Here is a 72089-nt window from a genome sequence, read left to right as displayed (position 1 = left end):
CAGAGGAAACCCATGCAGACACGGGGAGAATGTGCACAGTCACCTGAGACTGGAATCAAACCCTGGTCCCTGGTGCTGTGAGGCAGTGGTTCTAACCACTGTGCCACCATGACTACACTCTTAGAGATTGTTTCTATCGTTATTTCTGAGAGAAATGGGTTCTAGAATGTTTGATGTAAGAGAAACCTTTCTCACTCACTGAATTGTCAGCATATGGAATGCATTGCCTGGAAATGTAGTCGATGCAGGTTCAATTGACAATTACAAGAGGGCAAAGAATGTTCTTTTGGATAGTAATGACATGGGGAAATGAGTACTAGCTAACAGAGCCAGATCCATAATACGGCTGGTGCAGGCATGCTGGACTGAACGGCCTCCTTCTGCATTAGAACAATTCTGTAATACAATAAGATTTGAACTCAGAAACTTGTGATTAAGCAGTGAATGCAATCCTCAGAGACGTGGTTGGTGCTTGACACTACAACAAAAGTCTGATTAAAAGCTGGGGCGAGGGTATGGAATGAGCCTCCCTACACTGTCTGCACCCCTGGATTTACAACCGCAGGATTCCTTATTGCGATCCAATTCCACTTCACTTCAGCCAACATGCATTGAAATTTCTGCTCTCCTCCATGTTATCTTTCAGTCTTCTGGTTTGAAGCAACTCCCTTGTCTGAATCTTTTTCTGAGACTATTCTCCAGCCATTCAATGTCACAGGTATGGCTACCTGTTTCAAGCAGTTTGATAACTCTGTGGGGCTCAGCGGCCTAGACATCCTCTATGTTATTCCAATGCCTTTTGGAGGAATAGCCATCCACTAATTTAACGGTCAGTCCTATCAGCTTTACAATTATTTAAAGTTTTTGTTCTCAGCAATTCTTCTTTCGTGTCTCATACACAATTTTGAATGCCTGGTTTAGCCTCATGTGATTCTTAGTGTTATGGATCAGACCAGGGGCCCCCCCAAAATATATTATGCCTTTGCCAAAGGTGTGTTTGGAGGATGCTATCTGTTTATTTTTATTGCTGTGCTTATTTGCCCCTGCAGCATCTGTTGTATGTGCGTACGTATGGGGACTCAGTGAAGACACCATTGTGCAAATAATCTTTTCAATAATCGAGGAAAACCCCCCATGTGGCCAGGGAAGCAGTAACAAGCAAAACCGGATAAGGACAATGCTTATGTGAAAACAAAACGTGAAGGGGTAGGTTAGGGATCAAATCAAAATAGAGCTGGAGAGGGAAATAAAAAACTTCACCCTGTGCGGTGCCCACCTCTCCCGAAAGGCATCAAGAGTATTGGTGGACACTGCATGCTCCTTCTCCAAGGACATCTGGGCTCGAACATAGCTGCAGATTGGACTGGTATTCAGTCGAAATCACCTCCTCCACAGCCTGGTGCCTGGACCTGTTCATAGCCAGTCCTGCTAGGCCCAGGAGCAGACCCACGAGGTGATCCTCCGACCTGTGTGCACCCCTAGGATGCAGTCTATATATTTTTTTTCATTATTTTCTTTCACAATGTTTACATAAAAGAAGAAGTGAAGGGGAGGGTAGGGACCAAATCAAGCTCGAATCGGAATGAGAGATAAAGCACCCCCCACCCTCTGCAGTGCCCACCTCTTCCCAGAGGCATCGAGGGTGTTGGTGGACATTGCATGCTCCTTCTCCAAGGACATATAGGCATGAATGTAGCCACAGAAGAGATGTAGGCAGTCAGCAGATATGATCTTCATTCATGGCCCACTGCCTGGACCTGTTTGTAACCAGCCTGGCCAGGCCCAGGAACAGACTCACGAGGAAATCCTCCAGACTGCCCGCACCCCTAGGGATGCTGTCCATATTAAAGGCTAAATAATATATTATCTTATTAGGCATTTCAATTGAGTAAAGTTAGGCCAATTCTTCTTTTCATTCTATTTTAACTATGTGTGTTTTCATTAAAGCCTAGACTTTAATCTTTATAATTTTTAAAAAGGCGAGTGTAAGGTACTGTGTTCCAGATGTGATTTGATTGGTCCACCACTCAGCTCACTGTGTTCCAGATGTGATTTGATTGGTCCACCACTCAGCTCACTGTGTTCCAGATGTGATTTGATTGGTCCACCACTCAGCTTTAATGAAGACACATTTTATTTTTGCAATGCAATTAAAGTACAACAAAAAGAACAATTGACATACCTTTATTGATATACTTAACACAAGACAATGCATTGTTTAACCACTAATGATAAACTGTTCCAATATAAGCACCATTCTGCTCTCTACGCGGGAGTCCTCCCCCTTTCTCTCGGGGATCTGGGGTGGAGGGTGCTGCACGCAGCAGTCCCCTGCAACCGCAGATTGCGGTGGTTCACGGACTCCCAGCCCAACTGCTTGTTCTGTGGCGCTGTGGAGTCCGTGGACCATGTATATATTGGGTGTGGGCGTTTGCACTCCCTTTTTGATTTCCTCAAAAACCTTCTCCTCTGTTTCTGGCTGCACTTCAGTCCCACGCTCCTGATCTTCGGGCACCCGGTACGGAGGAGGGAGGGCAGGTCCGAGGACCTCCTCGTGGGTCTGCTCCTGGGCCTGGCCAAACTGGCCATCAACAGGTCCAGGCAGCGGGCCGTGGAGGGGGTCGTTAGGGCCGACTGCCTGCCCCTCTTCCGGGGTTACGTTAGAGCCCGGGTGTCCTTGGAGAAGGAGCACGCGGTGTCCACCGACACCCTGGAGTCGTTCAGGGAGAGGTGGGCGCCGCAGGGAGTGGAGTGTATTATTTCCCCATCCAACTCTATTTTGATTTAGTCCCTACCCTTCCCTTCACTGTTTTGCTCACACAGCATTGCCCTGTGGTTTGAAGGGCAGTGCTTGTCACTGGCCACTCGGGTGTCTTTCCTGTCTTCCTGGTGGTGGAAATTGAATAAAGATTCGTGCACTTTGTGTCTTTTCACTGTGTCTCACACCTGCACACACACACCATGGGTGCTGGGGAATAAAAATAAGCACTACCGCACTTAGGCGGTAGTGTGGGGGTTAAATAAAAAAAAGAAGAAAAGAAAAAAAAAGAAAAAAGAAAAAGAAAAAAAAAGAAAAAAAAATGTGAAAAAAAAAAAAATATGAGCACCATTCTACATACCCACCCTTGGCAATTCACAACACAGCTATTACTCTCATGTGCTGTCTCCATCCAGTCCAATAGAAAGGAACACCAAAAGAAACAATATACGCCTTTTGATTTTTAAGAGGAACCCTCTAGCAGCAAGAAACTGCAACTTTTAACTCCAGCAGCCAACTAACTGAAAGTAAAGCTAAAATCTTCTCAGTCTGAGTGAGCCTCATCCTGCTCATTCAATATTCTTTCGTCTTATGTAAAATAAAACACCCAGGGAGAACTCAAAGCTGTTTACCAACTGTCTGTCTAAAGGAGACAATTTGGAACCACTGTGACAGCACCCCTTTGCAAGAGAAACAGGACATCTCTTAAAGGTACGGTATTGTCACACCATTCCCCCCCCGACTAAGAAAATGGACCATCAATATACACTCATGACTTCAGTTTCAAAGCCTTTAATATGATATTAAAGAGGTAGCTTTGACCCTAACTTTTTCTTGTTTCAAAGGTAAATGTCAGGTGCTGAGATTCAGATGCAATTTTATCAGCAAGAAAGAGATATATGCAGCAGCTGCCCAGAGAGAGAGAGTGTGTAGCAGGCAGGAAGCGATTCACTGCCTTTTAACTGGAATGCCCTGCCAGTAGCAGTGGTGGACTCTCCCTCTTTATGGGTATTTAAACGGGCATTGGATAGGTATATGGAAGATAGTGGGCTAGTGTAGGTTAGGTGGGCTTTGATCGGCGCAACATCGAGGGCCAAAGGGCCTGTACTGCGCTGTATTCTTCTATGTTCTATTAACCCTGAGACCCAGCAACAACTGCGGGAGCTTGACCACATCCAATCAGACTACTTCAATTTTCCCAACTTTTGAAAAAACCTCAAGGCCTCACAATTTATTTACCTTCTCATAGACTGCGCAGCATCTGTCCCCCCTGTCTCTCTCTAAAAGATACCAGAAAGCCACAGCAATAACACATTAGTCTCATGCAATTAGTACTCTATCATATATATAGTATTAACTCTAAGCTTGTAAATATTCAATAATACAGTCCATTCCTTCTGTAGATTAGATTACTTACAGTATGGAAACAGGCCCTTCGGCCCAACAAGTCCACACTGACCCGCCGAAGTGCACCCACCCAGACCCATTTCCCTACATTTACCCCTTCACCTAACACTACAGGCAATTTAGAATGGCCAATTCACCTAACCTGCACATTTTTGGACTGTGGGAGGAAACCCATGCAGACACGGGGAGAATGTGCAAACTCTACACAAGTCAATCACCTGAGGCGGGAATTGAACCCGGGTCTCTGGTGCTGTGAGGCAGCAGTGCTAACCACTGTGCCACCGTGCCGCCGCCCACCAAACACCTCGGTCTTCCTTCATCAAAGCCGTCACCAAGTATCAGCAATTATGCTTTCTCATCCTGTCACATGAATAGTTCACAAATTGAATGGCTGTAACAATAAACTCCATCAAAACAGTCTGACATTTTTATCCTTATGTTTTTCCAAAAATGCTAAGGGGTTATGATCAGTACAGACAGTTGCCTTATATACATTACTGGAAATATAAACATTGAGATGTTGCAAAGCCAACACCAAACTCAAGGTCTCTTTCTCAATAGTAGAATACTTCTTCTGATGAATGTTCAACTTTCGGGAAAAATGCATAATAGGTCTATCCATACTCTCGTCTTGTTGCAAGAGTCCAACACTGACAACCACAACACTCATATCAATAGCTTTGATTGGATGTTGCTAACACTGGGATGGTGGTCAACACAGCTTTCAGGCTGTCAATAAGTTCAGTAAGGCATTCGATAAGGTTCCCCATGGGAGACTGGTTAGCAAGGTCAGATCTCATAGAATACAGGGAGAACTAGCCATTTGGATACAGAACTGGCTCAAAGGTAGAAGACAGAGGGTGGTGGTGGAGGGTTGTTTTTCAGACTGCAGGCCTGTGACCAGTGGAGTGCCACAAGGATCAGTGCTGGGTCCACAACGTCTCATCATTTATATAACGGTTTGGATGTGAGCATAAGAGGTATAGTTAGTAAATTTGCAGATGACTCCAAAATTGGAGTTGTAGTGGACAGCGAAGAAAGTTACCTCAGATTACAAGAGGATCTTGGTCAGATGGACCAATGGGCTGAGAAATGGCAGATGGAGTTTAATTCAGATAAATGTGAAGTGCTGCATTTTGGGAAAGCAGGACTTATACACTTAATGGGCAGGTCCTAGGGGGTGTTGCTGAACAAAGAGACCTTGGAGTGCAGGTTCATAGCTCCTTGAACGTGGAGTCACAGGTAGATAGGATAGTGAAGAAGGCATTTGGTATGCTTTCCTTTATTGGTCAGAGTATTGAGTACAGGAGTTGGGAGGTCATGTTGCGGCTGTACAGGACATCGGTTAGGCCACTGTTGGAATATTGCATGCAATTCTGGTCTCCTTCCTATTGGAACGATGTTGTGAAACTTGAAAGGGTTCAGAAAAGATTTACAAGGATGTTGCCAGGGTTGGAGGATTTGAGCTACAGGGAGAGGCTGAACAGGCTGGGGCTGTTTTCCCTGGACCGTTGGAGGCTGAGGGGTGACCTTATAGATGTTTATAAAATCATGAGGGGCATGGATAGGAAAGATAGACAAAGTTTTTTCCCTGGGGTCGCGGAGTCCAGAAATAGAGGGCATAGGTTTAGGGTGAGAGGGGAATGATATAAGGGGCAATCTTTCACACAGAGGGTGGTACGTGTATGGAATGAGCTGCCAGAGGAAGTGGTGGAGGCTGGTACAATTGCAACATTTAAAAGGCATTTGGATGGGTATATGAATAGGAAGGGTTTGGAGGGATATGGGCCAAGTGATGGCAAATGGGACTGGATTAGTTTGGGATATCTGGTCGGCATGGATGAGTTGGACTGCAGGGTTTGCTTCCGTGCTGTACATTTCTATGACTCTATAAATGCCTTTTCATACTCCTCAGTCCATTGAAATCTTGTGCACTTCCTTAGTGGAACAACCACACTACTAAAATTCAGTACAGATTTCCAGTAAAAACCACTCAGGTCCAGGAATTGTAGTATTTCCTTCTTCATTGATGTTATGGGAAATAACCTTTGTTTTGACATCCCTTGGGGCCATCTCTCCATGTTCAATGGTATGGCCCAGGAATGTAACTTGGGCTTTTGCAAACTCATCCTTAGCCAGACTTATTACCAAGCCCACCTGCTGTAGTCAATCAAATACTTCCGCTAGCAGCTGCAAATAATCTTCCATATGGGACTAAAAATCACCAGATCATTTATTGTGTATTGCCAAATTAGGTAATTCTAAACTGACCTTATTGAATAATCTTTGAAATTTGGCTGGCACATTCTTCATATTAAATGGCATGACATGGTCATGAAAGCTGAAATTTCCTTCACCTGTTTGAATAAAGGTACCTGCCAGTATCTTCCGAGTAAGCCCAGTTTAGAAACATAAGTTGCTTGTCCCACCAATGCAGTCTTCCAAATGCGCAATCAGATTTTTGAAATAATCGGATTTTCTGACTTTGTGATAGTCCGCACATAACTGTTGGGTACCATCTGGTTTCTGTACCATCACTGTGTTCCTTTTGCTGTACACTTCAATTGTGTTGTCTCTGAGAATACTTTGAATCTGTTTTTGAACCTGTGCCAATTTTAGAGGGTTACACCTATAAAGATGTTGCTTAATTGGAACAACATTTTCTATATCTACATTGTGCATTATCAGTTTAGCACTTCTCAGCTTATTCCCACATATCTCTCCACATGATTGTAATAGCTTTTTCAGGTCATTTATATCTCCCTCTGGAATTCAATAATTTATCCCAATTTCTTCATTGTCTAAATTATTTTGAGGAATGTCAAAATCAGAATCATCTGGATTTGGTTCTTCACTCTGAGCTATGTCAATGATTTGGAGGTGCCAAATATTGGACTGGGGTGTACAAAGTTGAAAATCACACAACACCAGGTTATAGTCCAACAGGTTTATTGGAAAGCACTAGCTTTCGGAGCACCGTTCCTTCATCAGATAGTTGTGTCACAATCACCTGATGAAGAAGCAGCGCTCTGAAAGCTCATCCTTCCCAATAAACCTGTCGGACTATCACCTGGTGGAGAGTTATAACAGGTAACGCATTCTCTTTTGCTTTCCTTTCCTATCAAAATACTTCTTGATCATATTCACATGACATGAACTGTAAGTTTTCCTTCTTTCTGGTGTTTTATTAAATATTTAACGTCACTCAATTTGATAAGGCCCACTCAATCTTGCTTTTAAAGTTTCACCTACCACTGGTAGTAATGCCAACACTTTATCTCCACGAGCAAAACTATTTATTTCTTGTTTGCTTCCTGTTTCATTACATGCTGTGTCATAGAGTCATAGAGTCCTACAGCACAGAGACAGGCCCTTTGGCCCAAACTGGTCCATGCCGATCAAAATGTCTGGACCCGCTAACCCCATTTCCCTGCACTTGGCCCATATCCTTCTAAACCTTCCCAATCCATGTACTTGTCCAAATGCCTTTTAAATGCTGTTAATGTACCTGCCTCGACCACTTCCGCTGGCAGCTTATTCCATGAGCCCCTGCCCAGGCCTAGCGCTCTGAGGGACTGTGACTTCCTCTGGCAGCCATTCCTGATCTGTGATGCTGTCTGATCTGTGACCTGTGGGAGTGTGGCGTCCCTTGGGGGCGCTGGGAACTTCCTGAGTCCCAAACTATGGGTGGGCTAACCTACCCTGTGTGGCTTGCTCAGCGGTCTGTGGGTCTGGGCCTTTCCCTGGGTGCTCTCCACAGCCTGGGGCTGCTGCCTTCTTGCTTGGGGCCCTTGCTTGCTGCCCACCCCATCCAGCAGCCTCATTATTTTGTGTGGACTTGCTACCGTCTTTCCCCCAGTCAGTCTTCCCAGATGAGGATCAAGGACAGGATCCTTGCATTCCCCCTTTGCTTTCCCTCTATCCCTGGCTGCTACTATCAGTTCTTTGCTGCTAAGGTCCCAGAAGGGACCTGTTTGGGTGCCTTCTTGGGCCAGTGTGCCAGCCTGGTGCTTGCCCTGAGCACAGGGTCCGATCTTTCCCCTCTCCCCCACCTGCACAGTCAGCCCCAGGAATTCCCTTCCTGGCTGGCTGATCTGTCCCTTCTTTGGGTTTACCCTAAACCCCTTCCGGCTGAGGTCACATCTCGGAGTTGCTGTAGGGCCCTGGGGGCTCCTACACCCGTTGCTACTGCGACTTTCCCCCTGCTCCCCCCCCACAACCCAGGACAGCCCTGAGTGCTTCCATGAAACCCTCCATGGTGCCGGGGGGTGGGGGGGAGGCTCTATGGGGTGGGACTTGATTTTCACGTGGCTGTGGGGGAAATCCCTTCCCTCCCCTCTCTTCCAGGGATTGGGGCAATCCTATATCCAGGATTTTCCAGACCCAAAGGACATACCCTTCCTGTTAGGAGAGCTGCCTTCCTCCTAGCGCCACTCCTTCTTACCCTGGAACGGTTTGATCTCAAAGATCCGGGCTACACTTTCTCCTCCTACCTATTCCAAAAAGCGAGGGACAACTGTCTTATCAAGGATCCCTCCGTGATTTGGGGATCAGTCTTTGCCTGCAACCTTGGTAAGGTGTTAGCCACCAGGATGCAGAGCCAATGAGCCTGGTCTCCACTTCTAAAGTTATCCCTTTCCAGGTTCCCTCCACAGGTGCTTGTATGAGCAGGCCACAGCCTGTCACCGACGGCCTGTGGGGTTTCTCCCGCCACCTGCAAGGTGCTCGCGACACGGGACAATAGGCTCCCGTTATTGAAGCCCATTGCCTTCAGGATCTCTTCGTGTTCAGCTGCTGAGGCATTACATCCTCGTTTACGATCTGCAGACAGGGCCTTGTACAGTCTGCTGTTCAATAAGAGCAGCAGCAACTTGGCCAGTTCTGCATCATCGCAGAATCCCTGTGGATGCAAGGTTTGTGAAGGCTTGTGAAGGAATCCTCGTAGCACACAAACCCACCAACACTCTCAGACAAAAACTAACAAACTTAAAAGACCCAGTACAACCCACGGACAAAACCAACGTCATCTACAAAATTCCACGCAAGGACTGCCACAAACACACTACGTAGGACAAACAGGAAGAAAGTTAGCCACCAGGATACACGAACACCAGCTAGCCACAAAAAGACACGGCCCTCTCTCCCTCATAGCCCTACACACGGATGAAGAAAAACCATTTCGACTGGGACAACACATCTATCCTGGGACAGGCTAAGCAAAGGAGAAAGTGAGGACTGCAGATGCTGGCGATCAGAGCTGAAAATGTGTTGCTGGAAAAGCACAGCAGGTCAGGCAGCATCCAAGAACCAGGAGAATCGACGTTTTGGGCATGAGCCTGAAGAAGGGCTGAAGAAGGGCTCATGCCCGAAACGTCGATTCTCCTGGTTCTTGGATGCTGCCTGACCTGCTGTGCTTTTCCAGCAACACATTTTCAGCACAGGCTAAGCAAAGACATGCCAGAGAATTCCTAGAGGCCTGGCACTCCAACCACAACGCCATAAACAAACACATAGATCTAGATACCATCTATCAGCCCCTCAGAAAACGAACAGGAAATGACATCACCACAAACCCCAGGAACCCCATCCAGGACAAACATATAAATAGAAAGCAGGAGACAACAGCTTCGATTCACTTGGAGGTCACCACTGATGATGTTACCTAGCCAGGTAACGAAAGGTCTGGATATCAAACCTACAGCTCAGCGAGCAAACCTACACCCTAAACCTCTGTTGATCTCCCCACTTGCTCCACTTCCATGTAGTGGACGGATGGGCTCCCCCCCCCCCATATGTGTCAATTTCTCTTCATGGGCCACTTTGGCCCTAAGCTGCGTGGGTACTTGAACTGTCTCTCCAAATCCCCTCGGTTCTGCCCATCCCGGAGCGTGCCATATTTGTGCTGTCAGCACATTGGCCCTGACCCCTACCCTTCTTGCACTGGCCCTACACTCCTCTATATCTGCTGTTGGCCAGGGCCTTCTCCCAGTACTCTTGGTACTGAACGAGCCTTCACCTGCTTCATGACTGGATCTGCTCCTGGTACAATCCAGGATTACAATTGTGATCCAGGGACTTACCCTCCCCTTCCACCTAACTGCTCTCCCGGCTGCCACACCGAACCTCCCCCCTCCAGTGACCCCAGTGACCAAGCATCCCTGACTGCCCTCCAACTCATAACCGTCTCGCCCCTTCCTGCCTCTCTGAGCTGCTCCAAGGCTGGCCAGGCACACCATGCCTCCAGCCTGGGACAAATCTTGGCTTAGTTTGTGAATTTGATCTTGGCAGGGACTGTGCTCTTCCCGGTAAGCCACCTTCCAGGCTGCCTGTATATCTTTTAGCTTCTCCTGCTGTACCTTGACTTGGTCACTTGGTTTCCTGTCTCAGCACCCGGTTTTAGCCTCTGTGGCCTGCCACTGCAAGTAGTCTGTTTGATTTCGGAGTCATTCTTCCATCTACCATCTTTCCTGCCTCCCCCACTGCAGGTCCTCATGCAGCATCTCACCTGTCCTGGTCCATAAGGTGCAGCGGTCCTCTGCCTCCATCAATGCTCCCTTTAATTCCTCAACCCTCCTGTCTAATGCTTGGACCTGTCTCTGTAAACATAGGAGCCAGATTGCCTTTTCCATGGAGCGTTTGTACTGTTTGCTCTCTATCCACCAGGCTGCCACTTTCTCAGGAACACTTAGTTGTTCTAGAACCCAACCCCTTGAAATATTTACTCTCTTCAACACATCAGAGGAAATACTCTCATCCGTCCAGTTCTTGGCCACTGTTACACCCTCCAGAACACCACATTCACTCTGCCCACTTTAAAATCGCACAAAACCAGGTTATAGTCCAGCAGGTTTATTTGGAAGCACTAGCTTTCAGAGTGCTGCTCCTTCATCAGGACCTGATGAAAGCTAGTGTTTCCAATTAAACCTGTCGGACTATAACCTGGTGTTGTGTGATTTTTAACTTTGTACACCCGAGTCCAACACCGGCTTCTCCAAATCTTCACTCTACCAATCTCCCTTTGTGGTCACCACAAGTAGGGAGTGTTGATTGGTTTATTGGACACCGACTCCTTAGTTCTGAGGTAGTGAGATGTGGTGCAAAACACAGGTGACAGATGCTTCAGAGGCAAAGAAAATTCTGAGTTTATTAAAACAAGCAAAATTGAAAATATGTACCATAACTGAAAACAATGGCTATTTAAAAAAAAAACAATGCTCCGCATCAAGTGAAATGAGATTTGTCTGATAGCAACTAAAACCCCAGTTAACCCTTGCAGCTCCAACTTGGTACAGAGGGGTTTGAATTATGGAGAGCTGTTAATTAGTGGATGACAGAGGCGAAGAGAGGTAAGAGAGTAAACGCGAATCCCGGGGTCCTGTCCTATTTCCCTTCCCAGGCGAGTGCCCTGCACATGCTGTGGAAGAATCACTCAATGTTCGATAAAACAGCACCAGGAGACACAGAAAATCTGTTACAAAATTAAACGTTAATCTAGCAAAATCAAAGCTGTGGCAGCCAGTAAAATCCCTGACTGCCCACAAGCACTTTATCCTTCTGCAGTTTATACAGTTGTTCTTCCCGCACCTATCGGATAACATTAGCGTCACCAATCATGCTTTGTCTTTCTCAAAGAGTCATCGTCTGCCAGACTGGTTCCCTACGTTACAATCTTACTATGTTGCTAATACAAAGATAAGGAGGCTGATCTGGTTTAACTCTGCGAAAGTGAGGGCTGCAGATGCTGGGGGGTCAGAGTCGAGAGTGCGTCGCTGGAAAAGCACAGCAGGTCAGGCAGCATCCGAGGAGCAGGAGAATCGACGTTTTTGGGCAAAAGCCCTTCATCAGGAATAAGATCAATCTGGCACAGGATTCTATGGCAAGCATGAGCATCACAGTAACTGGTGCAATCCCGTGATTTTTGTTTTGGAGAAAAGTGGCATTCCATGTGTGTGTTTAGTTCCAAGGTGACTGAAAATTGGTTAAAATGATGATCCTAAAGGATTCCTATCCTGGAAGAACTAAATACCAAGTCCTCAAGTGTGAAACAATCTTCCAAGCTGATGCCAAGATTGCATATTGGTCCATACATTGTTCCCCAGATTCACAGCAACGGACAACTTTTAGCATCAGTAAATCTCGTTCCGGGTTACCATTTGGATTATCCAACAACCACAATACCATTGGACAGCAAATGGACTGTCTTGTTGAAAATTGGCCAGGTTGTTTCTGTATCACAAATGCCATTCCCATTCTCAGGAAAACTAAACATGAGCAGGTCACAAACCTCCAGCAGCTCATGGCAGCAGGAAGAATCATGTTTTTAAACACCAAAATATGTTGAATCACAAGCCATTAGAAATACTTTACCGATAACCTCTCACAAGTGCTCCTCCACGACCACTTCTACTGGAAATGGTGCATGATTTCAAAGAACAATACAAACCAAGTGATAATTACTGATTCTCTTAACAGACTTCCAAATCCAACTAAAAACAGGTAGAATTAATAGCCATACGGACAAATATGGGTTAATTAGGAACAGTAAGTAAGGGAAAATCTTGTTTAGCTAAACTGCTGGAGTTTTTGGAAGAGGTAGCAGAGAGGGTTGATGAGGGGGATACATTTGATATGATGCACATAATTGTCCAATGGCATGCCACACAACAGACCCATGGGAAAGGATATAGCTCATGAAATAAAAAGGGCAGAAGCCAAGCAGATGCAAAATTGGCTGAGGTATAGAGAACAAAAAACAATGGATGATGGAGTTGGAAAACCCAGCCTGAAAGTACAGTCGGGATAGATTCAATCAACAGGACATTGGATGATTATTTGAATAGAAACAATTTTGAGAAGATTTGTAGCTCAGGTTGAGATTCTAGATGTAGGTTTACTCGCTGAGCTAGAAGGTTCGTTTCCAGATGTTTTGTCACTGTACTAGGTAACATCTTCAATGAGCCTCAGGATGAAGCATTGGTGTGATGATCTGCTATTTATTTAGGTGTTAAGTTGGGTTGGTGATGTAATTTCCTGTGATGATGTCATTTCCATAGAAACCACGTGCAGGGTTACAGGTAAAGGGTGGATGAATAGTATGAAGTCATGGTGTTCAGTTGGGGAGCCAGTGCAGACACAATGGGCTGAATGGCTTCCTTCTGCACCATAACAATTCTGATTCTGAAAACCATGTTAACTCTGTCTTACCTCCCCAGATGCTGAATATTTTCACCTTTCTTAAAGGAAAGGCTCAAGGGCGGCACGGTGGCTCAGTGGTTAGCACTGCTGCCTCACAGCGCCAGGAACCCACGTTTGATTCCAGTCTCGGGTTACTGTCTGTGTGGAGTTTGCACATTCTCTGAGTCTGCATAGATTTCCTCCGGGTGCTCTGGTTTCCTCCCACAGTCCAAAAGATGTGCAGGTCAGGTGAACTGGCCATGCTAAATTGCCCCGTATTGTTAGGTACATTAGTCAGAGGGAAATGTAGAGGGTCGGTGTGGACTTGTTGGGCCGAAGGGCCTGTTTCCACACTGTAGGGAATCTAATCTCATCTCATCGAAATCGATCAGATATGTAAAAACACAAATCTGTCACAGGTGAGATTTGAACCCAATCGAAATGGGAGAGATTCGGTGCCACAAGACTTTGTTCTGAGTTTAAAAAGGGGTCTTTGACTCAAAATAAAGTTTGTAGACTGGCCAAACAGTGGTGTGCAGAGAGATAGGAACAAATTCCTAAGATGTGGGCGTCACTGGCAGGGCCAACACTTGCTGCCCACCCGTAATTGCTGTTGAGGAAGTATAAGGGAGCTGCTTTCTTGAACTAAGGCAGCCCCTGTAATGTAGGTACACCCACACTTCTCTAAGGGAGTAGCTTCCAGAATTTTGACACAGGGACAGTTTATTTTTATCATTACAAATTATATTCATAAATAATCTTGATCCACAGTCACAGATTCTTAAGCAGGGCTCTACAGTCCTTGTGTATCAAGAAAAACATACACTGGCATTTGACATTCCCTGTAGCGTAAAAATCAAAGGCATTTCTTACTCGTGCAGTACTCATATACTGAGGCAATAGGAAGATCTGATAACTGAACAGGCCCTCACTTTATTTCGGCAGAAAGACCTGAGGTAGTGGTCCTTCCCTACTGCACATTGGAGGAGGGTGCCCCAAACTTTACTCTGTCCCTCAGCGTGAAGTCCTGGACTTTGGAAGGTGCCAGTCTGCAACACTCAGTCCAGGTCAAATCTACACTGGAAGACCAACAAGTTTCAGACAGGCCAAAGAGCATCTTTCACTGAATTGATGGCTCTGCAGGACCAGTTGCTATTTGTTTCAGTATGTGTCCTCAGTTATGCCTGAAGACCAGAGTCCTGCGTCATGGAGCTTCCTGGGACAAACCTCGAAAAATCCACTGCATCTCTCTCCAGAAAAAAGCACATTCCAGAAGAAGATGCGTGACAGTCTCTTCACCACTTTGAGGGTAGCATGTGGTGCTGCATAGTGACTGAGCATGCATGAAGGATCTGATGGGTGGTGCCCTTCTCACCACCAGGTAAACCTTTTGGAAAGTTCTGGCAATGAGGCATTCTGATGAGTAACTTTGGCAGTCTGCTCAGGGGTCCACCCCTCTCCTTTTCCTGCAGGGTCTCAAGGACGCCATCTGCTGACCATTTCCTGATGGACTTGTGGTCAAAGGCGTTTCCTTTCACAGATATTTTCCATGAGGAACAGGTGATACAGGACAGCACAACGACTTGGAGCTCGATGCAGCTTCACTGGAAGGTGAGCATCAGGATGAGGGCAGCGTTTGGTGCATTCTTCTTTATCCAGAGCTTTGGACGTGATTTCCCTGTCCAGTTTTGACCTCTAAATGAAGTGGAAGATGGCTTGGCTGATTGCAACGTCACAGGCTATGGGCCAGACCTATACCACATACCACAACAGAGAGAGTGCCTTACAACTGATGATCAGGTTTTTTACCTGCAATGGAGAGGTAGTGGTCCTCTTATCGGCTCAGTTTCTGCCTCACCTTGGCGATACACTCCTTGTAAGGTTTTTCTCCTGCTCCCCAACCCCTCTGAACCTTGTTCCCAGCACTTTTAGGTAATCTGTCTGGACGCTGAAGGAGATAAAGGATTGATCGGCCAGTTTCCAAAGAATATGGCCTCGCTTTTGCCTTGATTTGGCTTGACTCTCGAGGCCAGTTTGAACAGGTCGTAGATGCTCATGAGTCTGCGCATTGACAGCGGATCGGAGCAGAAAACGGCGATATTATCCATGTACAGGGAGGCTATGACCTGCAGGCCTCTGCTGCCTGGAATCGTCACCCCTCTCAGGCTCACGTCCTTCCTGATGGCCTTAGCAAAATAAAAACTGTGTACAACACACCAACAAGGCAGGAGAGAGTGGGCAGCCCTCCCTGACTCCAGATCTGATCGGAAGCTTTCTGATTCCCAGCCATTGATTGAGACTGCACAAATGATGTTGGTGTAGAGCTGTCGAATCCAATTGCAGATTCCTTCCCCAAAGCCCATTTTGAAGAGCATGTCCCAAGACGATTAATCTAGTCCCATTTGCCAGCACTTGGCCAATAACCCTCTAAACCCTTCCTATTCATATACCCACCCAGATGCCTTTTAAACACTGTAATTGTACCAGCCTCCACCACATCCTCTGGCAGCTCATTCCATACACGTACCACCCTCTGTGTGAAAAAGTTGCCCCTTAGGTCCCTTTTATATATTTCCCCTCTCACCCTAAACCTATGCCCTCTAGTTCTGGAATCCCCGACCCCAGGGAAAAGATTTTGTCTATTTATCCTATTCATGCCCCTCATGATTTTATAATTTGGAGATGCCGGTGTTGGACTGGGGTGTATAAAGTTAAAAATCACACAACACCAGGTTATAGTCCAACAGGTTTAATTGGAAGTACACAAGCTTTCGGAGCGACGCTCCTTCATCAGGTGATAGTGGAGGGCTCGATCGTAACACAGAATTTATAGCAAAACTTTACAGTGTGATGTAACTGAAATTATACATTGAAAAATTGATTGTCTGTTGAGTCTTTCATCTGTTTGAATATCATGATAGTTTTACTTCTTTCATGTGTAAATCACAACACCTTTTTTTAAAAGTTGCATTCTCAGGTCAGCTGTTAACAATGGTGATAGCTAGACAATATGTTGAAGGTGTTAGCCCCCTGTGTTCTCTGTCTATGACCTGATGTTTAGATTGATTCTAATCTAAAAAGTGAGATAACGGAGTTTTACATAAATTCATGCAGTTTTTGAGCAAAGTGCAATGTAATCCTGCAAGTACAAATTCAACCCACAAATATATATGTGTGCATGTGGGTCTTTGACTGTGTGTGTGTCTGTCTGTCTGGGTTGGGGGTTGTGAGTGTGAGAAAGTGTATGTGTGTGTGTGTAGTGAGTGTAGAGTGTCTTAAGTCTGTGAGGGGGTGCATGTGTGAGTGTGGGAGTGTGTGTGTGTGTGTGGTGTGTGTGTGAGAGTGTGTGTGTGTGTGTGTGTGTGTATAGTGCAATGGTGATCACCTGTAATGTGACATGAACCTAAGGTCCCGGTTGAGGCCCTCCCTATGGGTACCGAACTTAGCTATCAGCCTCTGCTCGGCCACTTTTCGCTGCTGCCTGTCCCGAAGTCCACCTTGGAGGGTGGTCACCCGAAGGTCCGAGGCTGAATGTCCTGGACCACTGAAGTGTTCCCCAACTGGGAGGGAACCCTCCTGCCTGTTGATTGTTGTGCGGTGCCCGTTCATCCATTGTCATAGCCTTTGCTCAGTTTCCCCAATGCACCATGCCTCTGGGCACCTTGCCTGCAACATAGAAGATAGACAACGTTGGCTGAGTCACATGAGTACCTGCCACGTACAAGGTGGGAGGTGTCCCCACGTGTAATGGTGGTATCTATGTCCACACTCTGACACATTGGACTTTGCTCAAAAAGGATAGACCAGATCTAAAAGTTGAAGTTCTAAATTGGAGAAAGGCCAATTTTGATAGTATTGGGTAAGAACTTTCAAAAGCTGATTGGAGGCAGACATTCGCAGGTAAAGGGACGGCTGGAAAATGGGAAACCTTCAGAAATGAGATAAAAAGAATCCAGAGAAAATATATTCCTGTCAGGGTGAAAGGGAAAGACCACGCCGCATGTGTCTCCACCCCCACGCCGATCCCCGCCCCCGCGCCTAACCCTGCCACCACGCCTAACCCCGCCCCCGCGCCTAACCCTGCCCCCGCACCTAACTCCTCCCCCACGCCTAACCCCACCCCCACACCGATCCCCGCCCCCGCGCCTAACCCTGCCACCACACCTAACCCCGCCCCCACGCCTAACCCCACCCCCACGCCTAACCCCGCCCCCGTGCCTAACCCCACCCCCACGCCTAACCCCACCCCCACGCCTAACTCTGCCCCTACACCTAACTCCGCCCCCACGCCTAACCCTGCCCCCGCACCTAACTCCACCCCCACGCCTAACCCCACCCCCATGCCGATCTCTGCACCCACGCCTAACTCTGCACCCACACCTCACTCTGCCCCCACACCTAACCCTGCCCCCACTCCCAGCTCCAGTCCCACACCAGGTCCCAGGTCCTAGCTCCCAGCCCTGCTGTATTTTCACCATCCCTCCAGACCTCCCCCTCTCTGAGGATGAAAGATCAGTCCTCAGCCGAGGCCTCACCTTCATCCCACTACACTCCTGGATTAATGAATTCAACACAGGGCGAGACATCGAGAATTCTTTCAAGATGCCAGCAGTGTTCCCAATGAAACAGTCATCACAGGGATCTGTAGAGGAGCAATCAAAGCAGGTGTCAACTTGGACAACAACGGAGGGCCGCTGCCCTGGACTTGACATGTATGCTCAAACTGTCAGGAAATGTATAAATGCCAGATTCATCAGCCGTATCCACAAGGTAGAGCAAAACATTACCCGTTCACAGTGCAATGCCATCCAGGCTCTCAAAACCAATGACAACATTGTCATCAAACCAGCAGATAAAGAAGGAGCCATTGTCATTCAGAATAGAACAGATTACTGCAAGGAAGTGTACCGACAACTGAACAACCAGGAACACTACAGGCAACTACCAGCTGATCCGACCAAAGAACACACCCGTGAATTAAACACACTGATCAGAACTTTGAATCCAGTCCTTCAGAGCTCCCTACGCGCCCGCATCCCACGTACTCCTCGTGTAGGTGACTTCTACTGCCTTCCAAAAGGTACACAAAGCCAACACACCGGGACGTCCCATCGTGTTGGGCAATGGGACCCTATGTGAGAATCTCTCTGGCTATGTGGAAGGCATCTTGAAACCTATTGTACAGGGGATCTCCAGCTTCTGTTACGACACCACGGATTTCTTACAGAAACTCAGCACCCACAGACCAGTCAAACTGGGAACATTCCTCGTCACAATGGACGTTTCCGCATGGTACACCAGCATCCCCCACAATGACGGCATCGTGGCAACAGCCTCAGTACTCAACACCAACAACTGCCAATCTCCAAACACCATCCTACAACTCATCTGCTTTATCCTTGATCACAATGTCTTCACCTTTGACAACCAGTTCTTCATCCAGACACATGGAACAGCCATGGGGACCAAATTTGCACCCCAGTATACCAACATTTTTATGCACAGGTTCGAACAAGACTTCTTCTCAATGCAGGATCTCCAACCAACATTGTACACCAGGTACATTGATGACAATTTCTTCCTCTGGACCCATGGCGAGGAGTCACTGATAAAACTACACAGTGACATCAACACGTTTCATCCCACCATCAAACTCACCATGGACTACTCTCGACTATCTGTCTCATTCTTGGACACGTGCATCTCCATCAAGGATGGACACCTCAGCACCACACTCTACCCGCAAACCCACAGACAACCTCACAATGCTACACATCTCCAGCTTCCACCCGAAACATATTAAAACAGCCATTCCCTATGGACAAGCCCTACGCATACACCGGATCTGCTCAGATGAGGAGGAACGTGACGGACACCTGGAAGTACTCAGGGATGCCCTCACAAGAAAGGGTAATAATGCCCAACTCATCGATCGCCAGTTCCGACGTGCCACAGCAAGAAACTGTAATGACCTCCTCAGGAGACAGACATGAGCTGCAACCGACAGGGTACCCTTCGTTGTTCAGTATTTCCCAGGAGCTGAAAAACTATGCCATTTTCTTCGTGACCTGCAACACATTATCAATGAGGATGAGCACCTTGCCAAGACCTTTCCCACACCTCCACTGCTCGCATTTAAACAACCGTCAAACCTCAAACAGATCATTGTTCGTAGCAAGCTGCCCAGCTCTCAGGAAAACTCCATACAACCCTGTCACGGTAGGTGCTGCAAGACGTGTCAGAGTGTGGACATAGACACCACCATTACACGTGGGAACCCCTCCCACCTTGTACATGGCAGGTACTCATGTGACTCAGCCAACGTTGTCTATCTCATACACTGCAGTCAAAGATACCCTGAGATATGGTACATTGGGGAAACGGAGCAAAGGCTACGACAACGGATGAATGGACACCGCACAACAATCAACAGACAGGAGGGTTCCCTCCCAGTTGGGGAACACTCCAGCGGTCCAGGACATTCGACCTCTGACCTTCGGGTCACCACCCTCCAAGGTGGACTTCGGGACAGGCAGCAGCGAAAAGTGGCCGAGCAGAGGCTGATAGCTAAGATCGGTACCCAAAGGGAGGGCCTTGGGTTCATGTCACATTACAGGTGACCACCATTGCACTATACACACACGCACACACACTCTCACACACACCACACACACACACACTCCTGTACACACACACACATATGCACAGACATGCACAGATACCCACACACATCCTTACAGACACACACTCCCACACTCACACATGCACCCCCTCGCAGACTTAAGACACACTACACTCACTATGTACACACACACACACTTTCTCACACTCACAACCCCCAATCCAGACAGACAGACAGACACACACACACACACACACAGTCAAAGACCCACATGCACACATACATTTTGTGGGGTGAATTTGTACTTGCAGAGTTACATTGCACTTTGCTCAAAAACTGCATGCATTCATGTAGAACTCTGTTATCTCACTTTTTAGATTAGAATCAATCTAAACATCAGGTCATAGACAGAGAACACAGGGGACCAACACCTTCAACATATTGTCTAGCTATCACCATTGTTAACAGCTAACCTGAGAATGCAACTTTAAAAAAAAAGTTTTGTGATTTACACATGAAAGAAGTGAAACTATCACTGCCTTCTAACAGATGAAAGGCTCAACAGACAATCAATTATTCAATGTATAATTTCAGTTACATCACACTGTAAAGTTTTGCTGTAAATTCTGTGTGTTAGGATCAAGCCCTCCTCTATCACCTGATGAAGGAGCGACGCTCCGAAAGCTAGTGTGCTTCCAATTAAACCTGTTGGACTATAGACTGGTGTTGTGTCATGATTTTATAAACCTCTATAAGGTCACCCCTCAGCCTCTGACGCTCCAGGAAAAACAGCCCCAGCCTGTTCAGCCTCTCCCTGTAGCCCAAACCCTCCAACCCTGGCAACATCCTTGCGAATCTTTTCTGAACCCTTTCAAGTTTCACGACATCCTTCCTAGGGCAGGGAGATCAGGTAAGTGCTGCACTTGCATTTCCAGGTGATAGAGCTGGTGGGTCTGGCTGGTACAGTCGGACGAGCATTGGAAAATTTGAGAGTTTGGTGAGTTAGAGTCATAGAGATGTACAGCACAGAAACAGACCCTTCGGTCCAACCTGTCCATGCCAACCAGCTATCCCAACCCAATCTAGTCCCACCTGCCAGCACCCACCCCAATCCCTCCAAACCGGACTGTCAAATTGAGTGAGTGAAGATGGGGGGGGGGGGGGGGGGGTGCAATTTGAACCAATCTCTGTTTTGTTTGAATGTCTTATTTGAAATGGACGGCTTTTTTCCCCGATGGGCGGATTCCGCCAATGGGGAGACAGCGAGTTAATTTCAGGACGGCCAATAGGAGCGCGACCCATGGGAACCCGCCCCTCCTTCCGGGGGACTTTAAAAGTTGCCGCAAAAGTTTCGGGATTTCTTAAGGGTGGGCTCCTAAAGGGGGAGAGAGCGATTGAGTGAGGAAGGAAGGAAGGAAGGGAGGGAGGGATCAAGGAGTGAGTGAGTGGACAGACACAGGAGGGCACCCGGCTCCCAGAGCTTCCCACCGGGACAATCGTAATGAGTGAGGCGGAGAGTGGTTCCCCCAATGCAGTGGAAAAGAAAGTTCTCGGTATGAAATGTCCAGAGCGAAAAGCTGCATTCTGTCCCCTCCCTAACTCCCACCCTGCTGAATGGGCAAGATCATAATTCAATCCCGCATTGGAGGTTTGCTAACTGGCAATCTAAATATTTGTGTGTTGAAAAATCGCTTTTTATTTTGGCATACTTTTTTTTAAATGCACTTCTAAGATTTTTGAGGCATGCAGACTTTTATAATTTTAGATGATGTGCCTTAAGGTCATGTTAGTTTTCTTTCAATCCATCCTTTTTAAATGGCTTTTTAAAATGCTGTATGTGTTTACAGCGTTTGAAATGCTGGTTATTTCAGCGTGCTGGTGGCGCTCTGACTAAGATGAACTTTGGTTTGTTGTTTCGCTCGTGGTATGCTCCCTCCCTCTACTCTCCTTCAAGGGTCCGCCTGTTGGGGGGGGGGGGGGGGGGGGGGGGGGAGTACTGAGTTACCCTGAGTCTAAGTTTTGGTTTCCTTATAAAGGAGGCTATGATGTATGACTATATTTTGAGATGTTTGTATTATCATCCGCCCTTACTCTACTCGATTAGCTTCTCCCCCGAAATCTTAATGGTTAAACCTCAATTTCTCCCCTTTTAAGTTACTCTCTCTGTGACGGCTGATGTGAGGAGGTATAATTTGTGTTGCATACTAACTAATTGCCGTCCTTACTAGGTTATTGGTGCGTTAATGTCTGCAATTATCTTCAGAGGGTTAAACTATTTAGTTTCTAATTCCTGTCTGAAGGATTTGAACACAATTGAAGTTGGTCCCAAATAGTTGCCCAATATCCATTGGCCTTCTGGTTTTGAGGAAAACTGGAATCTAATGCAGGGAGCAATAACAGAATGCCACTGGCAGTGGGTGAGGAGTCTGGACAGTGTTTAGGCTACTTCTGGGATACTGTTTCCCTGCTGCAGGAAAGATGCTGTAAAACTTGAAAGGTTCAGAAAAAATTTATAAGGATGTTGCTAGGCTTAGGGGGTTTGAGCTATAGGGATATACTAAATGGGCTGGGGCTGTTTTCCCTGGAGCATCAGCAGTTTATGGTGACTTTTTTATAGCACTTTATGAATTGAGGGACATGGATAGTCCAGAACTAGAGGGTATAGGTTTAGGGTAACAACAGGGGAAAGATATAAAAGGGATCTAAGGGGCAACTTTTTCAGAGGGTGGTAGGTGTATGGAGTGAGCTGCCAGGGGAAGTGGAGGAGATTGCTATAACTGCAGCATTTAAAAGGCACTTGAATAGGAAGGGTTTGGAGGGACATGGGCCAGGTGCTGGCAAACAAGACCAGATTAATTTAAGATAGTTGGCTGACACTGACAAGTCAGACCACCAAGGGTCTGTTTCCATGTCCCACAGCTGACTTTAATGGGTTTGTTAGTATTTCTGAATTGGTAAATGAATTCAAAGTACACCTCAATCAGGTTGCTTTTCAACCTTCTGTTTAAAGAAAACTATCTGAACTTGTAGAGTCAGATGTACAGCACGGAGACAAACCCTTCTGTCTGACCTATCCATGTCAACCAGATATCCCAACCCAATCTAGTCCCACCTACCAGCACCTGACCCATATCCCTGCAAACCCTTCCTGTTCATATACCCATCCAAATGCCTTTTAAATGTTGCAATTGTACCAGCCGCCACCACATCCTCTGGCAGCTTATTCCATACACGTACCCCTCTGTGAAAACATTGCCCCTTACGTGTCCTATCATCTTCCTGCACCCCCCCCCCCCCCCCCTCAGCCCTATGCCCTCTACCTCTGGAACCACCACCACCCCCCCCCCCTGCCAAACCCAGGGAAAAGACTCTCTATTCTATCCATGCCCCTCTTTATAACTGAAACATCCCAACCCAGGCAATGTTCTACTGTATCTCCTCTGCACTTCAGTGCAATCACATCCTTCCTAGAGTCTGGTGACTAAACACTATTCAGCATGTCTACTTAACCTGCAAGTGACAGGCATCATTTAGATCTTTTTTGGGGGGGGTGCATTTTTGAAATGAGCTTTTGGCGTCAAGGTAGTGATATTTTAGAGAAATAAGCCTGAGTATTCCTTTAGGGATATTCCACGTAGATTACATTTTTTATCCTAACCTGCTCTCTCTTGCATGCCACAGCTAAGGGCGTTCTCGGTACGGTGAAGTGGTTTAATGTCCGAAATTGCTATGGATTCATCACAAGGTAACTTTTCTCCCATTAGTCCAAGGTTCTGTTGCCCATTCTCAAAGGCTGCTGGGGACAGGTTCTGTGTGGACTTGTCTCTTATTTGGGATGTTAAGGGGAAGTGCATTTTTTCTCAGCCTTGTCTAATTGGCTGAGGTAATTTGGAATGAAGGGGGTAAAGCCAATCTAAGTCAGCCTTCAGTCAAATTATTGGCAATGGTAGAAGTCTGGAATGGCCTACTTCAAAAAGCAATTGGACCTTTAGATTATTTTAATCCAAGTGGTATATTTCTTTTTCTGTCAGTCAGCATTTGCTGCAGTCCTTTTTGCCACTGGGTGTTCACTTGACCCAGTCACAGCAGAGTGTTAGCCTAGCCCCTTTATTTTTCCCTTGACGTTCAGCTTGCTTTCTGTCTGATTATGGTCTAACAGATCAGGGTTCCTGGAAACTGATCTTTCAGGTTTTGTTCTCTTCCCCAGTTGATGCTCTACACCCTTCCGCCTCTGGGAGAACACTCCCATCCAGCTAATTTTCAAGATACTCACTTGGGTTTCCTGTAGGAAGAGCGTTTGGGTGAGGAAATGCAGCCATTAAAAATAACTTGACTTGCCTCCAGCACAGAAATGGGTCATTAAATCCATTGCTGAAAATTTGTTGCTGGAAAAGCACAGCATCCAAGGAACAGGAGAATTGACATTTTGGGCATGAGCCATTAAATCCATAGGCAAAAGTGAGGATGGCAGATGCTGGAAACCAGAGTTCAGATTACTGGTGCTGGAAAAGCACAGCAGGTCAGGCAGCATCTGAGGAGCAGGAAAATTGACATTTCGGGCAAAAGCCCTTCAGGAATGGAGGCAGGGAGCTTCCAGGGTGGAGAGATAAATGGGGGATGCTGGGGAGAAGGTAGCAAAGAGTACAATAGGTGCAGTGAGAGACTCAGATTCTTGTGGAGAAAGGAGAACTTCAAGGTAGGCATCCTTGCAAGAGGATTTGCAGTAAGGTTAAAATCAACTTGGCAGAAGTGAAGATTGCAGATGTTGGAAACCAGAAGATTGCAGATGAGAGGTGGAAAAGCACAGCAGGTCAGGCAGCACCCGAGGAGCATTTTACACTCCCGGCTCCCCCCTCCTCTCTCTCCTCAAGGGTTCTGGGACTGTACTTAATGCAGTTTTGCAGGTTGGGGAGTGGAAGCTTTCAGAATACTGAAAGGATTGGCCAGAGCAGAGTGTTTTCATTGGTAGGAGTGAGTAGGACCTGATAGCGCAGCCTTCAAGTAAAGTAAGACTTTTTTTAAGAATGAAGATGAGGAAAAACTATATTTTTGTCAGTGGTGCATCCGTGGGATTCATTGCCAGAGGGCTATGGAGACCAGGTCATCTTGTATATTTAAGATGAAGTTCTTGATGGTCAAGGAGATCCAAGGTTACAGGGAGAAAGTGGGGAACATTCGGTTTTTAAAAACTGACCCTACTTGAGTAGACTTGATGGGCTGAATGGCCTAACTTCTGCTCCTATCTTTTAGGGTCAGTGATTGAGAACTTCAATTGAGTCACCACTTTGACTGGTGGAGGGGGGGGGGGAAAAGAAAGAAAGGAGAGGTGGGGTGGGGGTCTTCACTTATTTAACCTGCCCTTGAGTAAAGGCCTTGCAAGCTCTGGTAATCATGTTGTTTGGTTCTGCAGTGTCACCACACCTGATTTTATCTCCTATTTTTAGAACATCAATGTCTGGTACTTCAGAAGCTACAATAACACCTTTCTTAAATCAAGTTTGCACGGCTTTTGTTTCTGTGGTGATGAGGTTTTGGCCTGTTTAAGACCATTTTAGTTAGTATGTAACCCAAGGTAAACTGCCATGATTAAATGAAATTAATATGTTAAGATAGAAATTTAAGGTTAAAAGTTCATCAATGTTCCTTCCTTGGACTCCATGTTCCATGTCTCTCTCTGCACCCTGACTGGTTGCAGCAGTTGAGCTTGGTCCTGCTCTATTTTCAGTCTATTTATGTTCACTTGTGGTGAACAAAATTGACTCCCAACCCAAAGTTAAAGGACCCCCTGCCCCTCCCCAAAAAAGACTTCAGCATGCTAACTTGACTGGCCCTGTCTGGTGCTGCCTTTTTGAATGAGATGCTGTACCAAAGATTCCCAGGCTGTCCCTTTGCTTGGATGGCTAAATTGAACCTGTTATTCTTGAAACTGGGTTTACATTCTTTATTTGGTGGTATAGATTTGATGGGCTGCAAGGCCTCTGTCCAGTTTCTGGATTAGTGGTGCTGGAAGAGCACACTAGTTCAGGCAGCATCCAAGTAGCTTAATTCCAAATGCAATATTGCTGGGAAAAGGTGGGAGAATGATCAACTGTTTGCTACCATTCAGTTGGGCTGAAGCAGCTGTATTCTGCTCTCCTAAGCTATGATATGGTTTGTTCTGAAGAACGGGATCACTGGTTTATCGAGCCAACTAATAACTGATCAACATTTTTTAATTGACAATGGGTTTGGTCTTGATTTGTGGGATTTTGCTGTGCAGTCCATCTGGCATACTTGGTGTCTCTAAATAGTCATTTGGTTGAGGTCCTGATGTTAAAGATGCCATTACAAAATTCCATGTTTAGATGTTCACTATTTACTTTCCTTCCTTCCGTCCCATCACCTGTGCCCTCCCCCCCCCCCCCCCCCCCCCCCCCCCCCCCAAAACACCATCTAGGCACGACACACAACAGGATGTATTTGTTCATCAGGTATGTTTCAAAATGAACTCTCCATTTAATTCCTTTTCAAGAAGGTTACTTGGTAGCCTGGATAGGGGGTTGAGCACTGTTTTCTAAACCTGTCAATTAAAGCTTTACCTGTGGAAAACAAACTTTGGAATGCTTCCTGACAGATGTATTGTTTAGAGTGGGGATATAGTTAGAGGAAAAGGAATGTGATGCTAATTGAATCGTGCAAATTGTTCACGATAGTGTTGATCCTATCCTATCCTGTACCTGTGCTGAGTGTTTGGTAAACTTGGACTTTGAACCACTTAAGTATTTAATTTTTAACTAACCATTTTCTGGTTGTGGTTCTTGTGCTATTCTGCACTTTCATTTGCCCCAAGTGTTTTGACTCTTTGCTTTCTCCCGGGAAAGTGACTACCGTTCCTACTGATTCCCCACCCAAATGTGGCTCACTTAAACAAACCCAGGAAAGGAATTAAGCACTTCAGAATTTGGTAGTCTGCTTCCAATGGAGCCCTAGGTAAACACTGTTTTTGCAACAAAAGCAGAAAATGTTGGGGAATCTGTAGGGCAGAGCTAGCAGTATCTGTGGAAGGAATGTACAATTGGTATTCTGGGTCCAGTGGCTTACCCTCGAACATTCTGAAGGATCACTGGACATGGAACACAATAGTACAGGACAGCAATGTGCCCCTGGGCCTGCTGTCATGTCAAAAGTGACTAAGTTAAACTAATCCTATCTGCCTGCCCTTAGACCATATCCCTCCAGTGTATCCATGTGCTTATCTAATAGCCCATTAAGCATGTAGATCATATCTGCGTTCACTACCATTCTGGAAGTATGTTGTAGACTCTTAACACTGTAGTTTAAAAACCCTTGCTGTTTGCATCACAACTCCTGCTTACCCCCGCCACAAAACTTAGATGCACACCCCCTTGTATTAGGCATTACAACTCTGGAGTGGGGGTTAAGGATTCTGACTATCAACCTTAGCTATGCATTTTGACTTCTATTAAGTCTCTCCTCAGTCTCTGCTGTTCTAGTGCAAACAACCCTAGTTTGTCCAGCGCCTCTTCTCACTCAACCATCTAATCCGAGCAGCATCCTGGTAAACTGCTTCTGTATTCTCTCCAAAGCCTTCACATCCTCCCTATAATAGTCAGTCAGTGTCATAGATGTACAGCATGGAAACAGACCCAATGGTCCAACCTGTCCATGCTGACCAGATATCCCAACCCAATCTAGTCCCATCTGCCAGCACCTGGCCCATATCCCTCGCAACCCTTCCTATTCATGTACCCATCCAAATGCCTCTTAAAGTTGCAATTGTACCAGCCTCCTCCACATCCTCATTCCATACACTCACCACCCTCTGAAAAAGTTGCCCCTTAGTTCTCTTTTATATCTTCCCCTCTCTCCCTAAACCTATGTCCTCTAGTTCTGGACTCCCTGACCCCAGGGAAAAGACTGTCTAGTTACCTTATCCATGCCCCTCATACCTTTTGTAAACCTCTAAGGTTACCCCTCAGCCTCTGATGCTCCAGGGAAAACAGCCCCAGCCTGTTCAGCCTCTCCCTATAGCTCAAACTCTTCAACCCTGGCAACACCCTTGTAAATCTTTTTGGAATCCTTTCAAGTTTCACAATATCTTTCCGATAGGAAGGAGACCAGAATTGCACGCAATATTCCAACAGTGGCCTAACCAATGTCCTGTACAGCCACAACATGATCTAACAACTCCTGTACTCAATACTCTGACCAACAAAGGAAAGCATACCAAACACCACCTTCACTATCCTATTTATCTGTGACTCCACTTTCAAGGAGCTATGAACCTGCACTCCAAGGTCTCTGTTCAGCAACACTCCCGAGGACCTTCCCATTTAGTGTATAAGTCCAGCTAAGATTTGCTTTCCCAAATTGTAGCACCTCTCATTTATCTGAATTAAACTCTATCTGCCACTCCTCAGCCCATTGGCCCATCTGCTCAAGATACTGTTTTAATTTGAGGTAACCCTCTTTGCTGTCCACTGCAACTCCAATTTTTGTCATCTGCCAACTTACTAAGTATACCTCTTATGCTTGCATCCAAATCATACATGTAAATGGCAATGTGGCAATCAGAATTGAATGCAATACTAAGTGTGGCCTAACCAAAGTCTTAAAAGCTGCCCCCCTGAACAGAAACAGCAGCTAGTCCTGTAGGACCTCCAGTGGCTGGAGGATACAAAGATCTTGGTCAGGGCTCTCGATCTCTTGCCCCTCAATAACTTGGAGTAAATACAATCCGGTCCTAGGGACTTGTCTACCTAATTTTCTTGAGACCAACACATTTTCTTTCTTTAACTTAATACCCTGGCATATTGTCATGCTCCATACATCTCACTATCTTCCTATCCTTCTCCAGGTGAATGTTGACAAAGTAATCATTTCATGGCCCCCTCATTGTTTTCCTAATTCCCTGCCTGAATTCTTTCCTGTTTTCTTTATATTCCTCAAGGCCCTCTGATTTTCACTTCCTAAACATTACATGTGCTGCTTTTTTCTTTTGACTAAATTCACAGCTTCCCTTTTATTATCAAAGGGTCCCTTACTCTGTCATCCTTGTCCTTCATCCTTACTTGAACATGCCAGTCCTAAATTGATTAGCAGGCCTTTAAACAATTCCCACATTGCAAATGTAGATTTGCCTGAAAACAGCTACTTGCAGTTAATTCTCTCTAGCTCCTGCCTAATGCTGCATATTTTGCCCTCCATTTACTACTTTCTTTAAAGGTCAGACAGTGATCTAAAATTTGAGTTGTTGTGATCACTTTTTTCCAAAATACTGTCTCACTGAAAGGTCAGTCACCAGGCCAGGCTATTAGCCAATAAAAGTCCTGAATGGCCCCTCCTAACTGAAGTTAAAAATATACTGTTTGGATACACCTAGAGCCCTGTCCAAGCCTTTTGCTCTAATGGAGTCCCAGTCAATATTGGGGAAGTTGTTGCATCTTTCTGACATTTGTTCCTGTCTTAGTAGCAATTGGGGGACCTATAGTATCATCCCACGAGTGACTGCACCCTTATTTGAGTTCTACTCATGGATGAGCCCTCAATATTATCCTGAGTGCTGATGACCTTTCCCTAATTAGTAAGGCAGCAACTCCACATCTTTGACCTCTTCCTTTATCTTCTCTAAAACCATGAAACCCTGAAATATTAAGCAGCTGGTCTTGTCCCCCTCATCCCAGTATCTGTAATGGCCATAACATCAGTCAGGATCAGTGTATGGGACTAAGCTCATCTGTCTTACCCACAATATTCCTTTCATTGAAATAAACACTTTGGCCTGTGTTCATTTACCTGTCTCTGCCTGTCCTTCCTCTGACTAACTGATCCTTCCCCTCAATCTCTACTTGTTGATCTGCTGCCCTGGTTCTTAACCTCTTGCCACTGTAGTTTAAACCCTCCCAAGTGACACTAGTGAACCCCCCTGAGGATATTGGTTCCCCTCCAAGTTAGGTGACCCATCCCTCCTGTCCAGATCACCCTTGACCTGAAGAGGTCCCAGTGATTCAAGAACCTGAAACCCTGTTCCCTTATCACTCCTTAGCCATGCCTTACTTGCATGTGGCATTGAGAGTAACTCTAGATTACTAAAGTCCTGCTTCTCCATCTCTCTCAACTCCCTGCACTCAAGCCACAGGACTTCACCCCACTTTGTTAGAATAGAATTCCTACAGTGTGGAAACAGGCCATTTGGCCCAACATGTCCACACCTGATCCTTTGAAGACTAAGACCCATTCCCCTATCCTACTCTGCATTTAGCCCCTGACTAATGCACCTAACCTACTTATCCTGAACTTCTACCTAGTTAGTGGGACCAATGTGTACCTCTGGCTGCTTGCCCTCTTTCAAGAATTTGATGCAACTGCTTACATGTCTTTGACTCTGGCACCAGTGAGGCAACACTGCCCCTAACTAGTGAGTCTCTATCACTATATATTTGGTTGAACTTTGCTGATGTTTAGTTATGTGAAAGGTTTCCTGCCCAACAACATCCAAACAGTACACCTATGAGGGGAGTAGCCAGAGGAGGCTCTTGCACTACTAGCCTGTCTCTCCTGGTAGTCACCCACCTACCTGACTGAACCTGTGATCTCTACATAACTGGTGTGTATCAGTTTTTCACCTTCTCTTCCTCCCTCTCTTGCTCTCTTTCCTTCTCCACCCTCTTCCTCCTTCTCTCCCCACCCACCCCCCCCCCCCCACCCCCCAAAAACCATGTCCCACTGAACCATGCAGTCTGAGGAGCTGTAATCAGCCACACTTCCTGCAGATATGGTCATCAGGGACATGAGATTGCTTTGTGATCACCCACTCCTCAGGAGAACACTACCGCCCTTGTAGCTACCTCTACCCCATAGTATGTTAAGCATCTTGTCTGTCTTTGCTTGCCTTCCTCATGCTCTTTCAATCCTGACTATCACTAAGCCCACACTTATACCAACCAGCAGCACTTCTACCGCAGAGCAGCAACTCCCTCAATATTTTGAGCAAATTTCTAATTAACTGGTTACTTGAATTATAATTTCAAATTAATGGTCCTTGACACTGGGTTCTCCCACAATGTGCTGGTCAGTTGTGGTGACTGATCAGACTTCTCCCAGAATGCTTGTCTCTCCGCCCTCCAGATACTGAAATGTTAAACTCTGCTTTCTCTCAACAGGATGTTATCTGTCTAGCTGAGTTTCTGAGGCCATTTGCTTTTATTTCAGATTTCAAGTATCCACCATTCCTTTAGTGCGTCTCCCTATTGGGTGAGGCAGGAATGAGTGAACCAGTTAACTGGTTTCTTATGTTTCCAGCAGAAAAGATGCTAATCAAAGTCCAGGTAGAGTACTGTTTTCATCTGCAATGTAGGATTCTCTCCACTTTCAGTCATAGCAGTTAGGCAAGTCAGGAAGCTTGCAGTCAATACTCCCCCTCTAGCTCTGAAGTGTCGACCTGGATTAGTAGGGTGCCTGAGTCCTTGAAGAAAAAAGAAAGCCAGCTAAAGTTCTGAGTTTCTCAACTGCTGTCTGAAAAAGCATTTATCAAATTAAACTCCATCTGCCCATTCACCCAGTTGAAGATCTCTTATAAATGGAGATTGCCCTCATTGCCTGCTACACCGCCAATTTTGGTGTCATCTGCAAATTTACTTGCCATGCCTCCTATGTTCTCCTCAAATTGTTCATTTAAATGCTAATTAAATGTGGGTCTAGTACTGACCCCTGTAGAACATTGGTAACAGGCCTCCAGACTAAAATACAATATTCCACCACACTCTGCATTCTACTGTGAAGCCAGTCATATATCCAATTGGCAAGCTTACCAAATCCCCATTAAGAATCCATCTAACTGTGTGGAACCTTATGAAGCTTGTACTAAAATCCAAGTGAACAATGTCTATTGCTGTCACCAATCTTTCTGGTTCCTTTCTCACTCAATCAAGCTTTAGACGCTATTTCCTTCGTACCAAAACTATTCTGACTATCCCTAATCATTCCTTGACTCGAATGCATGTAAATCCTATCTTTGGTATTGGTAAGTTGATGATTCCAATGTCAAGTTCACAGATCTATAGTTCTCTGGTTTCTCCTGACAGCTTCCCTTGAGGGAGATAGGCTGAACATTAGCTACCCTCCAGTCTGCTGGTACCTCATCTGTGGTCTTGAATGATGTAAATATTTCTGTAAGAGACCTTGCAATTCCCTCCCTTACTTTCGACAGTATCCTAGGATGCTGTCGAGTCATTGTACAGCATGGAAACAGACCTTTTGGTCCAACTTGTCCATGCCTACTAGATAGCCTAGATAAATCTAGTCCCATTTGACCCATATCCCTCCACTCTTCCTATTTGTGCACCCACCCTTGATCAGGTCCCAGAGATTTTAGCCACCTTTGTTTTCTAAGATCTCCAGTACTAGTGTAATATGAACTGATTTCAAAACAATATTAGAGTTCCCTGGCCTCCATTTCATTCTCCTCAGTAAAAACTGATGCAGAATATTCATTTAATATTTCTTCCATCTCCTGATGGTCAACACAAAGATGACCTCTTTGATCTTTAAGGGGCCCTATTCTCCTTGTTCCTTTTTGTTCTTGACTGACTTGTAGAATCTCTGAAATGAAAGCCAGCATTCAATTTGCCTTTCCTATTCCTAAGTGTCATCCTAAGTGCTATCCACAACGTGGCAACATTATGGTCACTTTCCTCATGCAAGACAATTGCAAGTAATGTGACACCAGCACTGATCACTTAGTTCCATCCTGAAAATGCCCCTTTGCTCAATTGTCTTTTAGCTGCTTCCAACATCCTGGGCTCTTGAGTAGACTAATGTGGTATCTTGGTTTTTTCAGAAGGAATTTAATAAAATTAATGTTCAGGGCAGGCAAGGATGGGGTTAAATGATGGTTCCTGAGGTCAAATAGCTTGGTGTATTGCTTACTGGACTATTTCTTCACTTCTTGAAGAACCTTTGTGCAGTGTGGCCTGCCCCAGTGCTCTTGGTTGGCACCTCATCATCCACTCCTGAATCCACTGGTAACAAGTGCACCTGTCTGATTTTCTGCATAATCCTGTCTTTCCCCTGAGCCCATCAGTTGCCACCATGAATGGCAGCTTGGTTTTAAGGAGGAAGTGAGGACTGCAGGATGAGATCAGTGTCAGTGTGGTACTGGAAAAGCACAGCAGATCAAGCTGCATCTGAAGCAGGAGAGTTGACATTTTCAGACAAAAGTCTTTCACCAGGAATGGCTTTTGCCCAGAATGTTGACTCCTGCTCCTCTGCTGCCTGACCTATGCTTTTCCAGCACCACACTCTTGACCTTGGTTTTAAATGGAAATGCACACTCAAATTGCTCTGATCTTGTTCTATTGTTGCCAACTTGCACTGGTCTTAAAAGTCCCCTCACATTTTGATTCTGGCCTTGAGCTAAGTGTAATCATTCTACTGTGGGTAGCTGTCTTGAGCTGCCTCCAGAATTTGCTCAACATGTCAACCCCTCCTCAAAGACCCTCCTTGAAACCTACCTGACTAAGCTTCTGATTACCTTCCATAACTTAGCTTGGGGTCAAATTTTGGTCTGGGAGAAAGTGAGGGTGGCAGATATTGGAGATCAGGTGAAATGTGCTGTACTAAAATGCACAGCAGGTTAGGTGGGTTTGGAGCAGGAGAATTGACATTTCAGGCAGAAGCAATTCAGGAATTTGGTTTGACTATCACTGCTGTAGTGATATCCAATTTAATTCAATGAAAGCTGTTAGGCAAATATAGGTGGTTGCTGTACTGGTGGCACGGTGGCTCAGTGGTTAGCACTGCTGCCTCACAGCGCCAGAGACCTGGGTTCAATTCCCACCTCAGGCGACTGACTGGAGTTTGCACATTCTCCCCGTGTCTGCGTGGGTTTCCTCCCACAGTCCAAAGATGTGCAGGTCAGGTGAATTGGCCATGCTAAATTGCCCGTAGTGTTAGGTAATGGGTAAATGTAGGGGTATGGGTGGGTTGCGCTTCGGCGGGGCGGTGTGGACTTGTTGGGCCGAAGGGCCTGTTTCCACACTAAGTAATCTAATCTAAGTAATCTAATCTAACTTAAACCTGCCACTATCTGCTTGTTTACCTGTCATGGAAGTTAGCCTCAGTCACCTGCATTCCTAAACTGGGTGCCAAGTTATGCTCAAGAGTTTTGTTGTGCAATGCTGTTCATTTACACTCCTAACTCTGATATCCCCTTTCCCTGACCCTGAAGACCGCCATCACCAGAAACAATCCTCGCAAGTACTTACGAAGCGTTGGGAATGGAGAGATTGTGGAGTTTGATGTTGTCGAGGGAGCAAAGGCAGAGGTATGTTCCAATTTCCTAATGTTTTTGGGTGGTGCACAGGTCCCTGGCTGACCCACTTCCTGTGGCACTCCATCCCAACACCTGTCCATTATTGTAATCTGTTTTACCTCTGGTTGGCTGTTCAACTGCAGGGGAGGGGGTTGGCATCCTGCTAAGCAGAAATAGTCTATCACTGGGCCCAAGGTGAAAGGGCACTAAACTCCAAACTCCCCTCTTCCTAATGTCCTTAGGGTTGATGTTTGTTTATCCTTGAGTAAAATGGTGGTTGTAAAACAAATTGTGGTAAGTGTACACTGGCTCATTGAGCCTACTCTACTTTAGATGATCTAAGTTTATATTTGATCTAATGCCATACTTGTGCTCTCCCCATATCCTTTGGCACACTTTAGATTTCTAGCAACATTTCTTCAAATTGACACCAGGTTGTAGTCTAACAGCTTTATTTGAAAGCACTGTTTCTGATGTCCAGTACTGCCAAATAAACCTGTTGGACTATAACCTGAGAGTTCTAACTTTCTCACATTGGCATTGCCACACTCTTATGGTAGAGGTTTTCACAGATCCATCAGGGTTAAGAAATTGTTTCTTTTTTGCCTGAAATTTATTGCCCTGAATCCAGAGTGTCCCTTGTTCTGAACTGTCTGGCCCAGGGGGAATTCCTGCTTCCAGTCTGTGCAGCCTTGTGGGAATTGGCAAAGTACTAGATTGGATAGAGAATTGGTTGGCTAACAGGAAACAAAGGGTAGTGATTAACGGCTCCATTTCGAAATGGCAGGCAGTGACCAGTGGGGTACCGCAGGGATCCGTGCTGGGACCGCAGCTTTTTACAATATATGTAAATGATATAGAAGATGGTATCAGCAATAACATTAGCAAATTTGCTGATGACACAAAGCTAGGTGGTAGGGTGAAATGTGATGAGGATGTTAGGGGATTACAGGGTGACCTGGACAAGTTAGGTGAGTGGGCAGATACATGGCAGATGCAGTTTAATGTGGATAAATGTCTGGTTATCCACTTTGGTGGCAAGAACAGGAAGGCAGATTACTACCTCAATGGTATCAAATTAGGTAAAGGGGCTGTTCAGAGAGATCTGGGTGTTCTTGTCCACCAGTCAATGAAGGCAAGCATGCAGGTACAGCAGGTCGTGAAGAAGGCTAATAGCATGCTGGCCTTCATAACAAGAGGGATTGAGTATAGAAGCAAAGAGGTGCTTCTGCAGCTGTACAGGGCCCTGGTGAGACCACACCTGGAGTACTGTGTACAGTTCTGGTCTCCAAATTTGAGGAAAGACATTCTGGCTATTGAGGGAGTGCAGCGTAGGTTCACGAGGTCAATTCCTGGAATGGCAGGATTGCCTTACACGGAAAGACTGAAGCGACTGGGCTTGTATACCCTTGAGTTTAGAAGACTGAGAGGGGATCTGATTGAAACGTATAGGCTTATGAAAGGACTGGACACTCTGGCAGGAGGGAACATATTTCCGTTGATGGGGGAGTGCCGAACCAGAGGACACAACTTAAAAATACGGGGTAGACCATTTAGGACAGAGATGAGGAGAAACTACTTCACACAGAGAGTGGTGGCTGTGTGGAATGCTCTGCCCCAGAGGGCAGTGGAGGCCCAGTCTCTGGATTCTTTTAAGAAAGAATTGGATAGAGCTCTTAAAGATAGTGGAGTCAAGGGGTATGGAGATAAGGCTGGAACAGGATACTAATTAGGAATGATCAGCCATGATCATATTGAATGGCGGTGCAGGCTCGAAGGGCAGAATGGCCTACTCCTGCATCTATTGTCTATTGTCTATTGTAATTGTTTCAATGAGATCCCTTCTTTCTAAACTCTAGGTTCAGCCAACCCAATCTCCTGTTAGTTTAGGCATCAGTCTTGTGAATATTTTGCTCTAATCTTCCTGGGTGAGGAGACAACTACACAGTATTCCCAGGTGTGGTCTCACCAAGGCCCTTCAGACAAACCCTCTTACTTGAAGGCCAACAGTATCATCTTGACAGAGCAAGGATGCAAATGCAGCATACAATTAGTAGTGTAGAAGGACATTCAAGTTTCCAACTAAAATGAGCAACTTCACAATTATCCATGCCATACTGCATCTACTGTGTTTCTAATAATTCCCAATCCATTGTCACTGATCCCACATTACTGATTTGCATAATCTGATCAAAATATACCACATCCACTGGTATTCCATCTACTCTATTATTACATCAACTCTACAGTTAAACATTCCCTTTAAGTACGTTAACTTTGTGTAATATTGTTGGTATTTTATGGATGTCCTGTTATCACATCGTTAAGATGACTCGCCATTTTTCTTAATTTTAGGTCCTAATGATCTCTAATTCCTGTGCTATTCTGTTGCACTTGCTGCCTTCATTAACTGGGCAGTCCCAAGCTCAATTTGGAAGATGTTGACAAATGCCTCCATATTTCTATGGCTACCTCCTTTAGTATCGTGGAATATAGATTGAAGCTCTGGGTTTCAGAATCAGTCCTATTAGTTTCTCCACTTTTAGAATTCTTGCATTATTTGATTTGGTTTGTCATCTTTATTCCTCATTGTAACTTCTGACTGTAAGAGGCCTATATTTGACTTCACCAACCTTTTATTTTCTATCAGTTTGTGAAGAGAAACATTTTGCAATTTGTGTTCCATACATTCTTGCTTTAGTGCCCTTTGGCAGAGAAATTAGAATGTGGATAGATAAGCATTTCAACTTTGGAAATGCAGACAAGGCAAATATCTGGTGATAGTCAGATGTACAGCATGGAAACAGACCCTTCGGTCCAACCCGTCCATGCCGACCAGATATCCGAACCCAAATTAGTCCCACCTGCCAGCGCCTGGCCCATATCCCTCCAAACCCTTCCTATTAGTATATCCATCCAAATGCCTCTTAAATGTTGCAATTGTATCAGCCTCCTCCACATCCTCTGGCAGCTCATTCCATACACGTACCACCCTCTGCAGAAAAAGTTGTCTCTTAGATCTTTTATATCTTCACCTCTCACCTGAAACATACACCCTCTAGTTCTGGATTCCCTGACCCCAGGGAAAAGACTTTGTCCATTTATCCTATCCATGTCTCTCATATTTTTGTAAACCTCTATAAGGTCACCCCTCAGCCTCAGATGCTCCAGGGAAAACAGCCCCAGCCTGTTCAGCCCCTCCCTGTAGCTCAGATCCTCCAAATCTGGCAAAATCCTTGTAAATCTTTTCTGAACCCTTTCAAGTTTCACAACATCATTCCGATAGGAAGGAGACCAGAATTGCATGCAATATTCCAACAGTGGCCTAACCAATGTCCTGTACAGCTGCAACATGCTCTCCCAACAAAGGAAAGCATACCAAACACCGCCTTCACTATCCTATCTACCTGTGACTCCCCTTTCAAGGAACTATGAACCTGCACTCCAAGGTCTTTGTTCAGCAACACTCCCTAGGACCTTCCCATTTAGTGTATAAGTCCTGCTAAGATTTGCTGTCAAAATGCAGCACCTTGGATTTATCTGAATTAAACTCCATCTGCCACTTCTCAGCCCATTGGCCCATCTGATCCAGATCCTGTTGTAATCTGAGGTAACCCTCTTTGCTGTCCACTACACCTCCAATTTTGGTGTCATCTGCAAACTTACTAACTGTACCTCTTATGCTTGCATCCAAATCATTTATGGAAATGACAAAAAGTAGAGCGCCCAGCACTGATCCTTGTGGCACTCCACTAGATTGGGAAAGGGGCAGATACAACACTACCTTGTACTCCAGTTGCTGGAAATAAGCAAGTTAAGGAAAATGGTACATTGTCCTTCATAGTGAGAAGATTAGTATAGAGCAGGGATGCCTTGCAATTTTATAAGGTCTTGATGTAACCACACCTGAACTACTGCAGTTTTGTTATCCTTACAGGAAGGATATTATAGAATGATTCCTTGATGGTGGGATGAAAGGAGACTGGATTGGTTTGAGAATAGGAGCTTTCTCAAATTTCTAACCTGTTACAACATGGGGTAAATCCTCCTAATTTCAACCAAATACAGTAAAGCTCATTTTGTGCCATAATCTGTTAAATTTAGAGGCTAAGAACAATCTGAAATACTGTAAATTGTTTAAGCCCCCCAAAAAAATTTATATCTCCATTCCCTTAAACCTGTTTTTATACCTCTCTCTACAATACTGGTCTGTTAAATGCCCTCATTTATGGCAAACCCAATTTCAAACAAATGTACATGTTTGGATGTCAAACTTTCCCTGTAGATTGCTCTTGGTCAGCTTTGATATTTTGCTGCAAGTTTCTTGAGGACAGGTACCTTTCAGGGAGCTATTTTGGCAGTTGGTGCTTGGCTGCTCTGTTGTTCTCCCTCTGACTATTCAATGTTTTTTATACCCCAAAACAACGACTTCATTTTGGATGATATTAAAGCAGTGAAATTCAAACTTGATTGGATTTGGGTGTCTGGGGCATAATTTAAACCAATTGGCCAAATTTGAATGTGTTTTGTACCTTGGCAATGCAGCTCCAGCTATTTGTCAACAGTGTTACAATTTTAAAAAATCTTCTTAGCGCATTCAGCCAGAAATGTCAGCTCCCTTAAAGGTATAGTACATGCCTACAACTTCATAAAACAGGACAGTAAGTCAGATTCCTAGTGACTGGAGAATCCAAAACTAGGATCTGGTTAAGGATAACAGGGTAGGCCATTTAGATTGATCACAAGGAATTTCCCTCTTCCCAAGCTATTGTACCTGTGGAATTCTCTGGCACTGGTTGAAGCCAAAATAATTTTGAAAGGAGTTAGTATTAGGGCTGAAAGATCTTTCTCTATAGGGATAAAGCAAGAATGGGGAACTGAGTTGAATTGGGAATCTCTAGTGTGGAAGCAGGCCATTTGGCCCATCAAGTACACTGATCCCCTGAACAGCCTCCCATCCAGACCCCTTCCCCTCTGAGACCCTGATTCTCAGCTAAATCCCTTTGTCTGCACATCCTTGGATACAATGGGCAATTTAGCATGGCCAGTCCACCTAACCTGCACACCTTTAGACTATGGGAGCAAACTGTGTGCAGCTGGATAAAACCTACACAGACATAAGAACATGCAAACCTGACAGATGGTTGCCCAAGGCTGAATTCAAACTGGGTCCCTGTGCTGAGACAGCAGTGCTAATAGCTGAGCTACTGTGCTGCCAATGATCAGCCATGATGCTTGTGGCATAGCAAGCTTGAAAGCCTACTCCTGTTTTGTCTTTGCATGTTTGTAGAAGCTCTAGGTCTCTGTTCCTGAAGTTCACACGCTTAGCCTATTTTCTCCACCTTGATCAACCTGGTGTTTGTCTATAGGGCCTTGAATCTTTTTAAAGAAATTACAGATGTGAGGCACCAGCTGACTGAGCTGGCTTGGGGTAAACATTAAAAGGCTTCAGAAGCCTGAACCACTTTTTCAAGCATATGGATTACACCAACCAAACAGTAATCCCTTAAGGTGCAAAAGATCTTGGTCAGTCAAATAACTGACAAAGCAAGTTGAATACTGTACACTATCAAACTTTTCAGTGAGTAGTTAGGATTGGTAATGTGCTGGTAATGAGAAGGCTTGGCCAATTGAAGGAGGAGGTTGCTCTTGCAGAGTGCAGTAACAGCAATGATCTACTACAGAGGGCCATTCAGCTGAAGTGTTGTGATTCTGTGATTCAACTATATAATGGATGTAACCTGATTTCCACCTCTACTCCTTCTGCTACAGACTGTTGAGGCTGCAAATGTGACTGGCCCAGGAGGTGTTCCAGTCAAAGGGAGTCCTTATGCTCCAAACCGTCGCCGGTTCCGCAGAGGCTTTGTCAGACGCCAGGCTCGTGTGGCTCAGGCAAGTGACCAGAGATTTTCCAACAAGCCATTTATGACATCTGTACCTTTTTTAACCACATGGTGGAAGAAAGTTACCAATCCTTCAAACTGCACCCTCCCCCTCCATCCCTGGGAATGGATAAAGTGCCAACCTTGCTAACAGTTCCCACACAATGAATCTGGGTGACTTACACAAGTCGCATGAGTGGATCAAGGGGAGATTTGCTTGTCAGAATGTTACATTGTAATGCTGGTGATTGTGAGCACAAGGTGAAGTCTGGTACCACATGGCATCAAGTGACCCAGGGCAGAATAGGCTAGATGATGGTTGTGCTCAGATTGTTTAATGTTCAACTGGATTTGGAGTGGCTACAATAATGCTCTTGGTTAGGAAGGCCACTTTTATTCTGGTCCTAATGGCAGAATGCCTGTCAGTGGGAGTTTAGCTGTTGCATAAAATTTCCATCACAAGCAAGCTTTGTCCCAAATGGTCTGCTTTCTGCTAGACCAAATCTGCTTACCCTGTCAACCTTCAGTTTTCTCCCTAGTGTTTATTCAACTTCCCATTATTGTTTACTATTTTCCCCTCCCACTATATTCCACATTTTCTTCACTCAGGAATTTCCTATAGGATTTGTAGGGACTGTCTCCCAGGCCTCCAACTGCAAACCATGCACCTGTCTGTCTGATCAGATCACTCAATAGGCTTTAGTGCATCAGCCACTGGTGGAAAATGGGTTTGTGAAGCACATTAGTTTTGTCTATGAAACCTGATTAACTCCGGTCTCCTCCTGCAGTGTCAAGTAACAATTGCTTCCCTTTTCATAGAACATAGAACATAGAACATAGAACATAGAACATAGAACATAGAACATAGAACATAGAACATAGAACATAGAACATAGAACATAGAACATAGAACATAGAACATAGAACATAGAACATAGAACATAGAACATAGAACATAGAACATAGAACATAGAACATAGAACATAGAACATAGAACATAGAACATAGAACATAGAACATAGAACATAGAACATAGAACATAGAACATAGAACATAGAACATAGAACATAGAACATAGAACATAGAACATAGAACATAGAACATCCTAGATTAAGCACCCATCCATGTACCTATCCAAATGCCGCTTAAAGGTCGCCAATGAATCTGACTCTACCACTCCCACGGGCAGCGCATTCCATGCCCCCACCACTCTCTGGGTAAAGAACCCACCCATGACATCTCCCCTATACCTTCCACCCTTCACCTTAAATTTATGTCCCCTTGTAACACTCTGTTGTACCCGGGGAAAAAGTTTCTGACTGTCTACTCTATCTATTCCCCTGATCATCTTCTAAACCTCTATCAAGTCACCCCTCATCCTTCGCCGTTCCAACGAGAAAAGGCCGAGAACTCTCAACCTATCCTTGTACGACCTACTCTCCATTCCAGGCAACATCCTGGTAAATCTTCTCTGCACCCTGTCCAAAGCTTCCACATCTTTCCTAAAGTGAGGTGACCAGAACTGCACACAGTACTCCAAATGTGGCCTAACCAAAGTCCTGTACAGCTGCAACATCACTTCACGACTCTTGAATTCAATCCCTCTGCTAATGAACGATAATACTCCATAGGCCTTCTTACAAACTCTATCCACCTGAGTGGCTACCTTCAAAGATCTATGTACATAGACCCCAAGATCCCTCTGTTCCTCCACCTGACCAAGAACCCTACCATTAACCCTGTATTCCGCATTCTTATTTGTTCTTCCAAAATGGACAACCTCACACTTGGCAGGGTTGAACTCCATCTGCCACTCCTCAGCCCAGCTCTGCATCATATCTAAGTCCCTCTGCAGCCGACAACAGCCCTCCTCACTGTCCACAACTCCACCTATCTTTGTATCATCTGCAAATTTACTGACCCACCCTTCGACTCCCTCCTCTAAGTCATTAATAAAAATTACAAACAGCAGAGGACCCAGAACTGATCCCTGCGGAACTCCACTTGTAACTGGACTCCATGCTGAATATTTACCATCTACCACCACTCTCTGCCTTCGACCGGTTAGCCAGTTTTCTATCCAACTGGCCAAATTTCCCTCTATCCCATGCCTCCTGACTTTCCGCATAAGCCTACCATGGGGAACCTTATCAAATGCCTTACTAAAATCCATGTACACTACATCCACTGCTCTACCCTCATCCACATGCTTGGCCACCTCCTCGAAGAATTCAATAAGACTTGTAAGGCAAGACCTACCCTTCACAAATCCGTGCTGGCTGTCCCTAATCAAGCAGTGTCTTTCCAGATACTGGGTGATGAGGTCTCCATGATCAGGTACACCTCCCCCCTCATCAGAAGATGCCCAGTCTGCTTGTCATAATTGTAGAGTGGTACAACATGGAAACAGACCCTTTGGTCCAACCAGTCCATGCTGAACATAATCCCAAAGTAAACTAGTCCCATCTGTTGTTTCTGGCCCATGTGCTGCCAAATCTTCCCTATTCATCTACTGTGTTAGAACTGTTTTGGTTGACTAAATTCTTTGTATGTCATTGACAATGCCCTGGTAAACTTTTCCTTTTGGAAGGTGAATAGTCCCCTTGAGTGGAACTTGGGGATAGTTGATTGTGTTCCAGCAGGTATTCCGGGGTTTGTGGGAAAAGCTGGTAAGATTAGAAGTGAGGTTATGGTGAGGTACTAACCAGCATGGAGGTCTGTCTTATTTCTCTGCTATTGCTTCTATTTACCAACTCAATTTTACTACAACTATCTAACGCTACCCTGTACCTACTGTTGTCTCCCTTTTTTGACAGTTCACTTTTTTCTTCACAGGGCAGCCAGTCAATAACACGTGAGCCAGCAGAAACCTCTGGTGAGAAAGAGGGTACAGTGGAGGCTATTAATGGGCAGCAACAGCCCCTTGACCAGCGTCCGCGTCCCCCACTTCCCTATTTCAATCGAAATCGGTTTCGGCGGCGTCCTAGGCCCCAGGCCTCTCCCCAAGATGGAGAGGGACAGCCAGCTGGAGTGAGTGTTGTTTTAGTTCCTGATTTTTCTTTTAGAATTCTTGCTGTCAGGCTTCAGAAAACTGCCTTTCTTAAAAAGGCAATGTTGGCCCTGTCATTCAGAAGCCTGACCACTACATAGTCCTACTTGTGGCCATTTCTCCAGTGAGGCTTAAGGAGGGGGAAGGGGTCAAAAGTAATGCTGGCTGCTCCTTGTGTGGTTTAGTTTCCTCTGACCCTCAGTGCTAAGGATCGAGCTTCCATAATCTACTGGTATGTTCCTGCTCCACTTTTCTACCTGGAATGGCTCTTTTTGCTAAAACTAGCAATGGTGGATGGCACCTTAGCTCAGTGGTGAGCATTGCATCTGGCAGGGACCCAGATTCAATTCCACCGTTGTAACTCTGCAAACTCCCCACTCATGTCTGTGGATTCCACAGGTGCTCTAGTTTCCTTCCACAGTACAAAGATGTGCAAGTTAGATGTATTGGCCATGCTGAATTGTCTGAGTGTCCAGGGATCCGTGGGCTAGGTGGATTAATCGGAAATGTAGAGTTAAGGGGATGGGGTGGCTCTACGTGGGATGCTCTTTGGAGGGTCAGTACAGACTCAATGGATGAATTGTCCTGCTTGTGCACTAGGGATTCTGTGATGACAAGTATTGAAAAGAGGGATTCAAGGTTTCTTTACTGTTTTTGCTTCACTGCAATTGCCCAGAATAGATTCTAACTGGGGAAAATTGTACAAATAATTATGCCCCACTGTTCCACAAGTATCACTAAATAAAATTCCATTGAGGCCACCAGAATGAGTCCCTCGCAATTGGTCATTCAGGACAAAAGAACTTTGACTATGCTTTGTCGGCAACAGGAGTTCTACTTATTGTAATACATTACACTGACCATTAAAAAAGGTAAAGATATCTGAAGTAATAGACTAATTACTCCATCTTCATATGCATTACAACTCAGCTCAGAATAACAAAGGACAAACTGTTTGACCCTAACTTTTTGGATTTTGTTTACCTTGCATATACTTCACTTCCAAAGATCTAGACCACAAGGTGGTAAGTTGTCTTTCAGTTATTTTTCTTTTTGATTTTTGCAGTGTTACCTGAATTAGAATTAATGTCTACAGTGTGGAATCAGGCCATTTAGCCAAGTCCACACTGACCCTCTAACCCATTCCCCTACCCTATATTTACCCCTGACTAATGCACCTCACCTACACATCTCTGAACATAATAGGCAATTTAGCATGGCCAATTCACCTAACCAGCACATGTTTGGAATAGAACATAGAACGTTATAGCACAGCACAGGCCCTTTGGCCCTCCATTGTGCTGACCTGTGAAATTAATCTGCCCATCTAACCTGCACTGTTCCATTATTATCAATGTATGTCCAATGCCCATTTGAATGCCCTTAAAGTTAGGAAGGCTGTTCTGTGTCCCTACTACTGAGTAAAACTACCTGACAGCTGTCCTATATCTATCACCCCTCAATTTAAAGCTATGTCCCCACATGTTAGCCTCGATCATCCAAGAAAAAAGCACTCACTGTCCACCCTATCTAACCCTCTGATTATCTTGTATGTCACAATTAAATCACCTCTCAACCTTTCCTATAACAAAAACAGCCCCTCTCCCCCAAGTCTTAAGACCTTCCCTCCATACCGGGTAACATCCTAATAAATTTCCTCTGCACCCTTTCCAAAGCTTCCACATCATTCCTATAATGTGGTGACCAGAACTGTACACAATACTCTAGATGTGGTCTTAAGTGTTTTGTACAGCTGAAGCATGACCTAGTGGCTCCAAAACTCAATCCCATACCAATAAATACCAACACACCATATGCCTTCTGAACAACCCTATCAACTTTGAGGGATTTACTCACCTGGATACATCTGTTCAATGTAAGATTGGGAGGAAACTGGAGCAGCCGGAGGAAACGCATGCCAACAGAATATGCAAACCCTCAGTCGCCCGAGGCTGGAATTGAACCCAGGTCCCTGGCACTGAGGCAGTAGTGCTAACCACTGAGCCACTGTGCCACCTATATGGCAACAGTCAGTCCTTGATTCAGTTGTTGATCAAGTGACCTTGGGTCTTGTCTGCCTTTTAAAGTGTGCTTGCTTTTCTCCTGACACAAAGGAAGATGAAATGCTTTGTTTGGATGTTTCTGCCACTCTGCTGTCAGGGCCGTCAACATGCAGGGTTCTGTTGATCAGGCTTTAATTCTCTCTCGCTATTTCCAAAAAGTAACACTTGTATTTCAACAACATATACCACTTCAATTTTCGTCCCCCAACAGTTGCGAATCTCTCAGCAATTCAGTCTTCAACTTTCATTTCAGTCTGTTTTTGAATTCTTGGTGTAATTCAGCTGATCCATTGGAATTTGATTGTAAGTAAATCGGCTTGACTTGGTCGTCAAAAATGTGCTTCCCAAACCTATGAACCTGATTAGCTCTGGCCGCCTCCTGCAGTCTGAAGTGACAAAACTGCTTCCTTTCAGGGTGAGGTCTCCACAAACCAAGAGCCAGTGTCTGACTCTGGTCAAGTCCAACCTCAACAGCAAGGTCAACGAAGGGCACCTGGAAACAGACCACGATCCCAATTCCGCAGGTAATATGTTGGAACAGTGATCCTGCACTCCTATAGCCTTTGGCCTTCACCTGAATATGCAATCCAGCAATGCTTGTTTTATTAGAATCTATCTTGACATGCTGATTACTACTTTCAATCACTAGTGAGATGTGGGTTTCACTGGTCAGGCCATCCTTAATTGATTTTTATTGCTCAGAGGGCAGTACATTGCAGTTAGTCTGGAGTCACATGTAGGCCAGACCAGGAAGGATGGTAGTTTCCTTCCCTAAAGTACATGACTGAACCAGATGGGGTTTTTCCTGATAACTGACAGTTGTCATTTAATTCCTAATTCCTGACTGAATTCCATATCACCATTGATGGCATGGTTCTCAGGATCTCCAGACTAAGTCTAGTGGTGATGTCACTAGGACTCCCTTAAATAGTCCTATTAAAGCAGTCTTATTTGGAGTGAGATTTATATCTGGAGTATGTTGCTAATTCTCCCCAAACAGGTGTACTTCTATTTATTCCTTCATGGGTTATGGGCATCACTAACAATGGTGTTTTGCCTATCCCTCATTCCACTTGACGATAGAATGTTCCACCTTTTCAGAAGGTGGCTCAATGATGTGACTCTGTAATCACCTAGGCCATCTTTACTTGGCCTATTCTGAAGAACATTAGTGACAGCTGGGATTTTACCACAATTGACAATAGCTGTACTGGAAATCTGAAATTATGCTAATCCAATATTTTAATCAATTACCCTGTAGCATTAGCTTGGTTTCCTTGTTACTGAGCAGAGGAGATCTCTAATGCACCACTCTGTCCATCTATGTAAACCTGCAGTAAACTTTTTACCAGGACACAGTCTGACACCCTTGATCAAATTATCTCCTTGAGGCTTGATGTTGGGGATTTTCTTCCTCTGGAGAAGTACCTAAAACATTCCATTTGCTTAATGGTGTAATATACTATTATGCCATGCACGGGGAGCTGTCAATGAAGTGATGGGAATCTGATATTCAAGAGGCAGAATGGAAGACCTCAGAAATCCTGAGGAATGTGGAATCTAGGTTGGGAGGTGTAATGGGTATAGGGGGCTGGATGAGATGGCAGGGCCACTGATGTGAAACCCCAAGTTGAATCTAATTTTCCCACTAGCAGTTGGGTGTGTGGAACTTGGTATTGGGATGTGGGTGATTGACAACTGTTGATTGACAGCTTTACTTTGATTAGTAATTGGCTTTCTCCTGCAGGCGACCTTTCCGTCCACGCCCACCACCTCAGCAGGTGTCAGGGGACCTGGATGAGGACAAGGAACCCAAGACTGACCAGCCTCTGCCTCCACGCCAGCGATTCCGTCGTTCATTCTTCCGCCGCAGGGCAAGAACGCTTGCCCAGGCTTCTGTGGCACAAGAGCAAGCTGGTGTGGAGGTGCCTGCTGCACCCACTGCAACCCTCCAGGTTAATGGCATTATTTTGAAACTTGCAGCATTATGAATTGAGGGCAGTGTAGAACTCTGGACAGCACAGATAAGCTAGTGCAGTGTTGCTGTGACCTGATCCTCTGCAGAGGAACAAGACAATCCCATTTTGGAGGAAGATGAGCAAATAAGTTAGAATTCTCCTAGGAGGTGCAGAAGCACAGACCAAGGTGGAACTGCTCACTTTTGAAGGTGGTAGGAAATGTTGAACTGATCTTGTGAAGTATATGAGCAAGGGGGTAATACTGAACTTGTAATGTTGTCCAGTTCCAGGAGCTGAATGTTTTGAGGGTGTGAAGGCAAGATTGACAACTGCTCCAGCTATATGGACTTCAGTGAAAACATTAAGTCCAGTCAGATCTTTGGAAAGAGGTTGGAAATTGATTTGAGGTGTTCTCATGAGGGGTCCAGTCAGGCAAACTCCCATTGGAGGAAGGATTGATATCAGCACAGATTAAGTAATTGCTTGAAGTGGAAGTGATCAAAGTTTAGTGAGTGCTTGGGGGTCTGGAATGCACTGCCTGAATAGCTTAAAATTGGTGAAATAAAGCATTGCAAAAGACAATTATACTTGCCTCTACAAGCTTATGAGATAGCAGGAGACTGAGTCTGCTCAAGAGAACAGTGGGCTTGGGCTCTGGCTCTTGCTCTCCCCCATACGTGCATTGTCTTTGCGTGCTTGAACAATCCTCCTTCAGTATACTCTTTGCTTCTACCCTCTCCAAATTAATTCATACTCCTTTTCTGTTCTCACATTGGCTAGGTGTGCATTTCAGGCATGTATTTCAGCTTTCCAGCATTGCTGCTTAAACATCTTAATCACTGGCTACTCTATTATTTTAATCTGATATATTAAGTTACCAAAGAATGTATTAGACAGCTGTTTACTTTATTTGGGAATCTTGCTGAGTTACCTTTCAATTGCACATCCAGAAAAGGGAGCTTATTGAGCAGGCAAAGTAAATCTTGTGGATTGGAGCATTTGAAGGTGCATATGTGCATCTGACTATCTTGTCTAGTTGGATATTGGAGCAAGATGTAGATTTTTGACTACCTAACCAAAATGGCTAGAGTATGAAGTTGGGGGTTATTTCCTTTATGATTGTACAGGATATTAGTGTGGCCTCTTTTGAAACTGTCCCATTCTGGTTGCCCAGTTACAGGAAGGATATTAACTGGAGAGGGTTCATAAGAGACTTACTAGGATGTTGCCAGGTATGGAAGGCTTCACTTACAAAGAAAGGTTGGGACTTTTTTCACTAGTGTAGGAGTTGCAAGGTGACCTTGCAGAAGTTTTAAAAAAGTAAAGACAAGGTTAATGGTGGTTTCCCTAGGATGGGGGATTTTAAGATGAGGGGGCACATCTTTAAAGTGAGAGGAGAAAGACTTGAAGACGTACAAATTTTGAACAGGGTGGTTTGAGTATGGAATGAACTTTGAGGAAGTGGTGGCTGTGGGTGGAATTGCATTGCTGGTCAGATGATATCACTGCTGTGCTAAAGGAGGACACTATGGAGATAGTGAGGCATTATAGGTGGAGCTGAGAGAGGGTGCAGTTACATTGTTGGGGCTGTATTACAGGCCTCCCGACAGTGAGCATGAGGTGAAGAACAAATAGGTAAACAGATTTATGGAAAGATGTAGAGGCAATTGGATAGTGGTGATGGGAGACTTTAATTTTCCCAACATTGACTGGGATATACTTGGCGTCAGAGGTCCGGATGGAGTAGAATTTGTATGAAGCATCCAGGGAAGGTTGAGAGCAGTATGTCAATAGTCTGAGGGAAGGGGCTTTTCAGTGAAAGGCAACATGGTTTTGTAGAGGGGAGATCATGCCTTATCAACTTGATAGTTCTTTTGAGGAAGTGACCAAGTTTGAAGGAAGGGCTGATGTCATATACATGGACTTTAGTAAGGCCTTTGATAAGGTTCCCTGTGGTAGATTAATGGAGAAAGTGAAGTCACATGGTGTGCAGGGTGTTCTAGCTAGGTGGATAATGAAGTGGTTAAGCAACAGGAGACAGTTTCTCAATGGAGAAAGGTGACCAGTGGGTCAGTGGGGCCACTGTTATTTGAGATATACATAAATGATCTGGAAGAGGGCACTGTTGGTATGATCAGCAAGTTTGCAGATGACACCAAGATTGGAGTAGCAGAAAGCATACTGGACTGTCGAGGAATACAGGAGGATATAGACTGGAGTTGGGTGGAAAAGTGGCAGATGGATTTCAATCCAAACAAATGAGGTGCTGCATTTAGGCAAGACTAATTCTAGAGCAAGTTATACAATGAATGGAAGAGCCTTGGGAAAGGTTGAGCAGAGATCTGGGAGTGCAGGTCCACTAGCAGCTGAAAGTTGCTGCACAAGTGGATTGTGGTCAAGAAGGCATATACTATGTTCTTCATTGGACAAGGTATGGAGTATAAGAGCTGGCAAGTCATGTTAAAATTGTACAGGACATTGATTCGGCCTTATTTAGAATACTGCGCACAGTTCTGGTCGCCACGTTAACCAAAGGATGTGGACACTTTTGGAGACAGTGCACAGAAGGTTTACAAGGATGTTGCCTGGTGTGGAAGGCACTTGCTATGAAGAGAAGTTGAGTAGGTTAGGTTCCTTAAGAAAAAAGGAGATTGAGGGGTGACCTGATTGAGGTTTACAAAATCATGAAGGGTATAGATTGGGTGGATACAGAAGCTTTTTCCCAGGATGAAGGATTCAATAATGAGGTCACTTTCCTTCAAGTGAGGTGGAAAGTTTAAGGGGGTTACATGCAGCAAGTACTTCACACAGGGTGGGTGTTTGGAACGCATTGCCAGCAGAGGTGGTAGAGGCAGGCACGGTAGATTCATTTGAGATCTGTCTGGACAGATGCACGAGTAGGTGGGGAGCAGAGGGAGACCAATGCTTAGGAATTGGGCAACAAGGATAGACGTAGATTTGGATTGGCTCAGGCTTGGAGGGTCAAGGGCCTGTTCCTGGGCTGTAAATTTTTTGTTCTTTGTTCAGACACTCCAGCTGAGGTAGCATCCTGGTGAATCTCCTCTGCCCTCTAGTACAATCCATCTTTCTCCACCACATCCTGTGGTGTCTAGATACGGTCCTCCTCTTGTGATCTAACAAATACAATTCACCTCTCTGCTCTGTATTTTACATCCCTGCTAATAAAGATAAATATCCCATATACTGCCTTAACCATCTTATGTAAGTGCTCTGCTATCTTGAGGGATCTATTGAAATGTATGCCAAGGTCTTTCTGATTTTAAAATTTTCCATATTCTTACTATTAATGTAATTGCTTGCCTCGTTAGTCTTCCCAATTTACCCATCTCTTCTGGAATAGCTCTTCATAGAAATATAAAACATGGAAACACCCTTTTGGTCTGACTTGTCCATGTTGACCAGATTGAAATGTTTTTGGTAATGCCCTGCTCAGCTCACTAGTCTATTCAGTTTTATATTCCTAGATTCCGAAAAGTGTTAACATACTAAGTATGTACACATCAGTGGCTCCCTCTTCAGCCTGTCAAGTTGCAACATTGGACTGCATGAATGTAGGCTCTGTAGTCTTTGTATTTAAAGTACACTGAAGGACAGCTTCATACATGCAAAGGGCTGGCTATAGCAATTCAAACCATTTGGTCAGTTCAAACTGCATTCAACTAGGGACTTCAGTCTACACGTGAATATGACTATTGTATCAGACATCATTCATTAATGAGGGATAATGCAACTTGTAACTTTTTGTGCAGGGCTGGCTAGTTATTTTTGACCAGTGAGAAGGTTCACTTTGGCAAATCCTCTGTCAATCAACACTTTTCTAATCCACCTGTTCAGATGTCGTTCACCTCTGGAGCAGGTGGGACCTTTGAATCCAGGCCCCTCCGTTCAGAGTTAGAAACACTACCACACCTGAGGGCCCCAAAAATAATGCTTTGTCTATGGTAATTAACTTGGGTCATGTTTTGTGTTAGTGCAAGATGAAAAGTTTTTATTTTGTTCTGTAGCTGTGGACAACTGCCTCAACTGTAAAGCCTTCATCCTTGGTCTGCTGGACATGAGGACAATCACTTTGCCTCAGGACTTTAGGCCATCAGATGCAGGTGGTCTCTGTGGGGAATCAATGATGCAGAGAATAGCACGTTTAATCAACTGCTTACTTCATAAGAGCTATCCAGGCAGAAAATCATTTGGCACCATTTACGCATCTGGATGAGCATGTCTTATGTAAAGATATAGGACATGGACCAAGTATAGGTAAATGGATTAGTGTAGTTTAGTGGTTGGTCAGTATAAACAGTGGCTGACAGAATCAGTGTCATACAGTATAGAAACAAGGCTATCAGGAATTCACCTGGATTGTGGGGAGAATGGGGGACTTGCTTCCAGAGTCAAGGGGCATAGTATTGAAGGGAGTTTTGATAAACTAAAACAGTATACTGGGTGAGATGAGGGGTTGGGAGGATTGTGCTGCAGAAGCACTAGCATGGACCCAGTTGTTCAATGGCTGTGTAGGCTATAATTTTCCAAACTGATTTGAGGGCTAGGTGGATGGTGAGATTCCTTTGCCATCACAAGCAGCTAAATATTAGCTGTTTGTGGGATCTTCCTGTACACAAGTTTGACCTTGTCTAGCCCCTTTAACCACACGTGTATTAAGACATAGTGAGAGCTCAGATATATGAAACCATTCTAACACTCTTTTTATTTTGGCATGATCTTGTTTAAGGGTGAATCAATCTCATGATATGGTGATTCTGTTTCTGATTATATTTGGGTACTAAGTTACTCAGGAACAATTTCAGGTCAGCCCTTTACTCCTAGGACTTGACTAATGTCTGTTTTGCAATCTTTCCTAAAAGGAACAGAAGGATACTCCCACTGACAGTTCAGTCTCTGGGACCTTAATTGAAGGAGCTTCAGAAACCCTTCCTGTTCCTGTCCCAGGTCCAGTCACTGCTCTTCCAGAAATACAGGTGACTAAAGAACTTACAGTTTCAACAGAGACTGTCTCCACAGTAATGAGCACAGAACCACAAAATCTCATGACCCAGGAGTCTACAGAAACTCAACTTCTCAATGTAAGCATCTTTTTGGGGTTGGCAATGTTTAAATTTGTTTCTTCAGTACTGAGTGATAGCCAGTCACTGCAGCACAGCCATTCAGCCCATAGAGTGCCTGCTTTGTAGAGCCATTTAGTTTCCTCAAGCTCCTGCAAATTTTTATTTCCTATCTCCTTTTGACATTGTTCATGGTCTGTTTCCAGCTCCTTCCTAGGCATTGAGTTCCAGATAATTTGCTGTAAAATTCCTTCACTCAGTCCATATCCCTCTAAACCTTCCTATTCATATACCCATCCAGATGCCTTTTTGAATGTTGTAATTGTACCAGCCTCCACTTCCTCTGGCAGCTCATTCCATACACGTACCACCCTTTTTGAGTGAAAAAGCTGCCCCTTGGGTCTGCTGTGAGTTGAGTCACATTTTGGTGAAGGGAGTGCCACATACCCCCCACTTAGGGTAAAGAAATTTCTCCTGAATCCATGGGAGTTATTAGCTACTGTCTGACCCAATTCTGGTCTTCTCCTCCCCCACCCCCTGTCTCAAGTGGAAACAGGGCAGATGTGAAGACTATCACAACCACTTCATTTTAAAACATTAATCAACTCACACCAGAGTCTTTCCTCTTTGGAGAAAAAAACCCGTTGGTTTTGGTTTTTCCTGATAGGATAATGTTTGAGCTGTTGAGAGATTGGATTTTAAACTATTTAATTACATTGACATGAAACCATTCAGCCCAATTATTTGCCAAAATTCCTCATAATTGGATAGATCCCTGAAACACTTTCCTAGTCCCCAACTCTACATCAGTAGAAAGTAATAACTGCAGATGCTGGAGATCAGTATATGCTGAAAAAGCACAGCAGGTTCCTCAGCATCAGCAGCAGGAGAATTGATGTTCCCTGATCAAGGGCTTATGCCTGAAAAGTTGATTCTGTTGCTCCTTGGATGCTGCCTGACCTGTGTACCACACAGTACCACACTCTTGACCCATCCAAAAATTGTACAGCCTTAAATTTGCAAACCCCTTCCACCTTTGCCTTCATCACCAGCCCCCCTCCCATATCTCAGTTCCTCAAATGCTTACTTCTGCAGTCTCTTTTGACAGGAAGACTTGCAAGTTTCCTTTCTTGCACAATCATTGATACAATGCAGGTGGAGGCCACTGACTTGTGGTCCCTTTCTGAACGTGTTTTGTTTCAACTTGACAAAGGTTGCAAAAATGTGCACCTTTCCATCTACAATCCAACCTTATGTTCAGAGTTTGGGAATGTTGGATATTGCAGGTGTTTAATTTCATTACACTCCCTCTGCAGATAACAGATCCTTTGCCAGACCAGTTTGGCATAGCTCCCAGTATGAAAACAGATCAGGAGCAAAGCAATGCCTGAGATGAAGGTGTCCAGTTTAAAATGGTAAGTCTGAGTGTTTGACAAGTCTTACAATAGGATCAACACAGTAGCTATTTATTTTGCACATTACAGACCAGCTGTGAAATCCGTTTCTGCTGAACATGATCTGGATGGATCAGAAAATTTGTTTTTTAAATATTGAAGTTTAAAGCTGCTTTCAACACTTGCCCTAAACTCCATTCTCCTCTGGCCATTGAACCAGCACTTTCAGAACCTTGGTCTCTCAGCTCACTTTCACATTCAGACTGCAGCTTCTGATCTCCATTACCGCTATGTCTCTCATCTCCCCCTTTCTGCATCCATGTTGCTGAAAAGCTCATCTACTGCTTTATTCCAATTGGACTTCATTTTGTTTTCTTTTGCACGTCAACCCGTTTGTCTTAATTCCTCCTTATCCACGAGTTTAGTCCATTCACAATGAGCTGCTGGCCTCTTTAATTTGCACCTCCTGTGGTCTCTTGACTCCATCTTCCACCACTGTCCTATTTTGCAATCTCTTCCAACCTATCAAACTCTGGCTTCTTGTGCTTCCCCCTGACTTCCATTGGTGACCACACCTCCAGCTACGAGGGACTTCAGAATTTCTTTTCCCTAGACATCTCCCATAAAACACTTTATCCTAGCAGCAGCAATTACTTCCTGTCCTAACTTTTTGTCTGTCTGAATTGGATTCAGTGTATGTCGGTAAAGTTCTTGCTGTTAGCAAAAAACAACGCTGACTGACTTTTTTTTTCTCTGCTACAGGTTTTGCTAACTGCACTTGAAACTCTTAAGATTGTGGGTATAGGGTGAAACAAACTTGGACAGCCGTAATGTATGTTGTGACCCTGACTTTTGGGATATTTTCTTTCTGATTTAACAGCACTTGGATTTCTAAAGTTTTTTCCTTCCTTGGAAGACTTTGTATACATGACACTTTGTCCTGGACACTGTGCACAGTTTGCATGATTTGGATTTACTTTGTTCATGTGCTGATTTAGGGTGATGTGCAATAAAAACTGCTTGCTAAAGATCAGCTGGTTTGCATCCTAGATCTGTTCATTTGGATGTTTTAAACTGGTTGGACAGCAGGGTGGTACGGTGGCTCACAGTGCCAGGGTTTGATTCCAGTCTCTGGCAACTGTCTGTGTAGAGTTTGCACTTCCTATCTGCGTGGGTTTGCTCTGCTTTCCTCCAACAATCAAAGGATGTGCAGGTTAGGGTGAATTGGCCATGCTAAATTGCCCATAGTGTTCAGGGATGTGTAGATTAGGTGCATTAGTCAGGGGTAAATGTAGGATAGGGTATCCCCCATAGTCTTGCAAATCTTTCAGCCTTCAAGTATTTATGGAGTTAAGTATACAGCATGGAAGTGACCTTTTGGTCTAAGCAGTTCATGCTGACCATAATCCTGAACTAAACAATCCTACCTGTTTGTGCTTGGCCCATATCTTTCAACCTTTCCTATTTATGGACCTATCAAAATATCTGTTAAACACTGGTTCCAGTTTTAAAATTTACTGGTCAATTTAAATTTATTGGACAGTTGTTTGATGGAATAAGGTGAGCTGGGGGCAGTCCTTGAACACTCAGCCTTCCAAAGCAGTGTCATGCCTCATTGGGGTAAGATTAAAGTCCTGTTCCTGGAGTCTTCATATCTGAATTTTGAAAGTGTACAGAACGCCTTCATTTAATGCTTAGATCCAGACTGGAGGAAGCAAAGTTTCTGTACTTTTACAGTAATAGCCTCTAGCAGTAGGTGAATTATTGGAACCATTGACACAATTCCAGAGTTAAGCACTTTGCACAACAAATTAATCTTTCTAGCAATTTTCTCCAGAATACTAGCAAATTCATCTCATGTTAACAAAATGTGTAACTTAATGAGACAACTTTGTAACATTTCTAGTGAAACTTTCCAAAACGCTGGTTTGCATTTTAACATGTTAAGAGATAAGCAACTTTGCCCAAGGAAATAAAGTTGTAACAAACCTCTCCAATGTTAAAAATCACACGGTTGTAGTCCAACAGGTTTAACTCCACAATGTAGGTATGTTTTTGATGTGGAGGTACCAGTGTTAGACTCGGGTGGACTAAGTCAGAAGTCGTAAAACACCAGGTTATAGTCCAACAGGTTAATTTGAAATGTCAAGCTTTTAAAGTGCTGTTTCTTCATCGGGTGGAGTCATGATTGTTTGTAAATGTCAATAAAATGCGTAAGTTAGAGATAATCAGCTCCAAGGAAATCTCAATTTCTGGCACACTTAATTGTTAGGTGGATGTGTAACTAGGTGAGAGAAACCACTTTGTGCAGAAATGGAAATTTGCAACACATGCTAACATTTGAGGTTTAAGGTAAACTTTGTTGAATTAAGCAAGTGTACCAGAAAGTTCCACCAATTCTCTTTAGTATATTCTTAACATTTGTAGACTATCAAAATGCATAACTTGGTGACATAAGCAAGTTGTGTAACTGAATCAACACTTTCAGCAATCCTCTGACTTTGTCAGCATCACCCTTCAATAATTCTCCCAAAGGTGGCCATCTTAAAGTCTGTTATAAAAATGTATAACTGAGATAAGCAACTTTAATCAGCAAATCAAAAGTTCCTGCTATCATTAAGAGTGTACTAGCATTTTGTTAATCTGATCTGTGATTTCTAAAGTGAGCTACACAACTTTGTGCAACAAAATCAATCTTGTAGTCCTCATTCCCTCGTGCTGATATACTCTTAATCTGCATGTGACTCAAGTATGTAACTCAGTGAGATAAGCAGCTGTCTGCAAGTAAAACCAGTTCCAGCAATATTCTCCAAAATGCAGGTGTTCTTAAAATCACTTTGCAAGTTACTAAAATGCATAACTTGATATAAGCAAGTTATACACATTCAAATCAACATTTCCAACAAAGCAAAATGTTGGCATATTCTTAAATCTTACTAAAATCTCTAACCATGGCTAAATAAACATTTTAACAAAATATCTAGAAATCCTCAAATGGTTGCAGAATCTTAGTCAGTAGATGTTCCTCAAATGAAAACTTGTTAAGCAACTTTGAGCTAGAAAATAAAGTTCTAGCAATCCCCTCCAACATGCTTGCATATTAAGAAGTTTGTCAGCCCACCCTAATAAGTATCCTGCTCCAACTGCAAGTAAATCCTGTTCCTCTGAATCTTCTCCAATAATTTCCCTAAAATTGACTTAAGGCTCATGACCTAAAATTTCCTGGATTATCCCTGGGGTCCTCTAACAAAGCCAGTGTTCTGGTAGCTTGCCAGCTGCTAAAAAGGATGTGAAGATCTGTTGAGGCCTTGGCAATCTTTTCTAATTTCCTTCAGTATTTGGGATAGATTCCCATCAGGCCCTGGGGATTTATCTACTGTAATGTTTCAGGTTGCCCAACACCAGTACCACATCTTTAATATCTACATGCTTTAAGAATATCAACAAATGCTTGTTTAAACTTAGCATCATCCATGGTTCTCCTTTGTGAATACTGATGCAAAGTACTCAAGGTGTTCAACAACTTCCTCTGGCTCTATATGTAATTTCCCTCCTTCCACTTGAGTGGACATGGCTTTTTCCCAGTTACCCTTGTGCTCTGTGTATATAGAAATACCTTGTGATTCTACTTGCCAAGGACATTTCATGACCTTCTATCCTTCCTAATTTCTTTACATTCTTTCCTGTTTCCTTTATACTCAAAGGCTGCCTTTGATTTCTGTCTCTTTAAATCTAACATTTTTCCTTTTAAATAAACTTAGCATGTTTCTCATCATCCAAGGCTCAAATCTTGCCATCCTCTCCTTTCTTCCACACAGGAACATGCTGGTTATAAACTCTGGTCAACTGACCTTTAAAAGACTAGCACATGTTGGATGTGGGTTTACCTTCAAACTGATTACCCACCCCATAAAGTTTTTCAGTTCCAAGCTAATACTGTTAGCCTTGCTCCAATTGAGCATTTTCACCCAAGGGCCAGTCTTATCCTTTTTCCATAACTATCTGAAAACTAATGGAATTATGATCACGTTCCAAAATTCACCCCCCAGTACAACTTCAATCACCTGGTTAGGCTCATTCCCCAATACTGGGTCTTCTACAGCCTTTCCTGAGTTTGACTATCTACATTTCAATTCAAGAATCCCTCCTGGATGCACCTCCCTAATTCTAAGCTCTTGCTGCTAAGGGAATCCCAGGCAATAGTTTGGAAATTAAAATCACCCACAACTGTTTTTATATTTTTCCATGGTCTGCTTACATATCTGTTCCTTTAAATCCTGCTGGCTATTGGGAGGCCTGTAGTTTAACTCTAGTTTAACTCCATAGTGACTGCATAGTTCTTACTGCTAAGTTCTACTGATATTTCCCCACATTGCTCCAAGATAGTCATCCTTTGTACAGCTGTGGCATTCTCCTTTATCAGTATTGCAGCTCCCTGATGATAGCATGTGGCACATGGGGTAATCCCAAGATTACAAACTGATCAGTCCTATTTTTCAATTCCCCACCTAACACCCTAAATTCCCTTTGCAGTGCCTTATCTCCTTTTTTCTGCCTTTGGTAGTACCAATATGGACCATGACCTCTGACCACTTACCCTCCTTCAGAATATCCTGTGCAGCCTCAGACATATTTGACCCCGACACCAGGGAGGCAACACCATCCTGGATTCTCACTCGTTGGCCTCATGGTGGGTCTCTGCCTGGTCTCTGGCTCACAGTGGATCTTGACCTCATGTCTCTGGCTCTGTCTGGTCCCTCAGTGGCTCATAGGTCTCAGACTGGTCTCTTGTTGGCTTGTGATGTCTTGGCAGTTTGTGGCGGTGTCTCAGCTCAGTGTGAGTGGGTCCTGCCTGGGCATGTTCCTGATGCACTGAAGGAGATTGGAGAGGTAGCAGCTTCAGCAGCAGCTATAGCATCATAGCCCAAAGTGGAACAGTGGTGAGGAAGCTCCCCAACTCTCTGCGGTGGAAGTGTTGAACAGGTAGCTGAGGCCTCCTGGAGACTGAGCTTAGCAGAGAATTCAGACTGTTGAACTTAATTTAAACTTGGAAAATAAAAAGTTAAGCGATTTTAAAGTCCACCATTATCTTATTTCTTTGGTTGCATTGTCTGCTTGTTTGGGTTTGTTTGAGAAATTGGTGGATTGTATTTATTGGGTACCTGTTTTTCTTGAAAACATTGTATAGATATTTTGTTCTGCTTTTTGTAGTTCTTGGGTGCTGCTGTGATGTGGCTTGTTGAAATAATGTCTTGATGCAGCTCCATTTGTGGGTGTACTGGGCTTTATTGGTAGAGGAATTGAGTTCCGGAGTCCTGAGGTCATGTTGCAGGTGTATAAGACTCTGGTGCAGCCTCATCTGGAGTATTGTGCAGTTTTGGTCGCCATCCTATAGGAAGGATGTGGAGGCATTGGAACGAGTGCAGAGGAGGTTTACCAGGATGTTGCCTGGTATGGTAGGAAGATCGTATGAAGAAAGGCTGAGGCACTTAGGGCTGTTCTCATTGGAGAAAAGAAGGTTTAGGGAGATTTGATAGAGCTGTACAAGATGATTAGGGGTTTAGATAGGGTTGACAGTGAACCTTTTTCTGCGTATGGAGTCAGCTGTTACTAGGGGACACAGCTTTAAATTAAGGGGTGGTAGGTATAGGACAGATGTTTTACTCAGTGGGTTGAGTTCATGGAATGCCCTGCCAGTAGCAGTGGTGGACACTCCCTCTTTATGGTCATTTAAGCAGGCATTGGACAAGCATATGGAGGTTATTGGGCTAGTGTAGGTTAGGTAGGCTTCGGTCGGCGCAACATCGAGGGCCAAAGGGCCTGTACTGCGCTGTATTTTTCTATGTTCTATGTTGGGATGATTGCTTCTCTGGTTAAGTATTTGGTCCATGTGATGGTGTTTCTGTAGATACTGGTTTGAAGCGGTTAACTGTATGTTCAACTATCATGTCCAGGAATGGGAGTATGTTCTCTTTGTGAATTTTATGCCTATAAGGATATTGTTGATGTCATATGTTTCTTTGTTCTGTTTTGTGATGACAAAGGTGTCTACGTAGCAGACCCAAAGTTTGGGTTGGATAGATGGGAGGGCAGCTTGTTCAAGTCTCTGCATTACTGTTTCTGCTATGAGCCCTGATATTGGGGATCCCAGAGGTGTTCCGTTGACTTGTTTGGAGGTTTTGTTATTGAAGGTGACGTGGATGATGAAACACAGGTCCACTAGCTTGAGGATGTTATCTTTGCAGATGAAGTTGGTGCTGTCTGGTGTTTGTGGTCTTGGTTTTCCTAGTAGTGATGCCAGTGTTTCTTTGGCCAGGCCAATGTTAATTTGACAAGGGCTATAATGTCAAAGACTGTTATTTCATCCTCTTCTGTCTTGGTGTCTTTGTTCAGGAATTCTTGGGTGGAGTGGATGGAGTGTTGTGAATCTTCAATTAGGTGTTAGGTTTTGGTGGATTTCTTTGGCTAGTCTTTATGTTGGTGTACCAGGTAGGGAGACTGTGGGGCTGAGTGGTGGGGGGGGAGAATGCAGTGCCCTGGTTGGTATCCATAGTGTGGTGTGTGGGATCCATCTGGTTTCATGTTTTGAAAGTTGAATTCTCCTTTTTTTTTAAAAATGTGCTGTTAAAAAGGCTGAAATTCTGTTAATAGCCATGGGGCTGGGTCTATTTCTACCTGCTGGTAAATGTCTGTATCTGCAAGCAGACCATTTGCCCTTGAGTCTGATTTTTGTTTTAAAAGGTAAAAGTTAGCACTGTAGATGCTGGAGATTGGAGTTGACTGGTGCTGGAAAGGCACAGCAGGTCAGGCAGCATCTGAGGAGCATGAGAATCTGTTTTGGGCAAAAGCCTTTTAAAATGACTTTTTAAAAAATCTTTTCAAAATAATGGTTGTATGTCCCTTGTCTGCAGGTAATTGTTTTCAATGGGCTACATCACACTGCACCCAAGAACTACAAATAGCAGAAGAAAAATATCTATCTATACAATGTTTTCAAGAAAAATGGCTACCCAATAGACACAATCTGCTGATTTTCCTCAAACCCAAACAGACACAATGCAACCAAAAACTATAGCCATGTTACCTTTACATCACAGACTTATCAGCAATGATTTCCAGACTCCTCAAACCCCTTGGCATCATGGTAGCCCACAAACCTACCAACACTTTGTGACTAATGAACCAAAAGGCTCCATTAGATACGACCAGCAAAACTAGCATTATTTACAAAATGCCATGCAATTACCTTTTTTAAAAAACTACATTGGACAAACCAGCAGGAAACCTGTCACCAGGATGTGAACACAATTGGCCACTAAAAGACATGACCCACGATCACTAGTTTCTGTACATGCTGACAAAGGACACCACTTTGACTGGGACAACACACACATCCTTGGGTGAAACATAGACATGCATGAGAATTATTAGAGGCATGGTATTCTAAGCAGAACTCCATCAATAAACACCAATTTCAACCCTATCTACCACCACCTATAAATAGAGGTGGGACATACCACCAGTCCTTCACCAGAGACACTCGCTGATACCTAGTATGGTAATGAAATGTCTGAAAAACCTTTTGAGCTCTGCGAGCTTATTTATTTATTTTTTATATGTATGAACTAATGAATGTATTAATTCAAACCAATTTACTTATATGCAAATTATCTGCATGCTGGGACTGTGGACAGCTGACAGATTGGAGGTTAAGCTCAGATTCCACAGTCCTGGTCTAATGGACCCCAGTTTGATGAATGTCCACAGCCCTGGTCTCAAATTCGATCCAACCGGCAAAGTCCAATGAGTAGAACAAAGTCCCTTGATATTAATACTATTCTGGTTACGTGCTGTCCCTTTTGTACATGACCAGTGCTGTACCTGCAACATTGTTTAAATTCTTATTCAGCAAAAGAACAGAGTCAACAAACAATATTCATTTATTGAATGCAATTAATATTAGAACAATTATAATAAATAAGCATTACAAACTACCTTATTCTTTAACTTAGTTTTGTATGATTGTATACCACCACACTTGAACTTGGTCAGGCTCCACGTGATGTCTTCTCTCTTTCAGTGGTTATTCTTGAGTTCCTACCCTGATCAATCGGACCCAACCAGGTGTTGGCACATTGGCAGGGTAGCCATTTACAGGAGATTCTGGATTGTACACTGCCTCCAAATAAGGTGGCTAGTTGCCTCTGTCTAGTGAATGATCTGAAGCTCCTAATTGTCCAGAGGATGACATTCCATTGTCCCATTCAACTCCAAGGTCAGGTGTGTTTTGCAGGGTCTGCAAGCTGTCAAGTTTGTTTGCAAACTCTGGGCAGATGCAGCCTGTCTAGATTCTGCAGAATGTGGATTGACAATTTCATTCCTTATGTCCAGAATGTCACTTGTCCTGCTCCTCAGATGCTGCCTCACTGTTTTTTCCAGCACCATGCGCTCAAACCTGATTTCCAGCATCTGCAGTTCTGTCTTTCTACTACAGATTGACACAATCACTTTATGCAAGGTTGGGTTCTATTTCCCAGCATATTTTAATTAGTTATTATTGTTCCTCATAAGTTCATTCTTTCAGGTGGCCTAGCTGGCCACACCACTATTCCATTGTGCAGAAGACAAGTTGAAAACATCTCAAGATGGCTCTGTTAATTACATTAAAGAATGATTCCCACAATCAAGGTGATGGGATTACTTCCCAGCCAAAACGGGCTTTCTCTTTGGACCACGTGGAGTTTGCACATTTTTCCTGTACCTGCTGAGTTTCTGCTGGGTGCTCCAGTCTCCTCCCATAATCCAAAGATGTGTAGGTTAGATGGACTGGCTATGGTAAATTGCCCCGTGGTGTCCAGGGATATGTCGCCTAGGTGAATTAACCAATGGAAATACAGGGTTGGGTCTGGGTGGGATGCACTTCGGAGGGTTAGTGTGGACTCACTGGACTGAATGGCCTGCTTCCACATTGTAGGGATTCCATGATATGATTCTATGAAATTTATTGGAGCTTTGTTCAAAGCTCCATGTGCTCATTATTGAGGATCTGTATCTTCATACAGATAAGGACAATCAAATTAACAAGCTAAGTTTTTATTGGACATATTGTAGAACAGTACATCATAGGAACAGGCCCTTTGGCCCACTTATATCTGCACCAACCAGTCCACACCAACTCTTCGAAGAGTAAACCACTTTGTTTGTCATTTTTATAAATGACCTGGAACGACGTGTTGAAGCTTGGGTTAGTAAATTTGCAGATGACACTTAAGTCAGTGGGGTTGTGGCCAGTTCCAAAGGATGTTACAGGTTAGAGGGACATCAGTAAGCTGCAGAGCTGGACTGAGGGGTGGAAAAGTGTAAGGTGATTCACTTTGGAAGAAGCGATAGGAATAAAGAGCACTGGGCTAATGGTGAGATTCTTGGCAGTGTAGATGAGTAGAGATCTGTCCATGTTCATAGATCCCTGAAAGTTGCCACCCAGGTTGATAAGGTTAAGAAGGCATACAGTGTGTTAGCTTTTATTGTGAGTATTGGAGTTTCTGCAGTTGTATAAAACTCTTGTGTGGCCGCACTTGGAGTATTGAGTACGGTTCTGGTCACCACATTACAGGAAGGACTTGAAAGCTTTGGAAAGGGTTCACAGGCAATTTACTTGGATGTTGCCTGGTATGGAGGGATCTTATGAGGAAAGGCTGAGGGACCTGAGACTGTTTTCATTTGTGAGAAAGTTGAGGTGACTTGAGACATACAAGATAATCAGTTAGATCAGGTGGACAGTGACAGCCTTTTTCCTCTGATGGCTAGCATGAGGAGTCAGAGCTTTAAATTGAAGGGTGTTAGATATTGGACAGATGTCAGAGGTAGTTTCTTACTCAGTGGTAGGGCCATGGAACACCCTGCCTGCAACAGTAGTAGACTCGCCAAGTTTAAGACATGGTCATTGAATAAACATATAGATGAAAATGGAATAGTATAGGATAGATAGGCTTCAGATTGGTTCCACAGGTTGGTGCAACTACAAGGGCTGAAGGGCCTGAACTGTGATGTAATAATCTACATTCTAATTCTGGTGCTACAAGTGAGGGCAGGAATAGAAGAATAAAGCAGATGAATGTGTGGCTGAGGAGCTGGTGCATGGGAGAAGGTTTGACATTTTTGTATCATTGGAATCTCTGCTGGAGTAGAGTTGACCTGAACAAGTATGGATTACACCTGAATTGGAAGGGGACTAATATACTGGCAGAGGTTTACTAGAACTGCTTGGGAGGATTTAAACTATTAAGGTGGGGGGGTGGGACACGGAAAAAGATAATCGGAGACTGATACAGTTAGGAAAGGGAGCAATTCAAACAGTCAGGGCAAGAAGGAACAAAGAACAAGGTAGGACTGATATTAAACTGCATTTACTTCAATGCAAGAGACCCAACAGGGCAGTCAGATGAACTCCGGGCATAGTTAGGAACATGAGACTGGGATATCATACCAACTACAGAAAGGTGGCTCAGGAATGGACAGGACTGGTAGCTTACTGTTCCAGGGTACAATGCTACAGCAAGGATAAAGGTGGTGAGAGGGGGAGTGGCCTTTTTGATAAGGGATAGTATTACTGCTGTACTTAAAGAACATCACAGCGCAGTACTAGCCCTTTGACCCTCGATGGTTCTATGGATCAGTGCAACAATCAGAAGCCTATCTATCATACACTATTCCATTCTCAACTGTTTATTAAATGACCATTTAAGTGCCCTTACTGGACTCCTACACACTCCTGCATGGAATCCATCCAGGGAAGTTATTTGGTGGAACTGAGAAATAAGAAAGGGCTGACCCCCTAATAGTCAGCAGGAAAGAGAAACAAATGTTTAATGGAAATTTCAGTTATCCCTAAGAATAATAGGGTGGTATAGTAGTGAATTTTAACTTTTTAAACAAAGACTGGGACTGCCATAGTGTTAAGGAATTTAAGTGTGTACAAGAAAATTTTCTGAATCAGTATGTGGATGTTCTCTAAGGTGTAAAACTTGACCTTCTATTGGGAGGAAAGGCAGGGCAGATGATTGAGGTGTCAGTAGGGGAGCACTTTGGGGCCAGCGACCTTGTACTATTAGTTTTTAAATAGTGGTGCAAAAGGATAGAGCAGATCCAGAAGCTGAAGTTCTAAATTGGAGGAAGGTCATTTTAGATGGTATTAGGCAAGAACTTTCAAATACTGATTTGCAGTAAATCTTCACAGGTGAAGAGATGGGTGGAAAATGGGAAGCCTTCAAAAAGGAGAGTCCAGAGATAGTATATTCCTTTTGGGGTGAAAGGGAAGGCAGGTAGGTATAGGGAATGCTGAATGATGGGTGAAATTGAGGGTTTGGTTAAGGAAAAGAAGGTAGCATATGACCAGTAGAGACAGGAGAGATCAAGTGAATCCTTAGAGTATAAAAGCAGCAGGAGTATAGTTAAGGGGGCAACATGGGGACGTGAGAGCGCTTTGGCAAATAGGGTTAAGGAGAATCTGAAGGGTTTTTACAAATACATTAAGGACAACAGGGTAACTAGGGAGAGAATAGGGCCCCTCAAAGATCAGCAAGGCAGCCTCTGAAGCCGCAGGAGATGGGAGAGATACAAAACAACCATTTTGCATCAGTGTTTACTAAGGAGAAGGACATGGATGACACAATGTGGGGAAATAGATGGTGACATCTTGAAAAACGTCCATGTTACACGTCCATGCTGGATGTCTTGAAACACAAAAATGGATAAATTGCCAGGACCTGATCAGGTGTATCCTAGAACTCTGGGATGCTAGGGGAGTGATTGCTGGGCCCCTTGCTGAGTTGTGTATCATAGTCACAGATGAGGTGCCAGAAGACTGGAGATTGGCTAAGTGCCACTATTTAAGGAAGGTGGTTAAGGAAAAGCCAGGGAACTTCGACTGGTGAGCTGAAATCAGTGGTGGGCAAGTGTTCGAGGGAATCATGAGTGACAGGATTTACATGGAAAACAAGTCCTGATTAGGGATAGTCAACATGGCTTTGTGTGGAAATCACATCTCACTAACTTGATTGAATTTTTTGAATTAGTAACAAGGAGGATTGATGTGGGCAGAGCAGTGGATGTGATCTGTGGATTTCAGCAAGGCATTCAACAAGGTTCTTCATAGGAGACAGGTTAGCAAAGTTAGATCTCATTGAATACAGGGAGAACTAGCCATTTGGATACAGAATTGGCTCAAAGGTAGACAGAGGGTGGTGGAGGATTGCATTTCAGACTGGAGACCTGTGACCAATGGTGTGCCATAAGGATTGATGCTGGGTCCACCACTTTGTCATTTTATATAAACAATTTGGATGTGAACATGGGAAGTATAGTCAGTAAGTTTGCAGATGACGCCGAAATTGGAATTGTAGTGGTCAGTGAAGATGATGACCTCCAGATTACAATGGAATCTTGATCAGATGGAGCAAACTGGCTGAGGGCAGATGGAGTTTAATTTAGATAAATGTGAGCTGCTGCATTTTGGAAAAAATCGGAGCAGGACTTAGATACTTAATGGTCCTAGGGAGTGTTGCTGAACAAAGGGACCTTGGAGTGCAGGTTCAGTTACTTGAAAGTGGAGTTGCAGGTGAATAGATAGTGAAGATGGCATTTAGTATGCCTTTTGGTCAAAGCACTGAATACAGGAGTTGGGAGGTCATGTTGTGGCTGTACAGGACATTGGTTTGGCAACTTTTGGAATATTGTGTGCCATTCTTGTCTCCTCAGAAGTATGTTGTGAAACTTGAAAGGGTTCAGAAAAGATTTACAAGGATATTGCCAGGGTTGGAGTATTCAGCTATAGGGAGAAGCTGAGTAGGTTGGGGCTGTTTTCCCTGGAGTGTTAGAGGCTGCGTAAAGCCATGAGGGACATGGATAGGGTAAATAGACCAGGTTTTTTCCCTGGGGTGCAGGAGTCCAAAACTAGAGGGCATAGGTTCAGGTTAAGAGGAGAAAGATATAAAAGGGACCCAAGGGATAATTTTTTTCATGCAAAGGATGGTGCATGAATGGAAATGAGCTGCCAGAGGAAGTTGTGGAAGCTGGTACAACTACAGCATTTAAAAGGCATCTGGATGGGTATATGAATAAGGGTTTAGAGGGATATGGGCCAAGTGGTAGCAAATGGGAGTATTAGGTTAGGCTATCTGGTTGGCATGGACAAGTTGGATCGAAGGTCAGGATTAGTGGTGTTGGAAAAGCACAGCAGGTCAGGCAGCATCTGAGCAGCAGGAAAATTGACATTTCGGGCAGCAGCTCTTCTTCTTTCCTGATGAAGGTCTCCTGCCTGAAACGTTGATTTGCTTGCTCCTCTGCTGCCTGACCTGCTGTGCCTTTCCAGCCCCACTCTAATCTTGACTCCGATCTCCAGCATGTGCAGTCCTCACCTTCGCAGAGTTGGATCGAAGGGTCTTTTTCTGTATGAGCTTATAACTAAAGGTTTGTGCAGCTGCAACATGACTTGCCAGCTTTATACTCAACGCCCCGATCTATGAAGGCAAGCTTGCTGTGGTCTTCAGACAAGTTGGAGGAAATCCTGGGGGACAGGATGTACATGTATTTAGAAAGGAACGGACTAATTAGGGATAGTCAACATGGCTTTGTGTGTGGGAAGCCATGTCTCACAAACATGATTCAGTTTTTTTGAGGAAGTAAAGAGGTTTGCTGAGGGCAGAGCGGTAGATGTGAGCTATATGGATTTCAGTTCACAAGGTTCCCCATGGGAGATTGATTATCAAGGTTGGATCTCATGGAATACAGGGAGAACTAACCATTTAATACAAACTGGCTCAAAGGTTGAAGACAGAGGGTTGCTTTTTAGACTGGAGGCCTGTGACCAGTGAAGTGCCACAAAGGTCAGTGCTGGGTCCTCTACTTTGTCATTTACATAAATGATTTTGATGCAAGCATCAGAGGTACAATTAGTAAGTTTGCAGATGATATGAAAATTGGAGGTGTAGTGGACAGCAAAGAGGGTTACCTCAAATTACAACAGGATCTGGACCAGATGGGCCAATGGGGCTGTGAAGTGACAGGTGGAGTTTAATTCAGATAAATGCGAGGTGCTGCGTTTTGGGAAAGCAAATCTTTAGTAGTACATATACACTGAATGGTAAGGTCCTAGGGAGTGTTACTGAACTGTGGCTCAGCAGTTAGCACTGCTGCCTCTCAGCACCAGGGTTCCAGGTTCAATTCCAGCCTTGGGTGACTGCCTGTGTGGAGTTTGCACATCCTCCCCATGTCTGTGGGTTTTCTGAGTGCTCTGGTTTCCTCCCACAGTCCAAAGATGTGCATTTCAGGTGAATTGGCCATGTTAAACTACCCATAGTGTTAGGTGCATTAGTCAGAGGGAAATGGGTCTGGATAGGTTACTCTTCGGAGGGTCGATGTGGACTATTGGGTTGAAGGGCCTTTTCCACACTGTAGGGAATCTAATCTAATCAGAGACCTTGGAGTGCAGGTTCATAGCTCCTTGAAAGTGGAGTCACAAGTAGATAGGATAGTGAAGGTGTTATGCTTTCCTTTGGTCAGAATTGAGTACAGGAGTTGGGAGGTCATGTTGCGGCTGTACATAACACTGGTTAGGCCACTGTTGGAATTTTGCATGCAATTCTGGTCTCCTTCCTATCGGAAAGATATTGTGAAATTTGAAAGGCTTCAGAAAAGATTTACAAGGATGTTGCCAGGATTGGAGGATTTGAGCTGTAAGGAGAAGCAAAACAGGCTGGGGCTGTTTTCCCTGGAGTGATAGAGGCTGAAGGGTGACCTTATAGAGGTTTACAAAAATTGAGGGGCGTGGCTAGTGTAAATAGGCAGTTTTTTCCCTGGGGTGGGGGAGTCCAGAACTAGAGGGCATAGGTTTAGGGTGCAAGGGGAAAGATATGAGAACTAAGGGGCAACCTTTTGTGTGTGGTATGTGTATAGAATGAGCTGGTGGAGGCTGGTACAATTGCAACATTTAAGAGGCATTTGGATGGGTATATGAATAGGAAGGGTTTGGAGGGATATGGGCTGGGTGCTGGCTGGTGGGACTAGATTGGGTTGGGATATCTGGTCGGCATGGATGGGTTGGATCGAAGGGTCTGCTTCTGTGCTGTACACCTGACTCTCTGACCACTTTATCCACTTGTGGTGTTGCTTTCAGACAGCTGGGTCTTGCGTCCCAAGATCTCTGTCAATGGTCCTGCCAAATGTGTTTTAAAATTTGTTTATAGGAAGTTAGTTGCTGGCTGGACCAGCATTTTATTGCCCATCACCATTTGCCCTGGAGAAGATGGTGGTGAGATTCTTACTTGAACATTGCAGTCCGTGGTAGAGGGACAGCTGGAGTGTTTGGATATTTCAAGAATTTGACCCAATGACACTGAAGTCACAATGACAAATTTCCAAGTCAGAATGGTGAGTGATTGGGAGGGAAACTTGTTGGGAATTGTTTCCCCATGTATCTGCTGCCCTTGTCCTTCCAGCTGTCAAGGGACAGGAAGGTATTGTTGAAGAAGCTTGGTAAGTTGATGCAATGCACCTTGAAGGTGGCTTACACGCTGCTAACTAGCATCGGTGGTGGATGTTTTGTGAATGTGGTGTCAATCAAGCAGGATGCTTTGTCCTGGATGGTGTCAACCTTAGTGTTGTCAAAGCTGCATTCATTTCAGGCAAGTGTGGAGAAATCTATCACACCCCTGACTTGTACCTTGTAGGTGGAGGACAGGCTCGGGGAATCAGGAGTGAGGTACTGGCTTCAGGAGTTCTCGTCTCTTGCCTGCTCTTGTAGTCCAGTTTTTTTTCTGGTCAAAACATTAATAATTTAAAGGAGATTTGTGGTAACTGTCAGCATAGCTTCATCCTAGAGGCTCTTTAAGGAGGATTTAGCATCCATGATTAGGTAACAAATCTGCAAGAATGTCAACAAAATAGGATAAATGAAACTGATAAGTTGGGGAAGAGAAGTTAGTGTGAGAGAAAGATGGTTCACTGGGAAAAGCCCTGACATAGTTTGATTTATTGTTGTCACATGTACCTAACTTTTCACTGTACTTGTTAGACATGTGGTACAGGCAGATCACAACAGACAAGAACACATGGATTACAGGGTATTTGAACACAGCACAGTAAACAAGGTATAGCTGCACAGGAGGTGCACAAAAGCAAGCTTACCATTGCTGAATAGACCTAGCTAATTTGAAAGCAATCTAACAAGTGAGGAAGAAGCTGTTCTTTAATCTGTTGGTACATGTATTTAGGCTTTTGAATTATCTGTCTAATGGAAGAGGGTGGAAGAGATTATATTTGATATTGGCTGCTTTTCTGCAGCAATAAGTGTAAATGGAGTCCATGGATGGAAGTTTGGTTTGCATGATGGTCTGAACTGTGCACAGAACTCTCCATAATTTCAACATATTCTACCTAATGCCTGATTTTCTTAAATTTACCTCAGTGCTGTTGAAGGCTGTTCAATGAAGCTACGTGTGATAAAGTGAATCAGTTTCATGGGTATTCAGAACAGAACCCTAGCACACAGCACTCATCACCCCCTTTCAGAATATCCAAGCCAAGGAACTACAGCTGAGCTGCTTTGAAACCATGAAGCACTAGTGAACAGAATAGCTAGAGTGAGATGTCAGAGCTGCAGCAGGCCAACAGCAGTCAGCACTGAAGTAGTCTGAAGAAATTTTGCCTGAGTTGTCAGAGACTACAAATTAATTGGCTATTCCTGACATTCCTGCTTCTCTCACAGGGGTCAGGTTGTGTTTTCCCATAACAAGCTCAGTCTGCATGTTGAATGAAATACCTCTTGGTCATTAATTTCAATTTTGGATCGTACACGATGCAGCAACTTCTTTCAACCAAATTACAACCAGAGCCGAACAATTGTACAAGAGAGACACTGGATTCACTAAAACGCACAAATCTGATTCCTGGTAGAGGTTGAGGAGAAAGAAAGTTACGAGACTGGAAGATATCAGAGTTCCACTTTCAGATATACAAGATGATTTAAGATTGGTTTGCATCATTTCCAAGTTTCACTTTTTGTTTCCTCCAGGGAGAATGTGGTATTAACACTACTCCAGAGACCAGATAATATTCCTCGCACCTGGGTTTGAAGTCCAGCAAGGTAGATTGTTCATTTGGTTTCTAAAATCTAAATGATTCATGTGAAACCATTCTCAATCCGAACCCAATAAGAAAAGAACTCAGAAATAACCAACTGTCTTTACTCAGTCGGTGACTCCAGGCCCACAGCAATGTGGTTGACTCTGAAGTGTCCTCTGAAATGGCACTCACATGCTACTCAGTTGTAATAATTGCAAGTCACACATGGGCTGCAGTGAGTTGAAGTTATAAACAAGCCAGGAAACCCTCAAACAGTTTAAAATCTATTTTAGAAGGTTTCAAACAATTAGCCTACCTAATATTTGGTAAGATCCCAAAACAAAAAGCACCAAGAAGGAACCCCTGAGCAAAATTTCCTGAATTACTCTTCCAAAGGGCCAATAAATAGTGATCTGAATGACCACCTCCTGTGCTATAATATTCTGTGAAACATCCAACTTTGTTTTAAAAGGTACTATTAAAATCTATGAAACTTTCCAAGGGCCGTAGTGCATTTATAAATTGGAAGTATGACACTGCCATTAAGCCAAAAGACCAAAAGCATGGACCTAGAGGTAGATTTGAAAAATCATCTTTTATACAAGGGAAATGAGGTATAGACATAAGGTTTGGGGACAAGATTCCAGCCTAAGCAACTGCATGCAAAGCTGCAGATGGTTCACTGGAGGTGCTCAACAGGCCAGAGCTAGAGAAACATTGGAAATCTGATGGTTTATAGGGTTTGGAAGAGATTACAGAAATACTGACTAGCATAGGACTAGAGCTGGTTACCAAAATTGGTACAGGTATAGGAACTAGAGATTAGAGAAATCTGGACAGAAAATTAGTTAGTAAACAGGAAACAAATGGCAAGCTTTTGGGATACTGCTGGGATCAGTGCTAGGACCCCAGCTATTCATTGCATATATTATTAATTTAGGTGAGGGAACAAATTGCAAAATCTCCAAATTTGCAGATGATGCAAAGCTATGTGGGAGGGTGGAAATTGTAGATTTAGAGATGGAAGGATAAACTGTGATAAGGAAACAGCGATTTGAACAAGTTGAGTGAGTAGGCAAATACATGCCAGATAAATGTGAGGTTATCATTTTGGCAACAAAACCAGGGAGTTATAATGGTAATAAATTAACTAAGGGATGTGCACAGTCTGCCTTGGGTGTCCTTGAACACCAATTGCTGAAGATATGTGTGCATGTGAAACAAGTGGTAAAGAAGGCAAATAGGAAAAGGATGGAGTACAGCATCAGGGCTGTC

At 44.2% G+C, this 72089-nt stretch overlaps 1 protein-coding gene across 4 annotated transcripts; it reads left to right on the top strand.

The window, feature by feature from the left end:
- The first annotated feature begins 21295 nt into the window (after positions 1 to 21295).
- LOC140492556 (Y-box-binding protein 1-like) lies at positions 21296 to 54729 on the top strand. Of its 4 annotated transcripts, none has more exons than XM_072591503.1 (11): positions 21296 to 21514; positions 23643 to 23706; positions 26398 to 26431; positions 34189 to 34284; positions 40045 to 40164; positions 42990 to 43184; positions 45681 to 45790; positions 47014 to 47221; positions 52105 to 52218; positions 53619 to 53717; positions 54459 to 54729. In XM_072591503.1, exons 1-10 carry the CDS (start codon positions 21463 to 21465, stop codon positions 53691 to 53693), a joined length of 1068 nt encoding a protein of 355 aa, XP_072447604.1. In that variant the 5' UTR covers positions 21296 to 21462; the 3' UTR covers positions 53694 to 53717; positions 54459 to 54729. The 4 variants fall into 4 exon arrangements, with proteins under 4 accessions (XP_072447604.1, XP_072447603.1, XP_072447607.1 ...); XM_072591502.1 differs by having other exon boundaries at positions 52105 to 52323; XM_072591506.1 differs by lacking the exon at positions 42990 to 43184 and having other exon boundaries at positions 52105 to 52323.
- The last annotated feature ends 17360 nt before the right edge of the window (positions 54730 to 72089 follow it).

Source organism: Chiloscyllium punctatum, chromosome 21 (genome assembly GCF_047496795.1).
Source record: "Chiloscyllium punctatum isolate Juve2018m chromosome 21, sChiPun1.3, whole genome shotgun sequence".
Lineage (NCBI taxonomy): Eukaryota > Metazoa > Chordata > Chondrichthyes > Orectolobiformes > Hemiscylliidae > Chiloscyllium > Chiloscyllium punctatum.
This window is presented reverse-complemented; position numbering and strand designations above follow the sequence as displayed.

What these genes read in the sequence shown, in the direction of transcription:
- LOC140492556 (XM_072591502.1), top strand. Translation starts at nt 21,463, where the DNA reads ATGAGTGAGGCGGAGAGTGGTTCCCCCAATGCAGTGGAAAAGAAAGTT. An exon ending in GAGAGGGACAGCCAGCTGGA is followed by an intron (nt 43,185 to 45,680) that starts GTGAGTGTTGTT and finishes GCTTCCTTTCAG; the next exon opens with GGTGAGGTCTCCACAAACCA. An exon ending in CCACGATCCCAATTCCGCAG is followed by an intron (nt 45,791 to 47,013) that starts GTAATATGTTGG and finishes TTTCTCCTGCAG; the next exon opens with GCGACCTTTCCGTCCACGCC.